Below are 72,089 nucleotides of genomic sequence, written 5' to 3' on the forward strand. Positions count from 1 at the left end.
TGCAGAAAAAGCGTTTGACTGGGTGGTATGGGAGTAACTCATGGCTACACTATCTCACTTAGGAATTGGTCCAACCCTCCTTTCTCACATATCCACCTTATATAATTCCCCTACGGCCCAAATACGCATAAATGATACATTGAGCAACCCCTTTACTCTATTTAATGGCACACGCCAAGGCTGCCCGTTATCACCTATCTTATCCGCATTATCTCTAGAACCCTTCCTCTCATTGGTTAGACATAATCCCAACATCCACGGAATCACTTTAGGTGCTACTGAATACAAGTATGCTGCCTATACAGATGATATTTTGTTTTATGTACAATAACCCCTGATCTCTTTCCCTAATCTCATGCTAGCATTTTCCAAATTCAGCGCCATCTCCAATTTTAAAATTAATATGACCAAATCGGAAATCCTAAACATCTCAGTACCCGGAAAGATTGTATCTCAACTTAAAAGCTCTTTCCCATTTAGCTGGCAAAAAAGTAAAATGAAGTATTTAGGCATTTACCTCACCTCTAACCCAACGTCTCTATTCCGCACAAACTTCTTACCCCTGCTTAACACAATCAAATCGGACTTACAAAAATGGTCTCAAATAGCTCACTCATGGTTGGGGCGGATAAGTGTAGTACCCAGGCTGCTGTGATACCTTATGGTATTCCCGCAGGTTTCTTCACTCTGATTAGCTCAATGATAAACAAATATGTATGCAACAGAAAGCATCCTAGATTAGCCAGAGCTCTCCTTGTCAGACCTAAAAGCCAAGGTAAAAGCCAAGGTGGCCTGGCCCTACCTAATATTAAGCAATATTTCACTGCTATAGTAATGAACAGAATCTCTGAATGGAAGTATCATAAAGATTCCAAACTATGGGTTAACCTCGAGATCTCACTTAGCGAAACTGACCTTTTCACTCAAATATGGATTCCTAAAAAGTACAGAACACTGTCTGCTACTACTTCACCACTTACACACTCGACCCTCATGGTATGGGATTCATTGTGTAAGACTCACAAATGGCAATACAACTCCCCCCTCATGCCACTGACTGGTCACGACTACTCTCCACCTGGTAACATGAACCCCAAAACTCATTTATGGAACCTGGGCCCTACGCCCCTTCTTCACCAGGTCACAACTCATTCGGGCATGTCTACATTGCTACCCAGCTCATTGATTACCCCTCTGGACCACTGGAAGTATCATCAATTGACTGCCTTTGTTCACTCCCTCCCAAAACCTCTCCAGACCACCTCAGATCTAACCCCCATGAAATCTGCCTTCTTTCAGAGCCAACCAGTTGATAAACCCATTTCCTATTTCTATCAAACCTTACAATCCATGACCACAGCTGGAAACCCTACTTTCCTGGCCAACTGGGAAAAAAATCTCCACAAAGATATATCGGAGGCTCAAAAATCCACTATCCTGATAATTGCTCACACTTCCTCCACAGCCTCCAAAATGGCGGAAGTATATTCTAAACTGCTCACAAGATGGCACTACACAACGGTGGTGCTACACAAGACATTTTCAGAAGTGTCATCCCTGTGTTGGCAGGGATGTGGTGAACAAGCCACACACGCCTACATTTGGTGGTATTGCCCACTCATCCGCCAATACTGGCTGACCATCTTACACTGGGTGAAGGTGATCCAAGGCTCCGAAATCCCTAATGATCCATGGATTATATTACTCCATTGTACGGGCTCATCAGCAGGAGCATATAAAAAATCAATAACACCACATTTGCTTAATGCAGCAAAAACCCCTATCCCACGTTACTGGAAGCAAACAACCATACCCTCATTACGCCAATGACTGGTGAAAGTGGACAACACATACTACATGGAAGATCTTACCCCTCAGGAATAAGTCGGATCTGGTAAAGAAGATATAGTCCTGCTGGTTCGCCTTTAAATATACAACTGCTTATACAGAAATTATGTCACAAACTAAGTGAAGTATGCATGTTTATGCTGACCTTGATGCTATGAGATTGGACCGAGGCAGACCCCCCCCATGTTTACCCTCACCTTTCTCCCGTTTCCTCTCTTTATCTCTCTACCTTCACCCCCCCCCACTATCACTATTTACGGTGAATTACACAAATGATAAACATCCCTGCGAGGGCCCTCGTATGGGAATCTTTGGTTGTTCAAACACAACGATGACAAACTGCTTAAATGTTTCGAAACGTATGACATAGTATTTAGCATGTCTATTAGATGTTTTCAAACCACTTGTGTGTGATTGTGTGTACACAATTCCGATGCACAAAAGTCCATGCATGCTCAGATTCAAGCAGAAGAGCCGCACTGGCTATTGAACTTCATTTTTCTTGGCTCGTTGTACGTGTTGTACGTCACTGCATTCTTGACATTTGGAATTTCCGACAACATTTGTGTGACCGTGTGTATCCAAGACAAGTTTGAGCCAACATGCATCAGAAAAAAATCCACGGATTTGTCGTTGGAATGTCCGTCTAGTGGACATATTGGAAATAACATATTGGAATACAGGAATGGCGTGATCATTCTGTGATGTCAGACACCGCTGCGGTCCATGATTGCTTCAGACCTCTCCTCTGCATTACCATCTGAGCCGCAGAGTGTACAGAGCCGGCAAACGGCTTTATATGGGTTCCTCAATGACACAGCCTGTTGAACCTGCGAGCAAGGAGAAGCACCGCTGCAGGATTTTCCTCATGCTGACCATTTTTGACCTCAAAGTAGACATGTGCAAAGTAGACATGTGCATTCGTTTTCGTCCGAATGCATTTTCATCCGAATTTCGGGTATTTTCGCTATCGTTTTAGCAAACGATAACGAATGTACAGGATCCAAAAACCGAAGGATCCAACATAAACAAATGCTTTATTTTTGTTTTCGTTGCAACAGTTCGCTATAGATAGGAGATTTGACATGACGTTGACAATAGCAATCTGTGTCCATCGAACCTTTGGTCGAATGTGCCTAACTTTAGCTCTATTAGTTCAAGATTATTCTACATGGAGAGAAAAGATTTGACATTATAGAGACAATAGCAAAAAGGTCGAATGTGCCTAACCTAACTCTATTAGTCCAAGATTATTCAACATAGAGCGAAAAGATTTGACATGAAGATTCGACGAAGCAGTCGCCTAGAACGGACATTTATGGTTGAATGCTCTACCCATAGGCTATAGAAGAATTCTAATGTTAGTTGACTAGTAATAATAATTAATAAATATAATTATTACTAGTGTCATAAATAGTGGAACATTCAACCGAAAATGTACGATTGCGGCATTGTACAGTTTAGCTGCTCCGTCGAATCTTCTTACAATATTCGACAGACACCATAAACATTCACTGACAGATTCAACCTTAATTATTTCAGATTTTCGGACAAATGCATTTTTTAACTAAACAAAATAAATAAAAACGAATTTCAGGAGTAACTAAATAAATGTATTTTTCGAACGAAAACGAAATTCTGAAACAAAATATTTCAGTGCATGTGAGTGTTTTTATTTATTGTACCATAAAGTTTCTACAGTTCAGACTACAGTACACACGGTCTGACATTCCGACCACAAAATCCGTCAGATTTTTTCCGACGGATTTTGTCCGAAACTGGTGTTGCATACTCATGGTCGAACAAAGTTGTCGGAAAATCAGATTGTTCGTAACGTGATGACGTTTATGCGTTATGACGGAACTACGTTGAGGCTAGTAGCCAATAGCTTTGGTCTCGTAATTTGATCTGAGCATGCGTGGCACTTTGTCCGATCGGAATTCTCTATAAACGATCGGACAAAGTCCGATCGAATCATGTTGTCGGAAAATTTTATATCCAGGTCTTTGTTGGTCGGACATTCCAAAGGAAAAAGTCAGATGGAGCCCACACACAGTCGGATTATCTGACAACACGGTCCAATAAGACATTTTCCATCGGAATGTCCGAACGTGTGTATGGGGGCTTAGAAGGCGCCTCTTTCTTTACCCTTTTTGTACATGTTTGGGAGCGTGCTTCTGCTATCCTAAAGAGGCCTGCCCTGAGTTATGGACTGTTTTTACTTCACCCCCGGATATCACCTTCCATCTTGCATGGTTTGTGCTCTCCCATGATCCACATCCATTGCAATAATACAGACTCAGGTTCTCTGGCATAATTTAAACTACAGTTTGTGCCAGAACCACCCCCATTTCCACTAGATCATCACTATATGACCATAGCGTGGGTATATTACCGTAATATTAATCAAATCTGATACTTTCTAATCAGATGTCTTAAATGTGTGTGTCCCCAATAACCACAATCCCCAACTGTCACAACTTGAATGGCACATACTATATTCTAGAAAATCATTGACTCACAATTTTCCTCAGGCCACCTAATTTCGAGCAAAATATCAGTTGCCTAAATGGTGTTATATAGAGTATAAGTGTGCATATTTACATTCAAATGTCTTTTTACTGATACCTACACAAATTACTAAAATGTATGCTAGTTGTTGACAGCACGTTTCTCTAGAAAGCAGCTTGGGTAAATCAGTGTTACCCTGGGGCATGCAAGGACAGCATGACTAACTTGATGACTAATGTTAGGTGAAGAGGCCCAGGATAATGTATAGACAGTATATGCAGATTCCAGTATACGCCAGGCAGCCAGAGACATATATTTAAGGGGCCAAACATCCAGTAAAATGATGAATCACATTTGTGAGTAAATTCTCTGCAGCCATAAAAGTAACCTAATTCACCCCAGTATGTGTAACCTATAACCTCATCTAAGGGATGATTGGAAAGGCTTGGTAAACATTGCTTGGAAAACACGTGTGATGCTACAAGTATATTGCTACCAGATGCATTCCTATCCCGTCATTCTGCATGATGGATATAAATATTGTCAAGCTAACACTTTGGCTCAGAATTTATGGAGTGTTGATAGAAATGCAGTTACGGAGTCACAATATTTTGGTTATATATGCTCTTTACTAGCTGTAGAAGTTACACATGCAAAAAGCAGACCATGTTGAATTGTGGAGGGTCGGTCACAAACAAGCCAAGAATGCCTAATGATGCCTTGCATGAATCAAACATACTATGTAAGCACCTTAAAGGGAATGTCAAACTTGAGCTAAAATGACATATCCAACCAGCTTGTCGTGTTGATGAAGGTCCCTCCTCAAAGTCACAGCTGGATCAAAACCAATCAAGGTCCTAGGCCAGTAATAGCTTTGGGACATCTCCAGCCACCTACCATATCCATGTCCTGTTCATATATTCCAAAAACATAAGAAGATTTAATTCCGATATATGTACCCTCCCTTATACCTTAATCACTTAGCGACCAGCCAGCGTCATTATACGGTAGCAGGTCAGCTTCTTCCCATGAACCGCCATAGCTCTACAACGGCTCATTTAAGAGCCATAGCAGGCATCAACTGCTCGGCGGAGGACCCGATGCACATGGCTTGGCGGCCGCGAAGTCCACCACCTTTGCACGCACATGAACTTTCTACGGACACAAGTCCGTAGGGTTCAGTATTGAGTCGGCCCACCCTTTGCAGCTATAACAGCTTCAACTCACCTGACCTCAACCCGATAGGAAACCTTTGGGATGATTTAGAGCGGAGACTGTGAGCCGGGCCTTCTCGTCCCAACATCAGTGCCTGACCTCACTAATGCGCTTCTGGAAGAATATTCAAATCCCACAGACACACTCCTAAACCTTGTTTAGAGTTGAAGCTGTTATAGCTGCAAAGGGTGGGCACACTCAATATTGAACCCTATGGACTAAGACTGGGATTCCAATAAAATTCATGTGCGGGTAAAGGCAGACGTTCCAATACTTTTGACAATATAGTGGATATGTTAACCCTAAGCTTGTAAAACAGCACATTCAGCTTAGAAAAGAAATGAAAGGAAAAACATGTGTGTATACTTTTTTTTCTCCTTTTTTAGAAGTGATCACATAACCTCTGTTCTCAGCTGCATAGGGAACCCAGGGAGCTGGAGGAGGGAAAACAGCAGTACACTGATCTTCCCAGGGAATAGTTGTACATAGTTGTACAGATGTGTGTGTGTGGGGGGAGAGGGTGGGGGTTGGAACGTATCAGCACAAGTCAGATCATTGGAGGAGAGCAGGCTGAGTTCCCAGCACAGCCAGAAAACTGACCATTCTATGCTCTCATTTCTAGTGTGGTCAGTTATTAATAGGAAAGCATAGGGACTGGCAGGGACACCAGGGATTTCACACAAAGGAAGCAATACAAAGAGAACAGCAGGCACATATCAAGAATATGAATTGTTGGGTTAACATATTCTTTAACCCCTTTACGCTGCAGTAACAGTGGTGTGTAGTGGCAAAAAACCTGGGCTTTAACACCCACACATCACACATATGTGTCGCTGGGTGCGCAATGTTTATGTGCTGTAGGTGTGCAATTTGTGTTTTTTTGTGCATTCTATGAAAGCGCGCAAAAATGCTTGCTTTTCTGTGCATTCATGGAGCGTGCAGATGTGATTGGAGCCTAATATATTGTTAACTCTTCTGCCTTCTCTATTCTCCCTTATACCCTAATATATTAGAAGCTCTTCCACCTTCAGTATTTCCCACTTATATCCTAATCAGGGATGAGCCGAACACCCTCCTGTTGGTTGACCCTGACCCCCTCTGAGGCCACGGGGAAGCCATGGGGAAGACCCCATGGCATCAGACGGGAGCGGGGTCACCCGGTTACTTCATTAGGTGGCTCCGCCCTCGGTTATATAAGAGCTGTCACAGCAAAGACGCATCAGCCGGCAGGAGCCTCCTATGGAGGCGGGTTGGTTGCAGCTTTTTTTTTCTTTCTTTTTTGGTCGGTTGGGCAGCATAAACTTACACCGTGGGACATTTTTATTTTTTCATTTTTTAATAAAGGACTCGTCCCAAGCTGTCTCTTGTCTTTTTTACCATTTTGACACTATTTTTGTATAATGGTAGGGGTTAATTTGTACCCCGTTACCAATTCACACAGAAGGGGAGGCCAGGATCTGGGGTCCCTTTGTTAAAGGGAGCTTTCAGATTCCGATAAACCCCTCATCCGCAGACCCCACAACCACCGTGGGTTGTGGGAATGAGGCCCTTGTCCCCATCAACATGGGGACAAAGTGCTTTGGGTGGCTACCCCAAAGCACCCTCCCCATGTTGAGGGCATATGGCCTGGTACGGTTCAGGAGGGGGGCGCTCTCTCACACACCTCTCTTTTCCTGTGGCCTGCCAGGTTGCATGCTCGGATAAGGGTCTGGTATGAATTTTGGGGGGACCTCTACGCAAATTTTTTAAAAATGTTTGGCGTAAGGTTCCCCTTAAAATCCATACCAGACCTGAAGGGTCTGGTATGGATTTTGGGGGGGGGCTACGCCAATTTTATTTTTTAAATTTGGCGCAGGGTTCCCCTTAATTTCCATATCAGACCCGAAGTGCCTGGTATGGATTTCAGGGGACCCCCACACAATTTTTTTAAAAAATGTTGATTCGGGGTTCCCCTTAATATTCATACCAGACCCAAAGGGCCTGGTAATGGATGGGAAGGGGGGGGATCTCATACTCTTTTTTTTTAAATTATCTGTATCTATATTGCCCGAAAGACCCGAAAATTCATTACAGCCACGATCAGTTTTAAATTACAATTTTTCCTTTAGAAAGGTCATTTTGCTATGGTACTATGCTAAACACGGGAAAAATATTTCATTTTTATTGTTTCACTTTAAGCATTAAAAAATCCCTGCTCTCTTTCACTTCCTTTAAGGAGGCAACTCATGCTACATTAACGTTTTTTTTTTCTTTTTCTCCCTATTACATTTTTTTGCAAGTGTGGACCAGGGCCGTCTTTACCGCAGGGCAAATGGGGCAGCTGCCCAGGACCCTGTCACTGTTTTGGGGCCCAAAGCATAGCTGTCCCTTTAGCCCGTGCACTTCCCGCAAATCGCATGATCGGCGCTTAAAATTTACCACACACACACAGTGACAGTCTATCACAAGCAGCCACTGAGCCGCAGTATCAGCACACACAGTGCAGCAATGTCAGTGCTGCATATTTTCAATCACGGAGCGGCATGGGGTGGGTGGGGCCTTGAGTTCCACTGATGCTCTGGCCCTGCTCCTTGCTATGTGTGCACAGTCACTGCCTGTACAAGTGTACAACGTGATCGGAGGAGCGGAGGCCTCGGTAGGAGGAGTTGGACCATGGAATGGAGTGCTGTCAGAGTGCTGGTCTGCTGGATCATGGTCAACTAATGCCGCGTACACACGAGCGGATTGTATGGCGTACTTAGTTCGTCATACAATCCGACGGACAGTCCGTCGTACTTTCCACTGAACGGACTTGACCACACACGGATGCACAAACAGTCCATCGAAAGCTTGCGCGATGACGTGTACAGCACGTACGACGGGACTAGAAATAGGAAGTCCAAGACACAGCAAAGCACCCTTCCGCCGTGTAAATCCTTTCTGGGCATGCGCCATTCTTAGTCCGTCGAACTAGCATACTGATGAGCGGATTGTCCGCTGAAACCAAAGTACGACGGACAGAATTTCGAAAAAACCGAAATTCTTAGTACTCCGGACTGCACGCTGAAAAAGTCAGCTGAAGCCCACACACGAGGGGATTGTCCGCTGAAATGTGTTTCGACAGACTAAGTAACTTTTTTCTGCAGGAAACGCAGGCATGGCAGCCCATTCTCATGAATGGGTTGCTGTGTCTGCGCGAATGTGGGCTGCCAAAACACATATCTGTGAACCAGCCAGGCACAAAATAAGCCCATCAACATAGGGAATGCATCCATAAAGGGCGCACGGGCACGGCTCCCTTTCTCCTGCCACCTGTCTATCACCATAGATATATTCATGTATTGCATGAATCTATCTATGGTCACCGCTGCCACCCCCTATTCAGGTGTCCAGCTCCTTTTTGAGTGACAAGAGCCTGAATTATAGCGCCAGGTTTTTTTTTAGCACCTGATTAGAGCCATGGGCTCTAATAAGCATCAAAAAAGGTGAACAGCGAGCGCCATGCTGGGCACCTGCAGTTCACTCAGCTGTGTGTTAGGAAAGCAAATTAATATTTGCTTTCCTAACACTGAACCGCCTCTCCACCAATCAGGTGCTTGGGTCTGTTACCTGTCACCTGATTGGCTGAAATGACAGGCACTGTGATTGGATGCCTATCAGGGAAGAGAGCACAGGAGAAGACATCAAGGAGCGTGGAGGACACCGCCGCCGTGACTCTCTGCCCCACCCAGACACGGTAAGTGCAAGGCGGGCGGGGGATGTACAGTAGTTGCGTTTGATGGCACAGTGGCTGCGTTTGGCACAGTGGTGGCAATTTATGGGTACAGTGGCTGCGTTTGATGTACAGTTGGCTGGTATGTACTGTTACAGATATAGCTAAGGACTTGTTTGTGGACTAGTTCTTTATGTTTACAATAGACTATTAAAGTTGTTATTAGATGATTCTATATGTGTGCCGTTTTTTGAGATGTTGGGGTGAAGAGCAAAATTTCATGGGGGGGGGGGGGGGCAAAAAAAATGTTTGCCCAGGGTCCAAACCATATTAAAGATGGCCCTGGTGGGGACTATTAAAGCTCATTGGTTCTAGAGCCACGGTTCACTAGGCCTACTTGGTAAGACAATCCACTTAGTATTGAGCCTGCTGGCCTGTTCTGAGGGTCACATGCTGCTAAGGCAGCACATGTTACCTTAACCAAGTCGTTTCCTTCTTATTAACGTTTTGGAATTAAATGTACTTTTGCATCACTCACTGAGTGACACCTGGTGACGGGTCACGGCATCTCTCCTATCATTGCTATGCCATGCTACAATTATATCTGTTAAGGACTTTTACCCTGTTTTTTTTTTCCCGGTGCTGTTCCCCCGTCGGAACCACTTGCGCCCTCATTAACTGCCCTCAGCATCCTGCTCCTAATATGCAGGATCTGCTTGTTGCTCCCCTAGTATGCTACTGTACCCTATTGTTATGCTGTTATTTAATTACATTGTTTGCAGTTATAAGAGTTGTATTACCTCATTTTGTTCTTCTCCACACTATCCTCTCACTTCCTCTCTGGTAGTCGCAGTTCTTCGTTCAGGATCTAACATCACCACCATCGCACCAAACTCAACTCACCTACGCCCCCCCCCCCCAAACATCCTTTCCTTGAATGTTCAACGCTTTAACACCCCACACAAGTGTACCAAGGCCCCAAAGTTCTTTTGCCCACATTATTTGTTTACAAGAGACACATTTCATAGAGAAACACGCCCCCAAATACCTCAGTGCCTTCTACCCACAGTTCTATACAGCCTCAGCCACAACCAAACAACGCGGGATACTTATCGACTTCCATCTCTCTATGCCTTTCACCCTTGCTTCACAAATCGAAGACCCAGAGGGCTGCTACTTACCAATCATGGGCCATACATCAGATACTGCGATCACAATTGTATCCTATTACGCCCCAAATAAGCACCCAACCGCATTTCTCTCACATCTGTTTCAGGTAGTAGACTCACATAAATTTGAAACAATTGTTCTATGTGGAGACTCTAATCAGGTGATTTTCCCTTTCTGCGATAAGTCCCCTCCAGCCTCTTCAGCCCAGCCAGACTAACATTCCAACAGCTTCTCACCAGGTACAAATTAGTGGATACCTGGCATGAAGCTAACCCAAGTAGCAAACGATTTACACATTACTCAGATCCCCACAAATCGTTTTCCCACATTGATCACATTTTTTTTACACCAGCTATGGTCCCTGAAATACTGTCCTCGGTGATCAGCCCCTATACGTGGACTGACCACTCCGCAGTATGTACCACTGTCGCCTCCCAGTTACTTAGGAAGCATGATATATCTTGGAGCCTCAATGACTCCACCCTCACACATCCCTCACACCGATTGGCAGTAGAAGAGACTCTTAAAGAATACCTTTCCCACAATGCTACTAATGACATCTCAGCACTGACTTTATGGGAAGCCCACAAGCCCGTGATCCAGGACAAACTGATTCCCCAGGCTGCATCCATCAAGCGGGGGCGGAAAGACTTCTTTTTAAAGCTGAAGGAAAACTGTAAGCCCTTGTACACACGGTCGGAGATTCCGACAACCAAATCCGTCGGATAAATTCCGACGGATTTAGTCCGGAAGAGGTCCGGAAGCGATGTTGCATACACACGATCGGACTAAGTTGTCGGAAGTTTCGGTTGCCAAGAACGCGGTGACATAAGCCACGTATGACGGGACTAGAAAAAGGAAGTTCAGCACCACGTCCGGCACCCTTTGGGCTCCTTCTGCTGATCTCGTGTTTATCGCATGTTAGTAGAAGTTTGGTGAGAGACGATTCGCGCTTTTCAGATTTGTGCTTCAGTTCAGTACTGCTCTTCAGTTTCTGCTTGTCTTTGCGTATCTGATTATCAGTGCGTGTAGTCAGTAAGCATTTGTTTCTCATTGTGGACTATATCTTGGTATAGTACGCTTTGATTTGCATTGCTTATTGTCTGTTTGCTTCTGCTTTTCAGGTCGTTCTTTCAGGCATTGCTGTTTATCGGTGCTTTCTGTTGTCCGTTCTGACCAGCCGACCTTTTTCAACCATGTTTCGTGTATGTACTCGTCGTAAAGTTTGTGCTGTGCAGGGGCTTGGTGTTGGGCTTTTAGCTTTCACACAAGCCTGGTCCATGAACAGGGCGAGGAGGCGTTTGTGGACCAAGAATTGGTTGCGCCAGCGTGACCAGTTCTCGCACATGCCTTTGCTCAGTGAGATCCGGGAGAATAATCCTGATGATTTCAGGAATTATCTCCGGGTGACGGACCCCGTTTTTCACCATCTGCTGGCTTTGCTGTCCCCTTATATCACCAGGCAGGATACCTGCATGTGGCAAGCCATCACTCTGGAGCAGAGACTCATCGCCACGTTGCGCTACTTGGCGACAGGGAGAAGCCTTCAGGACCTAAAGTTCTCCACAGGCATCTCCCCCCAGGCTCTGGGGATCATTATTCCAGAGACCTGTTCTGCCATCATTCAGGTCCTGCAGAAGAACTATATGAAGGTAAGTTTTATCGTTTAACATCACATTCTATGTATTTAATGATTGCTAATGTCTTGCATTTCTTTCCTCATTCCCTAATTACCATGATTGCAATATGCTCTAATTTATATGCTGTGCCCCTTTGTCCTCATGCATATTTGCCTCACTAACTTCCCCACCATGCTCTTCTTGGCCCATAAAACTATAGTCTAGTCACTTAGCAATGTCTTGTGTCAGCTCCATAGTATTGCTTTCCCCTAAACACCCCCTAAAATGTCTACAAATGTTATGTGTGTGCTTCAGTTCATGCAGAGTGACATTTTTTTATTTTTTTGGTTGGGCCAAACTCCTTAGGAACCCCCCTCCCCCCAACTGCTAGGTCAGCTGATAGCAATCCTCTATCTGCTGACTTTACCAAACCCAAAACACATTCTACCTACCTTTTTTCTGGTCACATTTATGGACAAATCCACCAAAGCATATAGTGCAAGGGCCTGCCTCAATACTTTCAAATGCTATATTTTTTATTTTTTTACCCTATTATTATCTTGATAGCTAATAGCAGAATGTGCTTCCATTTTATTTTATTTTTGGTATTATGACACTTCTTACCTGTCCGGTGGGCTGCCAATAGTGTAAGTAAGGAGGGGCTTCCCAAAGTATCACACATTATTTAGGCATTCAGCTCTCAATCAAGTGGAGAGGGTTACCTGTCCAAAACATCCCCCCCCCCCCCTCATTTTTTGCAAGGGCCCATCAGATGGGGGGGATGGGGGGTGATGACTCTGATAAGGGGACCTTATACTTTAGGCTTTAAATACTCATTTCCCAAAATGTTATACTGATCTTGGCCAAAAATGTTGGTGTTTAATCTGCTTGCAATGTTGATTTGCAAAATGACAAATTTTTTGTCTTGTTTCACTCCACAGTTTCCTTCAACGCCACAGGAATGGCAGACTGTGGCCTCCCACTTTGCCAGTCGTTGGGACTTTCCCAATTGTGGAGGTGCAATTGATGGGAAACACGTCCGCATCGTCCCACCCCCCAACTCGGGGTCGTACTATTATAATTACAAGGGGTTTATTAGTATTGTCATGTTGGCGGTGGTGTCAGCGACCTATGACTTCCTGTATGTGGACATGGGGCAAAATGGCCGGATGTCGGATGGTGGAGTGTTCTCACGGACGGAATTCTACTGGTGTCTCCAGAGTGGCAGTCTGGGCTTGCCACCCCCAGAGGAGAATCAGGAAGGACTCCTGTTCGTCTTCGTCGCGGATATGTGGGTTTTCCCTGGCAAACCACCTGATGCGGCCTTTCCCGATGAGGACCTTCACCCCGGACCAGAGGATGTTTAATTGCCAGAGCCAGAAGAGTTGTGGAGAACACTTTTGGAATACTGGCCAGCCGGTTCCACCTTTTTTTTAAAGCCTATCCACATGGCTGAATATAAACTCAATCACATAGTGCTTGTCTGCTGTGTTCTGCACAATTTCTTGAAAAGACATTCAGCAAACTATGTGGTCTCAGTTGGCCCAGATGCAGACTTGCCTGAAAATGATAACCTCACAGCCCTTGAAGCTGCTCGTCCTGGCTTGTCCCCCCAAAGCGCCCGCGAGGTCCGAACCCAATACAAGGAGTACTTTGTGGGTAGGGGGGCCATTGATATGCCAGACAATGTCTGAGAGGCATTTTTGTAATAAATTTTTCTTTGAAACTACAATAGTCTTTGTTTTCATTTACTGCTTGGCTTGGTTTTAGGTGTCTCCTAGGTAAATGTTTGATTTATGTTGTTATGCCTTTTTCTACAACAGTGCAAACCCAAGTTCTGAGCGAGATGAGGGGACAGTCTCTTCTTCAGATAATCTTATTAAGTTGTGGGTCTGCCACACACACACCTTGTTTTTGTTAACTAATGTATGTAGTGCATTACTGACAAAAATCTTGCTCATTTTCCGCACCATGGCAGAAATATGTGGGGTCAGGAAAATGGCATGATTGTGAAAATTTACACATCACTGTGGGTGTTATTTACTAAAGGCACATCCACTATGCACTACAAGTGCACTGAAAAAGTACACCTGAAACTACACTTGGAGTGCAAAGTGGAGTTGCCTTTAGTAAATAACACCCATTGTCACCGAAAACAACAATTTTACTCCAAATACTGCTTTTCCACATTGAAAAAGGAAGCCACACATTTTTGATAATTTAACTTTTTAATCAAAGCACATTCTCATGTGCGTTTAGAAAAGAGTTTTACAACAAACCAACATATTGGGTGTATCAAAAACATTATTTAAGGTAATTTTTTTGTAACTTGGCGTTTTTGTGTAAACAGGCATGTATCAAAGCGAAACATACAGAACACAGGAATTTACAAAGTTTAACTTTGAAAAGTGAAGACAATATCAGACATGAGTATGTACAAACTGGGCTGATATTGCCTTCATCACATGGGGTGTCACCCCTGGAAAAGCCAAATTTGGAAGATGCACACAGTGTGTCAACATGTGCTATCTCCCATCATGGGGGATCAATGTACATGTTTTGGGGCTGCAACCCCTTCATCTCAGCCACTTTCCACAAAACACGTACATTGATCCCCCATGATGGGAGATCGGGCATGTTGACACGCTGTGTGCATCTTCCAAATTTGGCTTTTTGTAAAATACAAAATTTGTTGTTTCAAAACACAAAAATAAAACCCTAGCTAGTTTGGGGTGTTTCAGACTCTCCCCAAAACATCAATGATGTTCTTCATTTTATTTTGAAAATCATTGAAGTTTTTATGTATATTTTCTAAATCCCGATTGTACCCCATTATCTCCCCAATTAGGATCTGGGCATTTCACTGGTAAAATGTGATTCTTCTTCCACATCACCTACAAAAAAAAGGAAAAAAACACACCATGTATTATAAATATGACGACATACATTGATTAGCTTACCAGAAGCTGTGGTCTCCGACACTCACCTGTTGTGGTGACAATTTGTACAGCTTCAACGATCTCTCCTTCCTCCTCCTCCTGCTCCTCTGCTTCTGGTGTTGGAATTTTGCCTTCTTTGGGAGCTGTGGGGTCCCTGGTGTCCTCAGACTTCCAGAGTCTTCTCTCCCCTATGTGAATGTAAAAAAGGAATACTTAGCACACAGAGGGCAAAAATAGGAATATGAAACATTGTGTTTTTTGGCCGAGTTTAAAGGTGAGAACATTATTGTGGACACTTTGTTAAGCTGGAATACTTACCTGCAGTGTGAAGAAATGTAGTGAAGTGTAATTTGTGAAAAAATCGTTTTGAGAGTGGGCTAACGAACAATGTTTCTAACGAACGATTGAACCCATGAACATGAACGTGGTAATTTTAAACTGTACAACATGAAATCAAAGCACATGGAGCAGTATGCAAGCAAGAATAATCATATGAATACACGACAACTACTTACTTTTTTCAAGAACACGCTTGATCCTTCTGTACTGATCGTGCTCCCTCAGTTTCAGGTCTGACAAGCGCTTTCTCAGTTGATCCTTGGATCGTCGTACCCCAAAATTCTTCTGAAGACTCTTCACAACTTTAGTCATGATCTTGGCCTTTCTGATATTTGGGTTTGGGTAAGGTCCATACTTCCCATCATAGTCGGTCCTCTTCAATATGTCCACCATCTCCAACATCTCTACAAAAGACATATTTGAGGCCTTAAATCTCCTCTTGCAGGATCGAGACGTTTCAGGCTCCAGGCTTTCCTCACCCTCCTCCTCGTTAGTGGAACTCTTATTGCGCACATGCGTTCTCTCCGCCATGTGCTCTCCCCACTGCGCCGAAAGAGAAGGGGCGGGGAATAGTCTAGAAAGAACGTCAGGGGCAGGCGGAGTTTCACGCATGCGCACTGTATATAAAACACAACACGCGTGTGTCGTACGTACGATCTGTGAACAGAGGGAGAAGCTGACGCGACGATCGTGCAAACGAAGGTAAAATTTTTAACTTGGTACATCACTAGCCTATACTGCTTCTAGATTGAGGCCTAAATTAGTGGAGTTTAGCCTGACATTAGGGTTTGTCTTGTGTTGTGTCTTGCAGAGATTATGGATGGTTTCAATGACCACAGTTTCCTCCCTCTGTTCATCGATAAATACAGGGAGCTGCCCTGCCTGTGGCAATCGACACACCCTCATTACAGTACCAAACTAAAGAGGCAGGCAGCGCTGGAGAAACTGGTTGAGTTTGTGAAGCCGGTGGTCCCCAGGGCAGACGTCAACTATTTAAAAGTGAAAATTGGTGGCCTCAGGAGTACATGTCTGAAGGAGAGGAAGAAGGTGCTGAAGTCCATGCAATCTGGAGCTGCAGCAGATGAAGTTTATGTCCCCAGGCTGTGGTATTATGAGAGGATGCATTTTCTGTCAGACCAGAGCCACAGCCTGGAAGGAAGCGTGTAAGGAAGACCAGAGATTGATGGCCTGGGTTCAGTCTGGTCTGACAAAAGTTGAAGGCTGTTGTATGACCACAGTCTGGGGACAGATATGTAATTTGCTGCTGTTCCTGATCTCTTGTAGTCCTGGACCGGATTGTGCTCACTATTATATGGACTCCTCAGGCCACCAATTTTGACTGTAAAATAATAGCTGTGTGCCCTAGGATACAAAGGCTTCACAAATTTCACCAGTTTCTTCAGCGTTGCCTTCCTCTTTATTTTGTTATGACCCAGAATAAATGGCTATTTATTTCTCACAAATACTTACCTATGTGTTTTACTTCAAAAAGAACAGTTTGTTTGTGAGTAGGCAGGTACATTTCTAAAATACAATGTCAAATTAACAAGGGACACCAACCAACTTCCTTGAGGTAAAAAAATACAAGATAATAATGGTGTTGTGGTAACTTCACACACAAAACAAGAAATTATATTATGGAAAGCACTAGAAAAAAAAACTGATCTTGATTAAAAAAAAACAGTAAAAGTATTATGGAGATCTGACGAAATATTATTCATGAGCTCATGAGAAATTATAAAGAAAGAAGTTTGTGAGAACTCTGTGTGAATATGAACAGCAAAACTATGTCATTCTTCTAGCATTCTAAAGAAGAAGAGAATGCGCTGCATTAAAAGATTTAAAAATTTGCAGCGTGACGAATGTGCTATGTCCATTGTGAACGCTAGTTTTACCAGACCGAACGCTTCCGTCTCGTAATTTATTCTGAGCATGTGTGGCACTTTGTGCCTCGGAATTGTGTACACGTGATCGGAATTTACGCAAACGGATTTTGTTGTCGGAAAATGTGAGAACCAGATCTCAAATTTTGTGCGATGGAAATTCCGATGGAAACTGTCCGATGGAGCCTACACACGGTCGGAATTTCTGACAACAACCTTTGATCGCACATTTTACATCGGAAAGTCCGACCGTGTGTACGGAGCATAACTTTTTGCTATAATAAATATCCCCAAAAATATATAAAAAACTTTGTTTTTCCTCAGTTTAGGCCGATATGTATTCTTCTATATATTTTTGGTAATAAAAATCGCAATGAGCATATATTGATTGGTTTGCGCAAAAGTTATAGCGTCTACAAAATAGGGGATAGATTTATGGTATTTTTATTATTATTATTTTTTTTTTTTTACTAGTAATGGCGGCAATCTGCGATTTTTATCAGGACTGCGACATTATGGCTGACACATTGGGCACTTTTGACACATTTTTTGAACCATTGGCACTTATACAGCGATCAGTGATATAAAAATGCACTGATTACTGTAAAAATGGCACTGGCAGGGAAGGGGTTTACACTAGGGGGCGATCAAGGGGTTAATTGTGTTCCCTGTGTGTGTTTATAACTGTGGGGGGAAGGGACTGACCTAGAGGAAATTACAGATTGTGATTCCTAGCTATTAGGAACTCACAATCTGTCTCTCCTCAGAACAGAAAAGGGATTTGTGTGTTTACACAGACACATCCCTGTTCTGCCTCTCGTGCCCACAATTGCTCGTGGCCGGTGGTCATCGCGACCATCGGCCATGAGCATCGGCACCCCAGTGCAGTGCAGCGGGAGTAGGAGCTGCTGGTTAGCATGGGCCCTCTCAGTCTCTGCCTGAAATCCTCCAGTGATCAGTAGTGGGAAGCAGAGGATGCACAATCTGCCATGTAGGTGGTGCTGCTCTGCTCTTAGATGTCGTTAATCCCAGTTTCAGATTCACATCCCTGCTGGTAGGTGAATATTCCAACAGAGGTGTTCTCTCTCTCCTCTGCGCCAAGAGGAAGAATCTTCCCAGGCAGTTAATCAAAAATCCTTTCTCTGCTCTACCTACTGCACAGTGTCTATAGGATTTGTTGTCCAAAGCATCTATGGCTCCCATTATATGTCTGCTGTCTCAGACCACAACTCCCAGGATTCTCAGCATTGAAGTCTATGGTCTTGTTTGGCTTTAGCTCTCCCCCTGCTGGCCAAAAGAGAATGGTGCAGCATAACATCAGTATCTCAGTAGTAAGTGAAAGTAAACTGATTGTAAACAGGGAAATGTCTCCTTCTCTGTGCTTCTGTAGTCCAGCACCTGGCTACACTGGAATTTTTCTTTAACCACTTCAGACCCGGAAGGATTTGTCCCCTAAGGGCCAGGCCATTCTTTGCAATATGGCACTGCATTATTTTAACTGACAATTGTGAGGTCATGCGACATTGTAAACAAAATGTATGTCCTTTTGCGATTTTTCTTTTGTGTGCTATAAACAAAAAAAAGCGTCAATTTTGAAAAAAACGTAATCTTTTTTACTTTTTGCTATAATAAATATCAAAAAAATATATAAAAATAAACGTATTTATTGTTTGGTTTGTGAAAAACGTATAGCGTCTACAAAATAGGGGATATATTTATGGCATTTTTATTATTATTTTTTTTTTTTACTAGTAATGATGGTGATCAGCGATTTTTAGTGGGAGTACGACATTACGGTGGACAGATTGGACAATTTTTGGGACCATTGACATTTATACAGTGATCCGAGCTAAAAATAGCCACTGATTACTGTGTAAATGTCACTGGCAGGGAAGGGGTTAAAACCAGGGGGCCATCAATGGGTTCCCTAGGGAGGTGTTTCTAACTTTGGGGGAGTGGACTGGCAGGGAGTAGATAGAGATTGCTGTTCCTGATTACTAGGAACAGCAGACAGAACGGGCATCTGTCGGTTTACATTGACAGATCGCCATGTTGGCTCACTGAGGAGCTTTTGCGGGTCGCCGGCGGACATCGCGGCCCACTGGCCACGTGCATCAGCTCCAGTGTTGCGCCACGCATGCCCTCTGGAGCTCTTAAATGTACACCTACAGCGATTCGCGTAGCTGTGCCAATCTGCCGCAGTATAATGAGGGCGGCTTGTCAGCAAGCAGTTAAGCTTATTCCTGACTACATCACCCACTCAAGTGTTGGCTGCATATTATTACCCTGGCAGTTATTTGATACATAGGAAAAACAAAATGTCATCCAGTTAGGAAATAGAGCCACTTTAAAATACCGTATTTATCGGCATATAATACTTGAAATTTAAATAAAGAACTTTGAAGCAAAATCAATGCAGCCTTACCATTGCCCATCTGCAGCCTCACCATTGCCCATTAATGCAGCTTGATCAGTGCCCATCTGCAGCCTCAACTCAGATTACTGCTGCCACAGAGGGGACAGGGAGTGGGGTGGGACGAGTGCCATCAGATTACATACAGCGAGAATCTCCTGTTTAATCAGTGGTCTCTTTAATACAAAGTCCTGCCTCCTGAACCGGATTCTATGAAAGACAAAACACTGGTCCAATGTCCCCCAAGGAGATGGGACTTCCTATTACAGAGGCCGCTGAGTAAACAGGAGATTTTTGCTTTATGTAATCTGACGGCGCTCGTCCCGCCCCCTCCCGCATCCCTCCTAGGCAACCCAAATTGCAGTATTGGCGTATAACACGCACACACTATTTGCACCCGATTTTCAGGGTGAAAAGGTGAGTGTTATACACCAATAAATACAGTTGGGGTCTCTGTCTATATATTTAAACAGCTGAGAATAAAGGGTTCCAGGTGAAACTTTGCTGATGACAACAGGAGTTTGTAGAGTAGAGGCTTGATGCACCACATCAAGGAATCTATTTATAAAGATGTTGCAAGAAAAATCAGATCTGCAACTAATTTCTTGCACAGTTTTTTGACAGAATTTTCTGACATTTGTTCCTCACAATTTTATAAAGCTGCAATCTACAGACCAGAGTACTAAAAATAAGTGAAGCAGTGGCTGTTTATAAAAGTTAAAATTACCTCACAATTCCAAAAGAGAAGGTTATGAAGTTGCCATGAAAACAGTCCAACAATGCGATATATACTGGTGACAGACAGTGTGACACAGGGACAGGAAATAACAATCCATGCCATCGTTTCCCGATTCTTTCTGACATAGTGCAACTGCTGAGGCTTCTGTTCATGCATTAGTAATAGACAATGATATGGTAGTGGTGCAGACATCTTGTCAGTATTTTACTTTGAAGTCTAAACTAAACCTGCCACAAACCTGGGCAATCCAAACCGAGCATATGATGAAAAAATGCATCAGCATAGGTTATGTTCAGTGAAAACTGAGACTCAAAACAATCAGTATATGCAGAGACATTGGCAGCTAAATGTTTATATCCAAATGTTGACTTTTTCTGGAAATGTCAAGCTTTGTCACTCCTACAAAATCCAATGCCTCCTTTACTGGTCAGCAAGATGTTTATTTATTACATTCACATCAGTTCATGCCCTCAAGGAGCTTACAATCTATGGTCTCTAATTCGCATTCATGAACAAGGACCAATTTAGACAAGAGCTAGTTAATCTGCCAGCATGTTTTTGGAGTGTGGGAGGAAACCCTCACAAGAACAGGGAGAACATGTAAACTCCAGACAGTCCATGTCATGGCTGGGATTTGAACTGATGAACCCATGGCTGCTGGGCAAAAGTGCTAACCAATTCGCCACTGTGCCATCCTCATGTTTAGAGAAAAAAATCAAGATTTTCCTATAATTATAGCTCCCAGGGAACACATACCATATGAAAAAAAAATCATAAATGTTTACTTCTGACATTTATAAGTGGGCCATGAAGAAGCAGTGTACACTAAAAATATTGCTAAACAACAACAAACTTGATCCTACATGTACGTTTTTTATAATTAAGCCCGCTGATCCTGTGCAACAGTCATCCCCCTCTGCAAACCCCATACTGCCCTGGAACTCTATGCTCCCAAGCCTATAAATATATAACACTGTACCGTTGGTAAAAAATATATATGTAAAACTATACTTATGAATCCGCCCTCTATATTTTCTACCTCCACTGCGCCAAGCGAAAATAAGTGATATAAGTGAAGCTGCTACTTAAATATGAAAATGTGTAAACTGTAATTAAACCTATAGATGAAATATCAATAAGTAAAACTAGTAGCGCTAATGTAATGAATCACAAAAATAAATATGATAAAAAAGCAAAAGCACCCAGTGATAAGTGACAAAATGCAAAAGATAAATCAAAACAGTCCTAAATTAGTAGTATGATCCAGACGCTCTTCTCAAATTCTTGAATCTTCCACCACACTGCATGCTTGTGACACCTCTCCCTCTGAAAAGCACACTCACCGACTTGCAATGCCTCCCACTCTCGTGTTTGGCTTCTACACTATTACACCCACACCTGGGGTAAAAGACAAACATCCACTTGATCCACGTGTTAACTCAACAAAGTGACTCCATATGTAAAGAAAAAAAAAGTGCTCCACATAGCGTGTTAAAACCAGTTTATTAAATCACACCAACACTCCAATGATTGCACTCACATTTCACATAGTAGAAAAAAGCCTTAAGTGTAACACACAGCAAACAACAGCCAATGGTTCAGTTGTGTACTGTGGCCTCGGCGGACCAGAAGTGTGGGCTTAAGCGTAATCTCTCACCCACTCCTCCTCCTGCTTTGGGCGGCAGTGTAGCTTCTCAGTAGAGCGGAGTCTCACGTCAGTGCAATCGATTGTCCTGTAGCTACGCCCTGAGGAAGTCATTATGACGAAACGTGTCAGGGAGTCTTGTTTGCCCATACAGAAGGTGTCCCCATCAGAGCCCCCTCTTACATAAGGTGCCCCCTTAAATCAGGCATCCCAATCAGAGTGCCCCCTTACATCAGGTGCCCGCATACACCAGGTGTCCCCATCAGAATGCCCCTTACGTCAAGGGTCCCCATCAGAGTATCCCATTTCAAAAGCCGTACCCATCAGAGTGTCTCCTTACACTAGGTGTCCCCATCAGAGTGTCTGCTTATTTCAGATGTCTCCAACAGGGTATCCCCTTACATCAGGTGTCCTCATCAGAATGTCCACTTACATCAGGTGTTCCCATCAGAGTGCCCCGCCTGCAGAGAAGTGCGGGGGGGGGCTGTGCTGGGGAACTGGGGAATGGCTGGCTGGTGGTCCTGACAGAACTGTCATTTGTTTTGAGTCTGGTCCACAGTCAACCATTTAGTGATGTGTGATAAAGGCCAATGCTCCAAAGTTCACAATTAAAACATCCTGTATACTGAAAATGGAACCTTGCATTTCAGAAATCTCCTTCTAAAAATGCTGGTTATCTGGCTCTCATACTGATACTTTGGTTTCCATACTTTTTGAGGGACTGCCCGTAACAAGTATGTAGCCCAGGATTTCTGACTTTAAGCTGAACTTCGAAACTGCATGTTGGTTTCACCTTAGTAAGACAGTAAATACTGAAGTCAGAGATATCTGGGTAGTCATTGCTGTAGTGTGCCAATCCATTCCACTTTCCTTTTGTCCGGCTGTGATTGGTGATATGGGAAGCAGAAAAAAAGAAGATTAGGAGAGTCAGGCTTCAAAAATTACACTCACTTGAGGTCTGGTTTCAGTAGATCTCATATTAGAATAAATTGAAAATTTTAGCACAGCAACTTCAGTGTTTACTAGATACTATTGGTTGCTTACTGATTGGTATTATTTGCTGTTTGAAATTGCTCTTTGACCCCTTCTTGCATAACCCTGGTGTCTCTTGGTGGGTCTTTGTTGGTCTAAGTGAGTCTGTATGTGGGCAGGATGGACTACTGTGATTGGATGTCACAGTGATAACATGATTGGGAGCTCATCCTCCTGGCTCTGGATCATGAGCAGAGACAGAGAGCTGTCTATGACAGCTCAGTGACAGCCACTGTGACAGGAGAAGACACTGTACATACTCCAAGCACAGAAATGTTGGCTGTCTATAGATGCATATGTGCAGTGTGTGGGCGTTAAAGCCCACCCTCTTTCTAGGTGGTTAAACTAGAACAGGTAAAAACACAATTAATTCATAAAGTAAAGTGACAACATATTCAACAATCTCTGCGGAATATTCCACATGGAAGAAGAACTGATCTATTAAAGCGGTTCTTCACCCTAAAGGGGAACTTCCGCTAATCTGATCCCTCCCCCCCTCCGGTGCCACAATCAGCACCTTTCAGGGGGGAGGGGGGTGCAGTTACCTGGATAATCCAGGTATCTGCACCCACTTCCGGGCAGACCGCCGCAGACCCCCGCAGATGCTCCCCCCCGTTGTGTTCTGGGAAACACACAGTTCCCAGGACACAGCGGGGGACCAGAAGAGACGCGCATCGCGACTCGCGCATGCGCAGTAGGGAACTGGGCAGTGAAGCCACGATGCTTCACCTCCTGATTCCCTGACAGAGGATGGCGGCGGGGGCAGCAGCGAGACGAGCGATCGCTCGTCATCTGCCGCCGACATCGCTGGACCCTGGGACAGGTAAGTGTGATTTTATTAAAAGTCAGCAGCTGCAATATTAGTAGCTGCTGGCTTTTAATATTTTTTTTTTAGGTGCAGAACCACTTTAAGTTTTATTCCCATGGCTAGAAAAGAAGCCTTGCTATCAGGAACATGATTTTTTTTAGGGTGTGCCCCCCAAATATCTTGTTTGTCTATTGTATGGATTCTGACCAAATCCTGTTGGGTGGAGCACCCCACTCCCTCAGTAAGCACCTCTCATTAGTGACCACCTGTGTCATGGTGGAGACCTCATGTTCTCCCATATAGAGGAGTATAGCTCCCATGGTTCAGAGAAGTAGGATCTCCCAATCTATTGATAGTGTAGGACCCACTAATAATGGGGTACTTTGTCGCAGTAAGTGGGCTTAAGCACCATATAGCAATATGGTGTGACCAAATCCCCATATTTTTTGATAATGTTTTTTGAAAATGTCTAGGTGTTTTTAAAAAGCCTTGCTGGAGGTAAATGTTAGTTTTGCATGTGTGCGCTGTAATATTTTTGTTCTGTTGTATGGTCTTATGGCAGCACCATCTTTATGCATTTTTTTAGGGTGTGCCCCCCAAATATCTTGTTTGTCTATGGTATGGATTCTGACCGAATCCTTTTGGGTGGAACACCCCACTCCCTCAGTAAGCACCTCTCATTAGTGACCACCTGTGTCATGGTGGAGACCTCATGCTCTCCCATATAGAGGAGTATAGCTCCCATGGTTCAGAGAAGCAGGATCTCCCAATCTATAGATAGTGTAGGACCCACTAATCATGGGGTACTTTGTCGCAGTAAGTGGGCTTAAGCACCATATAGCAATATGGTGTGAGCAAATCCCCATATTTTTTGATAATGTTTTTTGAAAATGTCTAGGCATTTTTAAAAAGCCTTGTTGGAGGTAGATGTTAGTTTTGCATGTGTGCACTGTAATATTTTTGTTCTGTTGCATGGTCTTTTGGCAGCACCATCTTTATGCATTTTTTTTAGGATGTGCCCCCCAAATATCTTATTTGAAAGTGATTTGTAACCCGCTAAGTGCCGGGATGGCGGAAGCTCGCAATACAAGAAAGAAACCCCAAATTCACCAGATCTGACACTATGTAAGCTTCCTGGTGTCTGTTATCCTCACTGGTTTTCTCCTTTAAGATTTAACAGCAGTCCTTTGATAAGAGGCTGCTGGCCCATTAAAAAGACATGGGGGAATTGCTCTCTGGCAGGAAGGTAGAACGCTCCTAATTCATCAGTCCACACATTCTGTGAACAAGAGAAATGTAAATGGAGGTTCATTTGCAGTTGTGCATGTTCAGATTGTTCCAGCAGTCACAGGATGACAGCAGCCTTCAGGGATTAGATCTGAACAGCTTTTACTAGTCATTTTCCAATGTGACCTGAACCTAGACTGACCGCACTGCCTACTGGGAAAATCATTCTATGGCCTAATCATCAAGCTTAGACAGGTATTGTTCTGGACGTCACTGTGAATACGTCAGATCTATGCCTCTGGTCTCTAGGCAGATAACATGTAAAATATTGCAATCATCATTTTTATTATTACTTTATTTATCAGAATGTCCACAAATTAAAGATACTATGAGTAAAAGCAGATATTAAAAATCATTACAAAAAGTGATGTAGTTAAGCTAATGGTCGATTTTTAAGGAGGATCATATGTACAGGAAAGATCTGACTACCTTTGCCAGCTGCTGCATAAACTTAAACACTCAACTCAGTTTTCAAACTTGTCTGATCAATAGTACCACCAGAGAGTGTCATGCAGAATGTGTCTCTAGGCTTGAGATCATCACCCAAACCAGCATGTCACGCTTACCCCTAATGCGGGTGGTGAGGCACTATAGTTACTGTGTTCTTCACCTATAGCAGCCCCTTTCCCGTAAAACAAGCAAGCCTACTAGTAGTTGGTTGCCCCCAGGACTTATACACAATGCTATAGTGCCTAGCCAACAGGCCGGGGCAGGTTCCAACTGAAAATAGCAGGCAGGCAGGTTCGACAAAAAAAGGTGTTAGTAATTTAGTAGGTCAAGGTAGGGCCTGAGCTGTGTGACATTCTGGAGAGTAGAGATATGGGTTAGGGCTTTAAACTTTTATTCAGTAGTGTGTAACCCATGTCGGTCCACAGTGTGGGCACAAAATTCCAGTCGAGACTTGAGAAATTCACATTTTGAATGATTGATGCGTAAACCATACCTTTGGAATCTCTCTAGCACAGCTTCAACTTTCTTTCTGTGTTCTTCATCAGTGGGACTGGTGATGAGCATATCAGCTAGTAAACATTGGGTGAAATGTATGCCTGCCAGAACCTCATCCATGATCTGCTGCCAGATGGTTGGAGCTGGGGCTATGCCAAACACCATTTGGTTATATTGGAATAATCCTTTATGGGTGTTAATGTTCAACAAATGCCGTGAATCTGGGTGTACTTGCAGTTGCAGGTAAGCTTGCTTTAAGTCTATTTTATAATAAAGTATTGATCCACAAGAAGTTGGTTGTTCAGGGCAACCCTGAAATCCCCACAAATTCGAATGTCTCCATTCTTACTCTTGACAGGCACAATTGGTGACACCCATTCACTTCTATCAACTTTAGTTATGATCTTTTCAGCCAATAGGTGGCCCAGCTCTGCTTCCACTTTCTTCCGCAAGGCAAAGGGTACTGATCTTGCCTTACAAAAAGGAGGTGTAGCACCAGGATTCAAGAGAAGGTGGGTAATTGTTCCTTTTACTGTGCCCAAAGTGTCCTCAAAAACCTCCTTAAAGCATGACTTCAGGGATTCCACCCAATGGTCTACCTCAGAAAGCAATGTACATTGGGCAATGGCAAGGGGGGGCATGCCCAGGGCTTTGATCCAGTCCCTATCATACAGCAGAGGACCTTCTTTACTTACAACATAAATGCGTAGAGTTTGACTGTGGTTGCCTAATGTCACAATGGGTTTCACATAACCCAAAGGATGTAGTAGTTTCTTGCTGTAGGTTTGTAGGGTGAGATTTGTAGGTTGAAGCGGTAGGGACAGACCCGATGCCTTTAAATCAGTCCATGAAATGACAGACACAGCCGCCCCTGTATCCATGGAGACAGAACAGCCATTGAGTGTGATATCCACTTTTATCGCAGGAGTACTCCCAGCTACCCAAAACAGTCCAAAATGCTGAACACAGGTCTCCTCCTCAGAGCTGGAGCCGTTATTGTCAGTATCGTCATGAAATGTCTATTTATGTCTACCTTTTTTGTAGTGTTCGGGGAGTGTGAGCTTCGGGAAACACTCCCAATATGACCAGTCTTTCCACAAAGAAAACAAACAACATCCTTGGACTTGCAAGCAGGTGCACTGTGAGAAGTTACCACATTGGTAGCAAGTCAGTATCCTAGAGACAGAAATATTAGGGTGACGAGGTTTAGGCTGATTTGGGGACGGCCGTCTTGGGTGTTGAGTGATAGCAGTGTGGAATATTTATTTTCCCTAGCTTGCAGGAGTTTCCGGTGGTCCCTACAGTAGGGTGGTGTCCTATGTAGCCAACTCCATGACCGTAGCAAGGTGCGTAGCTTTCGTCAGAGTCAAGTCAGGTTTTGTGAGTAAACATTTTCTGTATGGCTGGGTCTCATGACAAACGTGTTGCGGAGAGCCGTCTGCAGGTAGTCTCCAAACTGACAAGTGGCAGCTAGTTTACGTAAAGCAATGATATAAGTCTTTAGCCCCGTACACACGAGCGGACTTTTCAACATCCAAAGTCCGACGGACTGAGTCCGTCAGACTATTCGATCGTGTGTGGGCTGCAACGGACTTTTGACTCGCCAAAGTCCAAAGGACTTTAGAATATGGAACATGCTTCAAATTTTTCCGAAGGAACTCCGCCGGACCCGGTCCCTTCGAAAAATGTGCTCGTGTGTATGCTATTCTGACGGACTAAAACCGACGCTAGGGCAGCTATTGGCTACTGGCTATGAACTTCCTTATTCGAATCCAGTCGTACGTCATCACGTTCGAATCCGTCTGAGTTTAGTGTGATTGTGTGTGGCCAAGTCCGCTCAGCCAAAAAGTCCGTCAGAACTCCGTCGGAATTCCAGCAGAACTCCGACGGAACTCCTTCGGAAGTCTGTCAGACATAAGTCCTCTCGTGTGTACGGGGCTTTTATGTCCTCCCCGGCATGCTGCCTCCTATTGTAGAATTTAAACCACTCTGCAATTTCCAACGGCTTTGGGTTGTAGTGCTCATGTCGTTTCTGAATTAACTCAGGCAGGGGCTTAGAGGCCAGCTTGTCTGGAGAAATGATGTCTCTGAGAGTGCCATATGCAGCTTGACCCAATGCTGTGAGGAAAACAGCAACTTTCTTTTCTATAGCCACACTATTTTCTTCCATATACTGTCCCAGCCTCTCCACACAGGAGCTCAATGATTCAGCAGCAGGGTCAAATGGTTGAATAAACCCTGTGAAGGCCATGTGTGCTAAAATCCACAATTTGTTGTGTCCCTTCGACGGGGTCTCTCAGGGTGTTTCTAACACTGCTGCCAATATTCGCTCAGCAAGTTATACACAGACCGGATGCACTTCTCAACCAGGGAAGGGTTTATTACTCACTCACACTCACTTACTCATTACTTACTCACTCAGAAACATGATGACATTCTTGCATGGAAGAGTCGTAATAAAACAGGCCTCTGTCCTTACTGGATGTAATCTTCCCCTAAACTTCCAGTCCCACACACACACACTTGTGATTGACTTCCTGGTACAGCCCCTACTCCAGAATGCATCAGGAGAAAGGTGTCAAGGGTCACAGTGATTCCGCACATCACAGGAATCGATGGTGCATGATTATTAATTCATATACATAGAGTAGAATGTATGTAGTGGAATTCGTTTGGTGTTTACCCTTTTTAAAGCCAAAATTGCTCTTGTTTTCAATACTACATGTTTTCATCTTTAAGGAAAATACCATATACTTTAATGCTGAAGTTTAGTATATTTTTGAGGGGATGCAGCACCAGACACATTAGTTATGTGTTCACACAGGCATGCAGCACAGTCCATCTGTTTGAGGGCCATGTTTAGCAAATCATTTAAACAATTAATTCTGTTCAGTCTTCTCAGACATAAATTGTACTAGCAATAATAGGTTGGGGGTTCATATTGGTTCAAGTACTAATGGTTAATTTTTAGGATTTCTGAAGACAAAAGTAGCAAAGGAACTGGCTCAGTTAAAGTGGTTGTAAAGGCTCAAGGTTTTTTACCTTCATGCATTTTGTGCATGAAGGTACAAAACCTTCTTTGTGCAGCAACCCCCTCAGCCCACCTAATACTTGCCTGAGCTTTATCTTCCTCCAGTGCTGTGCATGGGAGCCTTGGCTCTCCTGATTCTCTCTCTCCCCCTTCATTGGCTGAGACAGCAGTGGCCCCGGCTACTATCAACCACAGCCAGTGAGCCAATGAGGAAAGAGCCATGCTTTGTGTGTGAATGGACACACAGAGCAGAAGATCAGGAGCTAGCCTGCTTGGCTGCCTCCATAGCAAGCTGTTTGCTATAGGGGCACTCAACAGGAGGTTAGAGCCAAACCTGACAGTGGTTATAACTTCATTCTATCTAGAACAAAATTAAAAAGGTTTTAGGTATAGAAACATTTTAACACTTAAGCATATATTAAACCTTTCACATCTCTCTATATATCCACCACTGAAAATGTTCAACAGCGTCATGAAAAAGTGTCTTTTAAGCCCCATACAAACTATCAGGTTGTCTGCTGATTTTTTCCTTTAGGTTTACCAAAACCATGTAGTACAAGGGCCAGCCTGATTGCATACACATTGAAACCCCTAAGGTTTGACCTCATATTATATGGTTTTGGTAAATCTGATGGAAAAAATCAGCAGACAATCTGATAGTGTGTATGGGGCTTTAGTGCTACCTGACTGTATCAAGCTAGTGCTTAATAGATTGATGGTTCTATTTCCTTTGGTTTCCCTAATTCCAGCCTGATTTTGTATTCCTGCTATCAAGGAGTGTCTGTGGTAATAAAGAGGGGAGAGGCAATAGGGGTGAAGAATAAATATTTGCATCCTGCTCTGGCCAGCTACTAGGAATTTTGTTACCAGTGGTACATGCTGGGGTAAGGATATACATATTTGGGTTAACCTTGAGAAGAGGTCCATTCCTCCTAGGATAAGGCATGGAATGAAGTGCTGTCAGTGCTGCTGTCCTTCTATGCCTGCTTTCCAGGGAGGACTTCACGTGTTTCGATGGTCAGACACATGCTTTAAAGATCTGGATCTGTCCTGCCTGGAGTGGAGAAAGCTAAACTCATACTGAAGTACTGGGAAAGTGACCTCTGTTGAATGAGGTGTCCTGGGTAGCAGTGAACAGCTGTAGAAACTGAGAGGACTGGTAACTCGCTTGGAGAATAGATATAGCCCTCTGCTCACTAATCATGGCACTGCTAAATTATAGAGAGGCCAGTCTCAGCTTAAAACTCGAATTCTGTAAAGCTGGGAGTAGAGTCTGGAGTCTGTGTGCAGAACTGTATTCTGGGTATTATACTCTATATCTTCTCTCTTATTGAACAATTGCTACCAAATAAATACAATTTAATTGTCAAGAAGACTGGATTTGCAAATTGCAAACTTTTGGTCAAATGTTCACAGATTTTCCATCAAAAATAAAAAACAATCTGTAATGATTTTTAAAGGCTTTGTCCTGGTCAACAGGGTCATAAGAACCAAAAGTATGTGGGAATGGATAACCCAGTCCCCTTGCTATAAAACGGTGGATACGCAGCAGCCCTATTGTTTGTATGTTGGAACTCTTAAGAAGAGCTAACAAATAACAAGTACTGTTTTTTACTGTTTTATTTTTTTTATTTTGAGATTCCTATATGTCCTCCATGACAGTGCCAAGCTTCCCCTTTTGTTTGACAGTAGCTTTCTTATTAGCCCTATGTAGCGCTACCTCTGCAGGAGGCGCTTAATAATTTGGGTTCTCTGCTCTGCACCTCGACTCCAAAAAAAAAACTCAGCCCCTCTGACACACCTGGTGGAATACAAATTACTGAAACACTTATAGGAACACCAGTATGGATACCTTTAACTTGGCAATTTATTAGTACCAGGAAATAGACACAAGACCGTTTAAATTAACTCACTGTATTGGTACGTGTACAGAGTACATTGTGGTTTGAGTACATTGTGGTTTGAGCATAAATGAACACAAAGAAGCTAGGTTCAGATACAGTCCACTACAAAGTATAATCACTATTCCAAGGTTACTTAGAATAGAGTTCTGTACCACTAGATAGGAATTAGCTCATGAAGTCAGCAATAAACAGTACATAAAAGCATTAACTGCAATGTGAATATCAATACTATTATAAGTCTAGAGTGCACTAAAGGAGAAAAGCTAGGATATAGGATATGGTGTACTGCACCCTGAGAGGTACCTCTTAGCATATGCAATGGGTTTAGGTCCCTGTAGCCGCTGTAAAGGGACAGTTTTTAGTTCTAGCTCTTTAGGCAGCTAGCTTCGGGGCCCAGTTGTACTCTTGGTGCATAGTCCTAGTCCAGTCTGCAGGCAGCAATAAGGCTACTAGATGGCTGTATGGTCAGTTCCTAAAGGGCTCAGTCTCTCTAGCAGCAGATAGTAAATCCCCACAGCAGCAGTTTACCAGTTCCAATGAAAATGAAGCTCACCCACAGCGATTAGTCCACTCTCTGATCTGCACCCAGGTGCCTCTGAATCCTTCCTGCTAATCAGCTCCCCCCTCTTGCTGACATGGCTATTAACTGGTTCAGCACCGCAGGGCAGCAGCTACAGAGAGCAGCTGCAGCCAGTGTTTCTCTCATTCTCCATTCTTAACCAAGCACCTTGTCTGCATCCACAACTTTCCAGAATTGAAGTACAAAATCTCTCTCTCCCTCTCCCAACAATGACCTCAGTGGTGCTTGCAGCAAAGTTTGCGAACCTCAACCAAGTTTCATTAAACTGTTTGTGAACTGAACCTAGGCAAATCTGCCTAGAATTGTAGAACTCCCATTCAATTTTAATAAAACACTAATAAAACACAGCAGTAAACCACAATATTTATTTTAAATTCATATTTTATAAGGTTAAAGCGGTCATATCAAAAAAAGATTATTGCGGTTTGGTTGTTTTGGATTACTGCAACCTTTCACGATTTGGCTTAAATAAGGACTTTTTTTTCCTATAATACTGCCTTTATTACTGTATTCTGTGTACGTTTCTCTGTTCGTAGCCTTGTCATATTTCTGTCAACTTAACACAGCCTATCAAGAAAACTATTTTCAGGGTTGAGGAGCAGATGACAGCAGCCCATTTCTCTCTCGACAACGTGTGAGCATAGGCTAATAATGCCATTGGATTTCAAAGTCATATACTCTGCCATAAACCATTCTATATTGATCACAGAAATATTTGAGAAAACAACTGTACTTGCTAGAAGTTCATTAAGGTTGTGAAAGAGCTCCAGGTTGATGCTATCACCATGGAAACACTGTGCGGGTCAGAAGGATCCAGGTGTGAGGTTCTAACAAGTAAAAATATATATCAGTGACCCGACATCAAAGGCATAAACTAGATCAGGCATCAGCAGATGGTAGGTATGCTGGAATGTCTGTTTTCTAAATTGTTGGAAGGAAAAGTTGTTCAGTTACTATTAATTATTAAAGAAGAACATTGCGATTTGCATCTGGCCCAATAATATAACAACAATGCGATGTCATGCAAACACACCTTTGGGTTCATTCTCTTGTTTTTATTGGTTTTTAATAATGGATGCAGGTAAATATTATATGACATGGCTTGTATCATGAAAGGGGGGATCAGAGAAGGGAAGAGAGAAAGAAAGGGGGGGGGGTGTAGGGGAGGAGGGTGTAACAGAGATCACTGATTATATTACGATGTTGACACCAAGTGGTAAGGTTGTTAAGATGTCAAGAGGTTTTGGAGTACTTGGAAGGAGCTGAACATGGCTCAGCCTGACCAGGTGTGGTGGAAAGGAGTCATCCTATATGAATCTCCTGCTGTTTGTATGCATCGGTTTATTCATATATGCAATATTGTGCTTAACCCGTGTTTGGCAAATCATCCAAATTAAATGAAGGTGACAAAGTAAAAAACTTGACTGCAGCACTCACTGAAATTCACACATAAATATCAAAAGATAATGTAAAAAATGTTGCGCTGTCAGGAAAACTTCTAATTCAATATATAGTGAATAACAAAAAACAAAAAAGATAATAAAGTTCTATAAAGAACATATCAAAGTCCACTAAACGTGTGAAATGTTCATGCAGCTGCTGTGCACTAACCAATGAGTGATTATATATTATATTATCACTTACCAAATCCTTAGACCCCCTTGGAAGATGTCCTGTTGGACTTAAACGTGCGTAGGTCATGGTTTAGCAGTGATGTTATCATGCCCACTTGGAGGGCGGCAGTGCTGTGCGATATGCTTGTCATACTATCTGTTTTGTGAGTACCCATGTGGCTTGTTAATAAATGTTATTTTTTTTAAACAGTAGTTCACTATGCGATTTCCTTTCTCTTTCCTTGGTATATGTTTTTGCTGCTGAGACAAGTATATGAAGTGATCCAGTGACCACTTTTGAGGCATGCCATTCATGAGAGAGTGGTTGCTGAGGTAAGAGAGGAAGAGAACTGAAGCCAACCAGCCATCGTCCATCCTTGTGGGATCTGTCATCTTTTAAATGCTGATTTAGACCTCTTGAATTGTGGGGTCTACGGATTTGGTAAGCGGAATTATAATCACTTGGTGATTGGTTCACAGCAGTTGCATGAAGATTTTGCACACTTTTGATGGACTTTGATATTTCATTTATAGGATTTTATTATTTTTGTATTTTGTTTGTTATACACTATATATTGAAAGAGAAGTTTTCCTTACAGAGCAACATATTATTTTTGAGTATTCCTAGGTAGCACCCTCCTAGGTAGGTGCTAGAGTAATTAGAATAGTTTTTGTCTTCTCTGCTTAACAGTGGAGTAGCTAGGTAAATGTATTTGGACTGTTTTCTTAACAGAAGCCATGATCATTTAGTTCTGCCTACTCAGAATGCTCTGATGCTGCTCATGCTGTCTGGAGCTATCCTGTATCCAAGCAAATTAGGAAAATTCTGGATTGTAGGTGGAAACCATTCAGATGGGCAGCAGGAATATAGATGCTGCCCCAGTCAAGTGGAAGGGGGTGTGCCTGTGTGATTATATCTGAGCTTTTGGTCTTTTCCTGCAGAGGAGAGGTCCAGTTGGGGAGGGGACCTGTTGCCTCTCCTCAGCACAAGCTGCCACGTGGCCTCAGGTGTGTGACCTGAGGGTCTGAACAGTGCTTACCGGAAACCCAGGGTTCTCCTGAGGGGGGGTGCCCATGGATCCTGTCTGGTATCATAGGGCGAAGGTGGCATGCAACCAGGACCAAGTGAGTACAGACCCCTAAAGGGATCCTAGGGACTTGCGCTGCTGAATCCCCCTCTGGGTCAGGTGCTGGGTATAAGCTTAAGGGGACACTGGCTGGTGTCTTGAAGAGCAGGGTCCACTCAATTCCTTCTCTTTGCAAGGGACTTTGCTTAATTCTGTACAGTCTGCTACATAATTCAACTGAGAAAACTGTCCCCAAATTTTAATAGTTCAATTTGGGGTATCCTACTATATCTCTTCCCCTATCCAAGTTCTTAAATTAAAATAAAACACTATAACCCCTAAACTGGTCATTAGAGTAACGAGCGGAAGTTGTGTGCACTTGACTACAGAAAATACCGTGTGCCTGGGTGCAGGGCTGAAACTTGGGAAGATCTGGGAAAACACCAACAGCTCCTACAGGGGCAGAGCTACATATATGCAGCCAAGGCAGACGATGGTGGTATGTTGGTGTCCAGTGTCTATATATTGTAGTATGTGCTGCTTGTCTCAAAATATGTTTTCTTATGGATTGCAGAGAGCCTGTGTGCAGGAAAAGTAAATATACTTCTGGTGTGTCCTTTAAATGTGTTGGTTGCAATTCATTAACTACCTGGAAAATTGTATGCCAAAATTGTTGAATTTGTTTGCAGTTCTACCAGATATGGAGATAGATTTCACGGTCCTGGTAGTATCTGAAGCAGGAGATCAGAAGATTGAAACTTCTGCTACAAAGTGGTTGTGCATCTGTACCACCTAGATATGACGTTATAGTTTTTCTTTTGATAAATGTTTAACAGGGATAGAGCGTACTCTAGAATATACAGTATATCTTAGACCATTCGTATCATGGTTGCCTTCCCAGAGCTTGTTCCCAAACCTGTTCATAGGATGGTCTTTCTTTGTAAGCCATCTTTCATTTATTTTCTATATTGCTCTTTAGGTTGCTGCTAAAGAGGTGCATAAATGTTCTGTAAACTTCATAAAAGGGCAATACCCAGCGAAGTTCCCAGCTTTGAAGGATATAGGGCAACAGATGCCACAATTTGTTAATTTGTTCCGGGGATTCCAGCATCCTGTCTTAAAAGGTTTTGAGGATAATGGTAGTCCAGTGGGTGAATATGTGTAATTTATCATATTGTCTCTTTTGAAAGGAAACTTGGCTGTGAATAAAATGTAGGGAGCACGTCTCCCAAATGCATAACTGAAATGATAGCATTTATCAACATGACTCAAGGGCAAGGCTCAGCTTTTTAAATGTGAACAAGCATTCCAGCAGTGTGAAAAGGAAACAAAGTATAAAGTTAGTGGAAACCAATGCAGGTAGCACAGGCTGTGGTAACTTAGGTGGTTCAAGTAGTAGCAGTAGTGCTTGCGATTGAGTGGGCCCCTTTCCCTAGCAGAGGTTACTGTTGTCCACCTGGCTGCGCTTTCAAATATACTCTTCACATTATATACAGTGGTGTGAAAAAGTGTTTGCCCCCTTCCTCATTTCCTGTTCCTTTGCATGTTTGTCACACTTAAGTGCTTCGGAACATCAAACCAATTTAAACAATAGTCAAGGACAACACAAGTAAACACAAAATGCAATTTGTAAATGAAGGTGTTTATTATTAAAGGTGAAAAAAAATCCAAACCATCATGGCCCTGTGTGAAAAAGTGATTGCCCCCTAAACCTAATAACTGGTTGGGCCACCCTTAGCAGGAACAACTGCAACCAAGCGTTTGCGATAACGTGCAATGAGGCTTTTACAGCGTCCTGGAGGAATTTTGGCCCACTCATCTTTGCAGAATTGTCCTAATTCAGTTACATTAGAGGGTTTTCGAGCATGAACGGCCTTTTTAAGGTCATACCACAACATCTCAATAGGATTCAGGTCAGGACTTTGGCTAGGCCACTCCAAAGTCTTCATTTTGTTTTTCTTCAGCCATTCGGTGGTGGACTTGCTGGTGTGTTTAGGATCATTGTCCTGCTGCAGAACCCAAGTTCGTTTCAGCTTGAGTACACGAACATATGGTCGGACATTCTCCTTCAGGATCTCTTGGTAGACAGCAGAATTCATAGTTCCTTTTATCACGGCAAGTCTTCCAGGTCCTGAAGCAGCGAAACAGCCCCAGACCATCACACTACCACCACCATATTTTACTGTTGGTATAATGTTCTTTTTATGAAATGCAGTGTTCCTTCTACGCCAGATATACTTGGACACACACCTTCCAAAGAGTTCCACTTTTGTCTCATCGGTCCACAGAATGTTGTCCCAAAAGTCTTGGGGATCATCAAGATGTGTTGTGGAGAAATTGAGACGAGCTTTGATGTTCTTTTTGCTCAGCAGTGGTTTTCTCCTTGGAACTCTGCCATGCAGGCCATTTTTGCCCAGTCTTTTCCTGATGGTGGAGGCATGATCGCTGACCTTAACTGAGGCAAGTGAGGCCTGCAGTTCCTTGGACGTTGTTGTGGGGTCTTTTGTGACCTCTTGGATGAGTCGTCGCTGCGCTCTTGGGGTAATTTTGGGCGGCCGGCCACTCCTGGGAAGGTTCACCACTGTTCCATGTCTTCGCCATTTGTGGATAATGGCTCTCACTGTGGTTCGCTGGATTACCAAAGCTTTGGAAATGGCTTTATAACCCTTTCCAGACTGATAGATCTCAATTACTTTCTTTCTCAATTGTTCCTGAATTTCTTTGGGTCTCGGCATGATGTGTAGCTTTTAAGGATCTTCTGGTGGACCTTACTGTGTCAAGCAGCTCCTATTTAAGTGATGCCTTGATTGTGAACAGGTGTGGCAATAATCAGGCCTGGGTGTGGCTAGAGAAATTGAATTTAGGTGTGGACAACCACAGTTATAGTATGTTTTAACAAGGGGGGCAATCACTTTTTCACACAGGGCCATGATGGTTTGGATTTTTTTTCACCTTTAATAATAAACACCTTCATTTACAAATTGCATTTTGTGTTTACTTGTGTTGTCCTTGACTATTGTTTAAATTGGTTTGATGTTCCGAAACACTTAAGTGTGACAAACATGCAAAGGAACAGGAAATGAGGAAGGGGGCAAACACTTTTTCACACCACTGTATATATGTGATAACCAAAGTGCAAATATGAGTGTGAATCACACACAGTGATACATCCAGTAACCAGTGACTGTAAAAAGTGACATTAGTGCAACAAATAGTTATGAATACTTAAAAGTGAACATAAAAATTAAAATAAATAATCATACTGGTACAAAGTGCTATAACGTGCATCCATATGGTGATTGGTTGTATCAAAATTACTGTTCATAAAATCATATAGTGTTAATAAAATCATGTAGTGGACTCAATCCACTAAAACATATAGATGAATAAAAAGTGCTTCTATGTGCATATGTGTCATCCAATTATTTCAATTAAAAAGTGCTTCTAAAGTCCATGCGATTTGGAAACTGCTGTGTAGATAATCCAAAGCAAGCCGCAGTGATCCATGTGATTTGGAAACTGCTGTGTAGATAATGCAAAGCAAGCCACAGTGATCACACCCAGCTGCTCCACCCTAGGTATTAAACGCTCACCTCTGAGCGTGTGACTTTGCACTTAAGCTTAGTCAATACATGCCTGTGAACCACCTCTGGGGCTCTGCAGTTTTAACCAAACTCCTGAACCCATTAGCACTATACCTCGGTTAAGTAAAAAAGGACTGGATGGTGTCATAATGTTTTAACAGTTTATTAATCACATAAAACTCCCCTATGGGGTACTCACATAGTATAGGTGCGTCAGTGCGCCACTCTACATCAGGCAAACAGCAACAGCACTCAGGTGGTGGATTTGTGGCAGGAGGAGGAGGAGGCTAGGCTTGTTCATATATGTGGCTGTTCTCAGTCAGCTGGCCTCTCAACCCCTTCTGAAGGGCATCATAAAAATTTCCCTCACAGCAGAGGCGTTGGCATTTCTCCAATTCCAGCAACCTGGTGGCTAGATAGCAGCCATAGGCCTCTTAAGCGTTGGGGGGCTCCTGAGGAAATCACTGGCTTCCCTAATGAGGCCCAGTGCTGCCTCCTCCGTCATTGTCCCCTTTCTGGGCCTTTTGGTGGTAAGAAAATAGAAGAGAAAGAGGGCGCACTGACCTAGTGCATTACCACTTAAAAGTTTTATTAAAAATATATAAAAGCAATGGTACTACTCACAAAATGAGCATAAAGACAAGCTTATCTTATCAGTCAAACTGCATCTCTTGGCAACTGCAGACAGGACCTGATCACAGAAAAGATCGTATGGTAGCCCAAATGACTTGAATGGTTGACGCGTTTCAGGGGCGCACCCCTTTCCTCAGAGCCTAGACGGTCAGTGGCTACTCTTTCCCGTGGGCCCCATTATATGCATCCACATGCCTATGCCCCCAAAGGCCACTCCCCAGTCAGGTCACGCCCATCTACATGGGCTGGCTCCAACCAAAGTGGCGTGACCCAATCTCAATCTCAAAAAACTACACTAAAGTACACTAATGATCACCAAAGCAAAGGGGGGGACAATACACAAACAAATTTGCCATATATAAGTTACATCCAAGCAGGTACTTTAAGAGTGTATAGTACAACCACCAGCTGCTTAGTGAACCTTACAATAACCAATAGCCATTGCCACTATACAACATAAATGATCTATGTGCAAGTTTATATATTGATATAATTATATAAAAATTGGCATATCACCAGAAGGAATAACCCTTAAATCTCTCACACTCCGCTGATCAAGCGATGGCTGCCTTTGGATCTATGCGGAGAGTGTCGCTCTCTCCCCTGCCGGGACGCACGCCAACACAGAGTCAGGAAGTGCGGGTGTCTCTCCTCCTCCTGGATCGGGACATTTCAGGCTCAGGGCTTTCCTCTTCGCTACTGGAATAATTTCCAACCAGCTGCGGTGCCTATTGCACACCGAAGAGAGAAGGGGCGAGGAATATTCATGAAAAAGAACGTCAGAGATGGGCAACACGGGCGGAGTTTCACGCATGCGCAGTTTATATAAAGCTAACACGCATGTGTCGTACGTATGATCTGTGTGTGGAGGAAGGACAAACGGAAGTGGTGAATTAGGCAATTATAGTAAAATGTACAAAAGTAAAGGATTTTTTTTTTAAATGTGATTGTATTTTCTTTTTTTACTTTCATACCTGCATACAAGTTGAACTGTGTAGTTAAAGGACTCCTAAAACCCATCAACAGGAAGGGGATGACCAACTAGTTGTTTCCCAAAGAAAATAGGTGGGACATATGTTCCCCCCTTGCTATGCCCTGGAAAAGCTGAAGAGCTTGATACCCATCAGTGTTGGGTATTAGATTACTGGGAGTGGCACAGTTTTTGGGGAACCCCTCATAAAACATTTAACCTCCCTAATGCTGCAACTGTTTCAAAATACAATTTCAGTACTATGGAGAGCTCCAAAGAGAAAACTGGCCCACCGGGTTAAAAGCTTTTTTCACAACTTATTTTAGAGTGACATTGAATGGCTGTCCACATTTACCTGGTGTACTGTGTGTGCATGAAATGCAAGCCAAATGTGGCCGATTGTCATGTAAATGTGGTCACTGACCAGGAGAGTGCTTTATAAATAGGTTACAGTGACAAATAGATTCACTTCAAGCTATGGCCATACTCAGAACTTCATTGTTCAATACAATTCCTGTTGCAGCAGTATTTTTATCCCTCTCCTTTTTGCTGCATGTTTATCTGTTTAAATGCCATAAAAATCTAGCAGGAGCAGATCTGGGAACTCACATAGAGAGATCTCAGAGGTCAGTAACAAGAATTCAGTGGTGACTGAACCTTTTTTTATCTACCGAAAGCTAGGATTTCAGTAGACAGACCCCTTAACTGCTTCCGGACCAGCCACCACATATATACTGCAGCAGGGTGCCCCGGCTACGCAAAATTACATACCTGTACGTAATTTTGTGCACAAGGTCTGGGGCACACGTGCGCCATTGGCAACATGCTCCCGCTGAGATTGGCCACAGAGGGAGCCACTCAGCTGGGCCAGCAGCAGCGATGTCCCCTGGGACCCGCTGATCATACACAGGAAAGGTAGAACAGCAGTCTGCCTATATAAACATGGCAGATCGCCATTCTGTGAGGGAGGAAAATGGAGATCTTGTGTTTCTTCAAGCAGAAACACAAATCTGTTTTCCTCTAGTCACAGCATTCCCCCCTCAGTTAGAAAGCACTACCTAGGAGCACACTTAAACCTTTGATCGCCCCTGATGTTAACCCCTTCCCTGCCAGTGTCATTTATACAGTGACAATGCATTTTTTTAGCACTGATCATTGTATTGGTGTCACTGGTCCTCAAAAAGTGTCACTTAGTGTCCGATGTGTCCATTGCAATGTCGCAGTCCCACTAAAAATCACTGATCACTGCCATTACTAGTAAAAACAATAATAAAAATAAAAAGTCCATAAAAATATCCCATAGTTTGTAGACGCTATAACTTTTGTGCAAACCAATCAATATACACTTATTAGGACATGTAGCAGAATACATATTGGTCTAAATTGATGAAGAAATGAAATTGTTTTTACATTTTTTGTATTGGGTATGTTTTTTAACAGAAAGTAAAACATTTTTTTTTTTTCAAAATTGAAAAAAAGGACATCAATTTTATTTGGGTACATCCGTGCAATTGTCAATTAAAGCAATGCAGTACCATATTGCAAAAAATGGCCTGGTCAGGAAGAAGGTAAAACCTTTCATGGGTTGAAGTGGTTAAAATTAAGCTTTATAGTGATTATGGCTCCTTACTTATTTTATTTGCATTAGCATTATATTTGCAATTTAATCATTGCATTTCCTCTCAGCTAAACTATATATATATATATATATATATATATATATATATATATATATATATATAAAATTAGACCAGAAAGGCATGGCACAGAGGTGAAACACGCATTTCTAAATATACATCTCCTTTAATTGGATACCCATGTTTCTGCAACTTAGATAAGTTTCTATGGGAACATAGACCCACCAGCACACTTCACAAGGGTGGTAGTGTGTTTAATTGGTAGACCATTTGCTTGCTCATGACTTGTAGGGGTAGAAGAGGAGCCTCATGGGATGTGGGTAAGAGGTGTAGTGTACGTAGAATTAGAAAGCATAATGACAGCACAATACAGAAAAGTGTATGTGTGAATAATGAATATTTGGGGATAGAGACATCATGTTTGTTTAATTGACATTTTCAAAGCCACTAAGGAATAACAATTAATGTCCCCTGGCTACAGAGAGACTGAAAATCTCAGCACCGCAAATGTTCCTGTAGCTGAAGATCCGGTAAACAAATATTAAGGTGAAATGAAGAACAGAAATAATTTTAAGAATCTGACCCAAGAGATATCCAGAGATAAGTCCAGAGTCGGACTAAGATGCAGCTAAATGAAAGAGCTTCATTATCAAGCTAGCTAGTGCAAGAGACTCACAACATGGAACAGTATAAATAAAAAAAAAATATTTCACAAACTGAAGTATAAAGCCAATTTTTGTTGATTTGTTTGGTTTGGAATAGGAAATGGCATAGAAATCCATCAGGTTGTCCCGGTGCAATTGATTTTCCTACATTTCCCACTCAGAAACACAACAGGAAATATGAAGATCTCGCCAAAGTGAGAAGAACAAAATCAACAGAACAAATAGATTCCGCTCACCTTCTGTTCTTTGATGATTTAAACATTTTGGATTTCACAAATACAGAAGTTCTAATCCTTCCCTTTTTCCAAAAAAAAAAAAAAGTTTTGGCTTTGCACACACTCAAGTTCTAGTATTGGTAATGATTAGCCTAAACCCATTGCTGACTATTCTTAAAAAAAAGAAGAATGAAGTCCTGTGTCATTAAATCCACTTCCTATGAGTACAGGGTGTTATGGAACCACCTCCTTTCCAGAGTCCATAATCACACAACCTGGGCCCACAAGATATTACTACAGAGAAACACACTCACAAATCAGAATGTGAGCATTGTTTTCTGCAACAACTTCCGGACCAACGCACGCCGATGTACATCCCTACTTTGAGGACGGATATTTTTTTTTTGGATGTTTTTTTTTTAAATTCCTAAAAATCTCCTTTAAAGACAGTTTGCTCATTTCTCCTTTTTTTGGGGTGTTTTTTGTGTGTAAACTTACCACAACATTATTGTATTTTTGATATTTTGTTTTTCTTTTTTAATCTACAGGATGTTGTTTATTGTTGGTACCCCTTGTTATTCATTTCACTTAGTTTTTTTGAAATGTACCTGCCTGCTCACAAATAAACTGTACTTTTTGAAGGAAAACACATACACAAGTATTTGATCAAACAAAAAAAAAAACCTTTATTTTGGTCGCAATAAAATAAAAAGAGGAACACAGCGCTGGAGAAACTTGTTACTTTGGTGCAGCCTTTGGCCCCCAGGGCAGACATGAACAAATTAGAATATAAAAAATTGGTGGCCTGAGGAGTACATATCTCAGGGAGAGAAGTCTGGTCCCAAAATCCTAGAGAACAGGAAATTCAGATGCCATTTATGTCCCCAGGATGTGGATCTTCAAGAGGCTGCATCTTCTGGCAGACCAGACTGAACCCAGGCCATCACTCTCTCGTCTTCATTAGGCACTTCTCTCCAGGCATCCTTCGAGGCTGTGGCTGGTCTCATGTAGTTGGGGCAGGAGGAGGAGAAGGAGGGCGTTGCTCGACCTCCTGGCTGCCATTTGCCACAGCCCCCCCCCTCCCCTACTGAGGTCTTCCTGTGTATGAAAAGGGGACATAGTTTTAGTTTTTTTCTCATCAATCACACCATTTTGTACTCCTGGCTTTTGCAAATTGAATGTTACCAAACTGAACAGACTATCATTCTGAGCCCAGCATTTTTCTTTCCCATCCCAATCATTTTTGGTCACTACTGTCTATTGAGATGTAAACCACTTTGATAAATCACAACTTACTGATCAATAAGAACATCTAGTTAACATCATTAAATGTAACACAAGAAATATGTTCAACAATGCAATACCTGTCTCACACTGGGCCCCACCACATGTTGCTGCCTGAAAGGCCCAGGTTGGACGTTGGAAGCCTCAGCTGGGGGTGAAGGATGCCTTGAAGGAAGACTGGAGAGTGGTGGCCTGAGTGGTGGCCTGGGTACCCCCTGGTCTACCAGAAAATGCAGCCTGTCAAAGTGAACCATCCTGGGGTAATAAACGGCATCTGTATCTCCTGCTCTCAAGGACTCCAGGTGCTTCTTTCTCTCCCTGAGATATGTAATCCTCATGGCCTCAATTTCCCTATTCAGATAAGCCATGTCTGCCGTGGGGACCATGATCCGCACCAAAGAAAGCGGTTTCTGCAGCGCTGCGTTCCTCTTTGTTATGTCAGCATAAAACTCGTTGTGGGACTGCCACAGGCAGGGCATCTCCTTGTAAAGTTCGAGGAATAACCCCATAAAATTTGGGTTTTTGAATGGATCCATATTGTCTGCAAGACACAACACAAGACAAACCCTCAAATACTAATAATGCCATTAAAAACCCTCCTAATCTTGTCCCAACATCGGCCTAGATAAAAGCAGTCTAGTCTAGTAAAGCACCAAGTTAAAAATGTTACCTTCGTTTGCACGTTCGTCGCGTCCGCGCCTCACTCTCTTCCCAGATCGTATGGACGATACACGCGTGTTGCGTTTTATATACAGTGTGCATGCGTGAAACTACGCCCGCCCCTGACGTTATTTCTAGACTATTCCCGCCCCTTCGCTTCCGGCGCAGTGGCGGAGAGAACGCAGGTGCGCACTAATAATAGTTCCACTAAAGAGGAGGAGGGTGAGGAAAGCCCAGAGCCTGAAACGTCCCGATCCAGGAAGAGAAGATTTAAGGCCTCAAATATGTCTTTTGGAGAGATGTTGGAGATGTTCGACATATTGAACAGGACCGACTATGATGGGAAGTATGGACCTTACCCAAACCCAAATATCAGAAAGGCCAAGATCATGTCTAAAGTTGTGAAGAGTCTTCATAAGAATTTTGGGGTATGCCGATCCAAGGATCAACTGAGAAAACGCTGGTCAGACCTGAAACTGAGGGAGCATGAGCAGTACCTAAGGATCAAGCGTGTTCTTAAAAAAAGTAAGTAGTTGTCGTGTGTTCATATCATTATTCTTGCTTGCATACTGCTCCATGTGCTTTGATTTCATGTTGTGCATTTTAAAATGGCCACTTTCAAGTTCATGGTTTCATTCGTTCGTATGAAACATCGTTCTGCAGGGAAGTATTCCAGCTTAACAAAGTGTCCCCAAAAATTTTGTCACCTTGGAACTCGGCCAAAAAACACAATTGTACAACACTTCCAAGCAATGTTTCAGATTTCTATTTATGCCATCTGTGTGCTAATTATTCTTTGTTTGGGAGAGAAGACTCGGCAAGTATGAGGACACCAGGGACCACACCCCTCCCAAAGAAGGCCAACTTCCAAAAGCAGAAACAGAGGAGCAGGAGCAGGAGGAGGAGGAGGAAGAAGAGATTGTGGAGGTTGGGCAAATTGTCACGACAACAGGTGAGTATCGGAGAGCACAGCTTCCGGTAAGCTCATCAATGTATGTCACCATATTTTTATTACATGGTGTGTTTTTTTGCTTTGTTTTGTAGGTGATGTGGAAGAAGATTCCTGTTTTACCAGTGAAAGTGCCCAGATCCTGATTGGGGAGATAATGGGGTGCAATCGGGATTTGGAAAATATACAGCAAAACATCAATGATGTTAAAAATAAAATGAAGGACGTCATTGATGTTTTGGGGAGAGTGTGAAACACAAAAAAACTAGATAGGGTTTTATTTTTGCTATTTTAAACAAAAAATTTTGTATTTATCGAAATTACAAATTTGGAAGATGCACAGAGTGTGTAAACATGCACTATCTCCCTTCATGGGGGATCAATGTACGTGTTTCGTGTAAAGTGTCTGAGATGAAGGGGTTGCAGCCCCAAAGCATGTACATTGATCCCCCATGATGGGAGATAGCACATGTTGACACACTGTGTGCATCTTCCAAATTTGGATTTTTCAGGGGTCACACCCCATGTGATGAAGGCAATATCAGCCCAGTTTGTACATACTCATGTCTGATATTGTCTTCACTTTTCAAAGTTGAACTTTGTAAGTTCCTGTGTTCTGTATTTTACGGTTTGATACATGCCTGTTTACACAAAAACAACAAGTAAACATAATTTTGATTAAACTCTGTTTTTGATACACACAATTTCTTGGTTTGTTGTAAAAACCCTTTCTAAACGCACATGCGAATGTGCTTGTATTAAAAAGTTGAATTATCAACAATGTGTGGCTTCCTTTTTCATTGCGCCAAAAATGTATTTGTAGTAAAATTTTAGTTTGTGCTGAGGAGTGTGATTTACTAAAGGCAACTCCACTTTGCACTCCAAGTGCAGTTTCATGTGTACTTTTGCAGTGCACTTGTAGTGCATAGTGGATGTGCCTTTAGTAAAAAGCACCCACAGTGAGGTGTAAATTTGGACAATCATGCCATTTTCCTGCCATGGTGCTGAAAATGAGCACGATTTTGGTCAGTAATGCACTACATACATTAGTTACAAAAACAAGGTGTGTGTGTAGCAGACCCACAACATAATAAGATTATCTGAAGAAGAGACTGTCCCCTCATCTCGCTCTGAACTTGGGTTTGCACTGTTGGTGAAAAAGGCACAACTTGAAAAAAACTGGCAAAGTGTGAGGCCACAGTCTGCCATTCCTGTGGCGTTGAAGGACACTGTGTAGTGAAACAAGAACAAAAATTTGTAATTTGACAAATCAACATTGCAAGCAGATTAGACACCCACATTTTTGGTCAAAATTAGTATAACATTTTGAGAACTGAGTATTTAAAGCCTAAAGTATAAGGTCCCCTTATGAGGGTCATCACCCCCTCCATTCCCCCCCCCCCCCATCTGATGGGCCCTTGCTAAAAAATGAGAGGGGATGTTTAGGACAGGTAACCCTCTCCACTTGATTGAGAGCTGAATGCCTAAATAATGTGTGATACTTTGGGAAGCCCCTCCTTAGGTACACTATTGGCAGCCCACCGGACAGGTAAGAAGTGTCATAATACCAAAAAGGAAATAAAATGGAAGCACATTTTGACATTCTGCTATTACCTATCAAGATAATTAATAGGTTAAAAAAAAAATAGCATTTGAAAGTATTGAGGCAGGCCCTTGCACTACATGCTTAGGTGAACTCGTCCATAAATGTGAGCATCAAAAAGGTAGGTATAGTGTGTATTGGGTTTGGTCAAGTCATCAGATAGAGGATTGCTATCAGCTGAGCTAGCAGTTGGGGGGAGGGGGGTTACTAATGAGTTTGGCACAACCCCAAAAATTAAAAAAACGTCACTCTGCATGAATTGAAGCACACACATCAAATTTTTAGACATTTTAGGGGGTGTTTAGGGAAAAGCAATACTATGGAGCTGACAAAAGACATTGGTAAGTGACTAGACTATAGTTTTATGGGCCAAGAAGAGCATGGTGGGGAAGTTAGAGAGGCAAATATGCCTGAGGATAAAGGGGCAGAGTATATGAATTAGAGCATATTGCAATGATGGTAATTAGGGAATGAGGAAAGAAATGCAAGACATTAACAATCATTAAATACATAGAATGTGATGTTAAAGGATAAAACTTACCTTCATATAGTCCTTCTGCAGGACCTGAATGATGGCAAAACAGGTCTCTGGAATAATGATCCCCAGAGCCTGGGGAGAGATGCCTGTTGAGAACTTGAGGTCCTGAAGGCTTCTCCCTGTCGCCAAGTAGCACAACGTGGCGATGAGCCTCTGCTCCGGAGTGATGGCTTGCCGCATGCAGGTATCCTGCCTGGTAATATAAGGGGTCAGCAAAGCCAGCAGATGGTGAAAAACGGGGTCCGTCATCCAGAGATAATTCCTGAAATCATCAGGATTATTCTCGCGGATCTCACGGAGCAAAGGTATGTGCGAGAACTGGTCACGCTGGCGCAACCATTTCTTGGAGGAGGTTATTTATAAAAGGGGTTCGGCGCCACTGTAAATTTGCTCAAATGGGGTGTGTACATAAAATAGAGGTACGCCTCCACCATTAGCCTATCACAGAACCACAAGAGGTTTTTTATATAGATATCAGATCCTATCCAGAGGAGTGTATATATGAATTACACAGGAGGAGAGAGGGAAGGGAAGTACATATATAACCCCCCCAAAGCTAACTACTACTAATATGCAGAATATAGAAAATAGAGACACACTGCCAACAATATTATACAACAATTCCTGAACACAGCCAATCAGGTACCCCAAAAGATGGCTATAAATTAGACCAAACTTGACTACGTAGACACAAAACTAGACAACTACGTAAGCAGCGGGAATGAGTAATATGGTAAATAACATATGCATAGCGTGCAGCAGTGATAAATACGTGGTAAATAATAAGATATTAATATGCCACTAAATTGATAAGTGTGTTGAAAAAATTAGCACAGTGAAGTTAATTGCATGAATAGAAATAAATAAAGTAAAAATACAGTGACCATACAGTGTAATATACCCTCAAATAAATATGTGATAATACCAGGAATGTAAATCCATAAATATTAAATAAATCAATGTGATAATTATTACCCAAGAAAATGCATATAAATCTCAAAGTTAGCCCCAGATAATCTATTAAGAGCTATAAATACAGTCCAAAAAGTGAAAAAAAATATATTACTAGTAAAAATTAAAAAATTAGTAAATTAATAAGTCCACAAAATCTTCACAGCAAAAAGAGTGCAGTAGGTGGAAAAGTGACTGGTGCCCAGGAACAGATTTTCAGGTGACTTTCGTGCTCACCCCCTTTAGCTCCCCACTCACCGAAACTATGAGCCCACACAGGGCAGTCAGGCCTGTAGATATCACACTGCTGAAGTAGATGCGCTGATGAGAGATTATTTGCAGAGATTGTAGTCCACTCAAGTCCTGATGAGCAGGTGAGACTGATATTGGTATTCAGAGTTTCCAACCAATTCTTGGTCCACAAACGCCTCCCTTCCCTGTTCATGGACCGGGCTTGTGTCAAAGTAAGAACCCCAACACGAAGCCCCTGCACAGCACAAACTGTACGACGAGAACATAGATGAAACATGGTTTCAAAACGGTTGGCTGGTCAGAACGGACAACAGAAAGCACCGATAAACAGCAAGGCCTGAAAGAACGACCTGAATAGCAGAAGCAAGCTGACAATAAAAAATGCCTTTCAAAGCGTACTATACCAAGATATAGTCCACAATGAGAAACAAATACTTAATGACTGAACGCACTGATTATCAGATACGCAAAGACAAGCACAAACCGAAGAGCAGTAGCGATCTGAATCACTAATCTGAAAAGTGCGAATCGTCTCTCCCCAAACTTCTACTAACACGAGATCAGCAGAAGGAGCCCAAAGGGTGCCGGACGTGTTGCTGAACTTCCCTTTTCTAGTCCCGCCGTACACGGCTTACGTCACCGCGTTCTTGGCAAATTCCGACAACTTGGTCCGACTGTGTGTATGCAACAGTTTCGGACACAATCCGTCGGACAAAATCTGTCTGACAAAATCCAACGGATTTGGTTGGCAGAATGTCCGACCGTGTTTACAAGGGCTAATAGGCGGTTTAATGTTTCTTATTAAATTATTTATTCTCCTACATTAATGTGAAAACTTATTGAGGTAATTACATCACAGCAGGAATTACAGATTATCTATAGTGACATTTTAGTTGTTAGCTAATGGTAGAAGCAATTTTATTAAGTCCATGCCAGTCCAAACTATGGTTCAGTGTTTGCCAGTCCACTTTATTAAACAAAATTAGAGTTCAGCAGAAAAACTGTTGCCCATGCAGGGAATTTTCACCATCAAAAACAGGTAAAGTGCCACTGCTCAGGCCTCAAACCTTGGCTGGGGACTGGACCCTCATACCGTCTCACATAGTACCTCTGTGTTTCTGCATCCCTCTCTCAGTTCTCCTGGTTCTCTCTGCTGTTTCACTTTCAGCACCCAACTGTACAGACCCACTCATTGGCCTCTCGATAGGGGATCACCTGATCTCAAACTCATCTAAGACTTCCAGATTCTTTTAGTCCCCTGGACTTGCTTAGTTGTCTTGGCTGTCTCAGTCTCATAGGCTTGCTTACCTGTCCCGATTCTTCCAGTCCTATAGACAAGGAATCTCTCCTCCAGCATTGAGTGCGGTGTCTTGAGTGGACCACATCTGTCTTCAAAAAGGAGCCCTAAACTATGCCCAAATCCTTCATTATAAGGGCTACATACTTGCACTGCGTTGGAGATCTCTTCCCTCCCAAAACTCTTTGAAATCTCAAAATTCTTGAACCAAATCCAGAATATAAAAAAACCCATCTTTCTATATTCAGAATCAATATTCCAAAGTCCCGCACATTTCATATGTGTGAACCCTGGGTCATATCAACTTCCCTTTTCACCGGGCCTTGCACTGTCACACTATAAAGTTTGGATCTGGCAAAAATATAGCTATTCTGCCAGACTATTTTAAAACTGGCCATTTAAGACGTGTTCTGTCATATGTGCTTCACATTGGACTCTGGTTTATCAAATGTGTCAGTTTACAATAGCGGTCTAGCTCAGACATTAAATTTTGATTTGATTCTTTTTCTTTCCAAATTCTGAATTTTGAAGAAACTTAAAGCAGTTGTATACCCTGCTTTCACATTTTTACCTAGAGGTAAGCCTATAATAAGGCTTACCTGTAGGTAAAATTAATATCTCCTAAACCTGTATGATTTAGGAGATATTCACCTTGCATGCAGCTGCTGACGTTACCAGAGCATTCGCTCTGAGGGTCCGATGGATGCTACTGGAAAATCAGAGCTCCTTGCCGGAAAGAAGACTCCCGCACACTCACAGTGCCGGAGCGAGGAACCAGGAAAAAACACAGAGGGAACGTGTCAGCTCCCTCAGGGGTGACTGGGAGGTGATGCTGTCACTTTGTTTTAAGCTAAGTACTTCATAGTAAGCTAGTATGCGGTGCATACTAGCTCATTATGCCTTTGCCTTTTTTTTTGCGAGCATACAACCACTTTAAGGTTGCACTGTGTTCAGTATGATTTGTCCATTCTATCCACACAGCTTGGACTTCACCTCACTATCGACACATGTATAATTGAATTGTCTTTTAATCTGGTGTAGGGGAAGGACTGGAGGGGGTGGGGGAATTTAACACTAAACCTTTTAACTTTTCACACCAGCATCGCTCACACATGTTAAGTGCTCTATTTACACTTAAAGCAGTACATAACGTGATATTGAAGTCTTGTTTTTTATTAAAAAAAAAAAAAAAAAACATGTTATACTTACCTCCTGTGATGAGAGTCACTTTGGGCAAGCGGCCCATGGAACCCAGAATCCCTTAGAGAGGTTGGGAACCCCTTTTACTAGCTCCCAGTGCACCTCCTATGTCTAAGTCAACCCGTCTGGGGTCTCCTCCTGTGTTAGTCTGCTGCCAAAAGGGAAGAGATGTGATGGGAGTCACTTTGGGCGGGGGGCCGTGGAACCTCCTATGTCTAAGTTACCCTGTGTCTATTAGGGGCACAGGATGACTGAGAAAATTAACAGCTATTTAACAGACACTGAGATTGTGGTTTGGATTACTTAAAATGGAACAGTAATATTTATTTATCAACAATATCCCTCGATATCCCTCAATAAATAATAATAACAATAATTCCACTGTATCAGAATGATGGAACATTGTAAGGGTTTTGTAGACTGTTGCCATGCTGTCTGCAATCCCTGATTAATCAAATAATAGCTTGGATGTGCATCCCATGGTCTACAATGTAGGAGACAGAAAAGTTGAACAGGAGGCTTGGACTTTATGGGAATGACCAAACAATTAATACAAAAATATTATTTTTATTGTAAACATAGAAAATCTATATTTTTTAAATCCACATTCATAAATCAAATATAAAATAAAGTGCAGCTACTGTACATAATCAATTAACAACTGCATGGAAACTTGGAGATGAATGAGATCATTCCATTATAGTGATGAATCCAGGAGTGAGGTTATATTACAGGGAAGCGATTAAAGAATGTTCTAAGCTCACGCTACATGTTACGCACCTTTCGCTTCTTCAGGAACATCAAAATGACTAACAAAATGTAAAAGAAGATCATAAATAAGATACAATACAATATACTATAGCATAATATAATAAGCATGGCATACTGTTTCAACTACCCCTGAAATGGTCAGTCTACAGTGTCTATAAACCGGTAGGACAAAGCAAACCAAATAGCTATGGAGACGTACATAACATGGTAATCGGCATAGTCAAAAAGTGTGCACAAAAAATGTGGACTGGATGTCCTGAAAGATCATACCTCTGAGTCACCTAGGCTGGGTAAATGACTAGTTAATTAGCTCATGTTAATTTATGTTTCTGGTTACAGTTGTATTGTTAGGATAATATGATGGGGGGGGGGGGACCTTCTTCTGAATTGTGTATACAACTGTATTCTTGTTCTAATAAACAGTTCCATGTTCAGTTTGGAACTAATCTAGTCTCGCCTGGTTCTTGTTTACAATTTATGTCTGTAGTATTTGATATCTGAGGATCCAGATTGGCGGAAGCAGTGTACTGATGAAAGCACTCAAGTGGAGTGTTGACAGGGATCTGTTATACCTCCCCTTCTGATTGGCTCACTGGCTGTGATTGATAGACTGGCTGTGATTGATAGCAGCAGGAGCCAATGGCTCCTGCTGCTGCCAAAAGCCGATCAGGAGTGCGAGTCCCCGGAGAGGAAAGGCATAAGTGACATCATCCTGCACCGGCCAATTAAGACAACTGCATCCCAGCCTCCAGAAGTAACCAGGTAGAATAAACTGGCACTGGCAAGGCACCTCGGACCATTGAAAGAGAGGTAGCACCATTGCGCACCTTAGTTCTGTTTTAGACTATATATGCATAAAGCAAGTATTGTTCACTTTCTCTGTAGTTGTCATGCAGTTTAATCTTTACAGAATATCCATTCTAGAGAAAAAGCAGCAAAAAGCTGTTTGAGGACTTTCAGGCTGCATACACATCTTTCTGTATATGCTTTCATTAATTTTTAGGTTATCAATGCGTGTTGACACGCATAACATGTGTTGACATGCATTTTTATGTGCAGCTATTGCCATTAATAGCCACTTCAAAACATGTCAGCACATTACACAGATGTGAACTTGGGCAACTTAAAACAAGGGCTAACCTGTGTGCATGCATTGATGTGTAATAAAATGCATAGGTGAACAGTGCCACATCTTATTATGCACTCACATGAATGAACTGCACAAAAAAATTCAGAGTCAACTGTTACTAAAAAGAAGCCACTGTGTTTTTATAATGTAAGTACATCCTATTGACATTGATGATTTTTGTCTGCATATTTTTTTTTTTAAATTGTAATTTTTATTGAAATTGAAAAGAGAACATTGATACATAAACAAAAGTATGCATATAAACATTTAGGTTTTGCATATAATACATAGTGTAATTGGAAAGAGAATATAAGAAAAATGAAAAATGAGTCATGCTACCAATACAGCAAAATCGTAAGGTATATATCACGAAGAAACATAGGCAAACGAAGGTGACTTCCGGGGTAAACATCCGGTGACCTATTTCCGGAAAGAGAAGGAAAAGGCTGCAGTATGTCCTTTCCGGTGGACCGGGAATGACGGCGTTCATTGTTTAGACGGCACGAGACATAAATGGAGTGGCTCTCAATGATAAAAAGGCCGTTCGGACTGGATAACTAATACATTTTACAGTGGGGAAAATATGGAGATGGAAAAAGGTGGGGATAACATAAGTAAGGGCAAAGGTGCCCTATATTAAGATGGCGGTACCCAACTTCCGGTCCGAGATATGTTGTGGTCTTAATAGGGGTAGGGAAAATACATTTAGGATAGAATTGGCCCAAAGTAATAAAAGAAAATTAAAAAGTATAAGACGAAGAGGGGTATTCTGGCAAAGGGGCAAAGGTTAAATATACACTTCCGGAATCAAGATGGCGGCGACACCACTTCCGGTGATCCCTTAACAGGTAATTGGGGGCATTATAAAATGAGTGGTTGGGAGGGGTCCCACATCTTCCTGATGACGCTGAATTGCGAAACGTGTAGAAGCTGTGGGAGACATACTGTCCTTGAAGATTAGCCAGGAACAAGTCGGTTTAGAGGAGGGAGGAGAGTACCACCTGCGGAACATCGTTGGCTTGCCCGATCCTATGCTGTTTTTTTATAGCTGGATAAACTTGGTGTTGGCTAGTAGACACACTGAAATGTGAATGCAATATGTTTTTATTGATTTCCTAATTAAAGGTGAAACAGTTTTACACTATATTGGTTATATTTAATTTTGTATGGACATACGGATATTGAGGAATTGCTAACGGGAGAAGTGCACTGAGGATTGGTTATCCGTTAAATGAACTGAAGGCTTACTGTGTGGTGACGTCTGGTGAGTGGCAATTCTACTAGGTGGTGGTGGCATGATCTTGGTTTGCTCTTTGGTGACACATGTGGATTACCCATTAGAAGATGGATGGGGATTGCGATCACACAGTTGCAGTTGTTGAAATAACCATTGCATATGAAGGACTATAATTCATTTAAAATACTAAGTTGTGCATATATTTGATATTATAAATAGTGGTTTTGCATATTTGAGGGTTGTTTTGGGGTAACTTAGTGAGTTTCGTTTTTTTGAGTTTAAACTATTTATATTGGTTGGGGGGATTAGTGAATAGGAGGCGTAATCCCCCAATATACATTGTAAAAGAAGGTGAGTGTCTAAAAAGAGGACAATGAATTAAGGCAATATAGGTAAAGGGATATCTGGCAGATAGGTAAATAGCTTCCGGTATGTGATATTTCAGTGGAAGAGATGGAACAGGTACTAGGCTTAAGGTCTGAATGATCCCATAGATCCCAGATTTTAGAAAATTGTGGGAGGGTATCATGTATTATTGCGGTGAGACGTTCCATTTGACATATTTGTTGAAGCACTTGTAGGACTTGAGAAAGAGAGGGTGGGGCAGAAGAGAGCCACCGTAAGGGAATAGCCCTTTTTGCAGCAAGTAGAATAAAAGTAGCCAGTTTTTGGGCGTGCTTGGAGAGTCCAGGGATCAGCAGGCTTAGTAGAAAATGCATAAGGTCTAATGGAAGGGAGATATTGAACAGCTCTTGTATAAAGGTCTGAATAGTCAACCAGAATGGACGTATCAAGGGGCATTCCCAAAAAATGTGAAAATGGGAGCCTATGTCTCCCTGGCATCTCCAACACATCCTAGGGGTCTTAGGATCCTATTTGTGTATAATTTCAGGGGTTTTATACCAGAAGAGTAATATCTTTATAAGCCGTCTCTTTTTGTTCTACACATTGCGATGACCTGGAAATAGCTTCCCAAATCTTCTTCCAGTGGGGTAGTGGGATGGAGTGGTTTATCACCTGGGACCATTTCCGCATATAAGAATGAGATGTGTCGGTAATAGGTGTAGTTTAGTGGAGGAATCTATAGATGTCGGTAATCAGGTGGGTCTGGTATGGTCCCTGAGCACATAAGAGTTTGAACGGGGTAAGCTTATCAAGGCTTAAAGTGGGGGATTTAGAGGCAAAATAGTGTCTAATTTGCAGATATGAATAGAATAGCTGTTTAGGGATCTGGTATTTCTTTTGCAGTTCTTCAGATGATAGAAGGTGTTCTGGTAAGGGTGTGTACAATGTTTCGAAGCTGGAATATACCTGCCTGTGTCCATGGAAGCATTCCTTCGTATATTAAACTGTCAGGAATATTGGGGTTAAACAGTACATTTAACAGCGGAGGACATGGCGAAGCAAGGGAAAACTGTTGTGAGCATTTCTTCCATATGTCAAGGGAGAATAGCATTGGGCCTAGGCATATGCTTCTGAGTTGACACATGGAAGAGCTTAAATCTGTCCAAATCATGGCACAAATGTGTACTGGTTTAGTGATACTCGTCTCAATCTCCGCCCATATAGTAGGTGCCATTCTGGATGACCAAGTGACAATTGTTTTAAGATGTGTAGCAAATTAATATTTAATAAGGTCTGGGGTCCCTAATCCACCTCACAACTTGGGGGCTAGCATTACCGAGCTCGCGATCCTATGTGTCTTGTAGTGCCAGATAAAGTTAAGAAATGTTCTTTGCATGGCCTTTATTTGTGACTTGGGAATGGGAATTGGGAGTATGTTAAACAGATAGAGGAGTCTTGGCATTACAGACATCTTTAGAACATTAATGCAACCTAGAAGAGAGATAGGGTAAGCATCCCATTGCTTCAGAAGTCTATCGATGTCCTGAAAGAGTGGGGGGTAATTAGCTTGATACAGGGTCGAATATGAGGAGGTTATGTTTACACCCAAATACTTGAGAGAGTCCATACACCAACGAAGATAATAGTTTTGTTTAAGGTTGGTGAGGTCTGAGGGCTGGATATGTAAAGGTAGGGCTTCTGTTTTACTTGTGTTGATTTTATATCCAGATATTGAGCTGAAGTCTTTCAACAAGGCTGTAAGATTAGGAAGAGAGATATGAGGCCTTGTCAGGATTAGAAGGACGTTGTCCGCAAATAGGGACAGCTTAAACTCTCTTTGGCGTAGTAGAACTCCCCCAATATCAGGGTGCATACAGATAGCTGCTGCCAGGGGTTCCAGGCAGAGAATAAAAAGGAGGGGGGATAGGGGACATCCCTGTCTGGTTCCGTTACTTAACGAGAAAGGTGATGACAGATAAGAAGCTAGCTGAACTTGGGAAGAAGGACAAGAATAAAGGGCATTTAGGGCTGTTATGAAGGGGCCCTCAAATCCATAATTGGAGAGGGTAGCAAACATATATGGCCAACTCAGCCGGTCGAAGGCCTTTTGTGCGTCGAGGATTAAGATTAGGGTGGGACGGGATGTCTTGTTTAATAGGTCTATGAGGTCTATTGTACGTCTTGTGTTGTCTCCTGCATGTCTAGCTTGTACAAAGCTGACCTGGTCTTTATGTATGAGTCTAGAGATTATGTGAGCTAGTCTGTTAGCCAGTATTTTTGTGAAAATCTTGTAGTCCGAATTTAATAATGCAATGGGTCTATAGTTGTCGGATAGGGAGGGGTCTTTGCCAGGTTTCGGTATGACCAAAATATGGGCATGGAGAAATTGTGGATGTGGTATTGTCCCTTTCAATAGTGAAGCATATAGAGAGATCATATGAGGATTTAGGATTGGGAAAAATGTCTTGTAATAAGAGTAGGGTAATCCGTCTGGGCCAGGGGCTTTCTGGTTGGGGAGCTGTGTAACCACCTCTTCCAACTCTTCAGGTGTGATGTCTGAGTTCAAGTCTATAAGGTGTTCAGGTGAAAGTTTGGGTAGCTGTAGGTGTCTAGAGAAAATATCACATTTCTTTTGTAAAGCTATAGTTTGGATCTGTCTGTAGGCAGTTATATAATTGTTGATAAAATTCTCCAAAAAGTTTGGACATAGTAAGGGGGCAAAAGGTGGGAGACCCGTCAGGGTGTCTAAGGAAATCAGGAGCAGATTGAAAGGGACGAGGTTTCAATTTGTTTACTAGCAGTTTATGGGGTTTGTTTGAATATTTGTACAATTTCTGCTTGGACCAGAGAAGGGACTTGTCTATTTTGCTCATAGTTAGAGATCTAAGTTGGTTTCATAGTGACACTACAGTCCAGAGTCCAGCCACCGTGGGGGAGGCCGACAGTAGCTTCTCTGCTGAGCGTAGTTTAGTCATGATAGATGAGTATTGAAATGTTGTGTCTTTTTTAAGACGGGAACCTATTGCTATACATTGTCCTCAGAAAACAGCTTTATTTGCCTCCCACAGAGTGGAGGACCCCGCAACTGTGCCCTTGTTAAGTTAAAAATATTCCGTCAGACCATTAGATAAGAGTACTTTAGGTTCAGGGGAGCGGAAAAATGTTTCATTTAGTCTCCAGTGGGAGAGGCAGAGGAGAGGTGAACATCAAGCTGGACGGATTGATTTCAGAAGAAACCGTTGATGTCAGGAGGGGTGTGGAGATAAAAAAATGATCTAGCCTAGAATAAAGTTTGTGGGGGTGTGAAAAGAACATATATTGTTTGTGGGTAGGGTGTTTAATCCTACAAATATCTAAAAGATTTTTGGTTCTTACTAGTCTACAAAATTACTTTGATAGGCGGTTGGCCCTGGGGGGGTGAGGCTGATGGAAATAATGTGCGTCTATGCTTATCGGTGGGCATGGTCATGTGAAAGTCTCCTCCAATCACCATAAAGGGTTGGGAGAATTTGTCTACGGTGTCAAACATAGAGGACAAGAAACTGATCTGACCTGAGTTGGGAGCATAAACATTAACAATTGTGAGGGATTGAGTGAGAAAAGAATATTCTAGAATGATAAATCTGCCCTGGGGATCTAAGTGGGAGGATTTAACTCGTAGAGGGCAAAGCCGATTAATCAAAATAGCTACGCCTGCCTTTCCCGATGGATCGAAAGCCATAAAAGATGTCGGGAAGTGCTTGCTAGCGAACTTGAGGGACCCTCCAGGATGGAAGTGGGTCTCTTGAACTAGAATATATGTCTGCTTTGGAAGCCTTAAACTCCTTCAAAGCTAGCCATCTTTTTTGAATGGAGTTTAAACCTTTAACATTATAAGTCAGGAATTTCAGTGCCATAACAACTTAATCAGAAGAGAAAGCATTACATACTTCATACGGTATACAATAGGGGAGGGATGTCTTAGCCCTTGTACACACGGTCGGAGATTCCGACAGCCAAATCCGTCTGAGTAATTCCGACGGATTAATTCCGGAAGAGGTCCGGAAATGATGTTGCATACACATGGTCGGATTAAGTTGTCAGAAAATCCGATTGTACATAACGTGATGATGTTATTTCGTTACGACGGGACTACGTTCAGGCTAGTAGCCAATAGCTTTGGTCTAGGAATTTGATCTGAGCATGCATGGCACTTTGTCCATCAGAGTAGGCTACACATTGTCGGAGTATGTCCGATAGGAGCATTTTGTCGTAAAATTTTACCGGCAAGTTGGAAAAGTTGGTCTGTCGGATATTCCAACGGAAACAGTCCGATGCAGACTACACACAGTCGGAATATCCTACAAAACGGTCCGATAGGACACATTCTGTCGGAATCTCCGACCGTGTGTACAAGGGCTTAGAGCTCTGTAAAAAAAGTAAAATATCAGAATGATACATGCAACAGTGGTAGCAAAGTGACTGAACGGTAATGAAATTAGCAGGCTCAAGTTGAAGAAAAAAAAATCTGAGGTCATACAAAAAAGAAAAAATAATGAGAAAGAAGAAAAAATAAAAACTGAATTCAAAATGAGAAGTAGAAATTTAATTTCCATCAAGTAGAAACCTGGATGGCCGGGCACCACCAGGAAGCCCAGGTCTAAGCCATGGGTCAGGAGCGGAGACATGGAGATCTCCAAACACAAGGGCCAGGAGGTCCCCCATCACTCTCCAAAGCAAAACATTGCCCGTAATTTAGAAAAAAAAAAACATAACCTGTTAACAAAAACTGATCAAACCAGGGCAGCTGTGGTATATTCGGCTGCCCCCCCCCCCCCCCGGGGCAGGGGGAGCGTGAACCCATTAGAGGGTTGTTGACCACCCAAAAAAACAGTAACTGGGGGTCAAGTAAAATAGTGTACTCAGAGCAGTCGTTAAAGAGAACATTCAGGTCGGAAATCTTGAGGCATGGCGTTTCTGGGGTGTGAAGTTCGACTTGGATGGCTTCTGTCTCGCCGGGGTCCAGATATGGCTCGGAGCCATCGGTGGTTTAGGTGTAGCTGTAAGAGGTGGAGGGTCTTCGTCAGGGAGGGGTGGAATGCACAAGTTGCATAGGAAGGTGTCACTTTCTTGCAAATCCTGTAGAGAATATTGTATGCCTTCCTTGGATGCAGAAAGACGGAAGGGGAAACCCCAGTGGTAACTTACTTTGTGGGATTGAAGATACAGAGTCAGCGGGCGAAGATTCCTCCTTCTTGTTAAAGTAATGGGTGAGAGGTCGCTGAATATTTGAATCTTGGATCCTTTGAATTCAATTCTGGATTGATTGCGAGTGGCTAGGGTTAGAGCTTCCTTACTGTCATAGTAATGAAATTGAACAATTACATCTCTTGGGTTGGCCCCTGCTGGGGGTTTTGGGGCAAGTGACCAGTGAGCTCTGTCCAGATGCCAGTCTATGTCAGGGATATTAGGGGCAACCACATTAAAAAGGCTTAAGAGATAGGTGCGGAGATCTTTATCTTCCACAGCTTCAGGAATGCCCCTGAATCTTAGGTTTTGCCTGCATTCTGTGTTTTCCAGGACTTCCTGCTGAGCCTGTAGCTGAGTGATAGTGTTTTTTATGGTGACATTGTCTTCCTCCAGTACCTGTACATACTGTACCATCTCATCAAATTTATATTCAAGGGAGTCAGTGCGTTCCCCAAGTTGGTCAATCTCCCCTCTCAATTCATTGGCTACTTTTCCTACCTCCTGTGCCATGTTATGGGTGATAGTCTGGAGTAAGGAGTGTAGTTTATATCTAGTACCTCCATTGTCAGCGGGGGGGAGGCCCCTGATGTAGGAGTGGGGGTAATGTCAAAAGGTGTACTAGTGTTCATTTTACATTGCTCCACTGTGGTCTGCGTGCCTTCGGGAGCCCCCGAGGCCATGGATGGAGGTATGCTTAAAAGCGTTCCATCAAAAGAGAGGTCTGAGGTTTAATGGTTGTGGAGTAGTTGCGTCTTTGATCCCCAATTTTGCCCAGGGGTGTGCGGCCATTATGAAAGGCTGAAGAGTTGACTCCCGTGTATGTTGAAGCTTACAAAATATTTAGCAGGGGTCTCAGAGAGATGGCGGGAGTCCGGGACCCCAGTCTCACCCATCTGTCATTTCTAGAAGCCGTGCATGTCCAGCATTGTGCACTGTGTAAGCAAGCGCACAGGAGCTGGTGGCGTTCAAATCGCAATTGTGGCTATGGGGGGAGGTGGGTTCCTGTAAATGCTTGATTCTGGTTCACCAGAGAGTGTGCTGCTAGATCAGCAAGCGTTCAGGACTTGTGCAATAGTTTTGAGAAGTGAGTATAAAAAACAGTTCATCAAATTGTAAGGTAGGCCTGTAGGAGATAGAGCAGCTGCATCCTCACTGTTGTTGGGTGTAGCAAAATGGCCGTCAGGTGTCATGAAGATGAGGCCTTGGGCATTCCAGGGGGTGTTAATAACATGAAAGTCTCTTTTAATGCAGACCTGAGTTACCCCCCTAGTGAGCTGGCTATTTTAAGTGAACAGTGATGAATTAAACTGGAGTAGGAGGGATGAGAAGGCACCTCTTAGGCCTAAGTTGTAGCAATATGGCCACCACTCACCTGAGTCCTGGAGAGACTGAGCCCAGCAGGCCTTCTCTGGCATCCGTCTGGCAGCCTGTGTCCCATACTCCCTGGCTGGGGAAGCCGCCGGAGGTGTTGTCAGGGAGGGTTGCTTCGGCAAGCGTGGTGGATAGGCCGGATAGGCTGGATAGGCCGCAAGATGGCGGCGTGTCTGCTGTTGAAGCTGGCCGCGGGCCGGGAAACTGCGCAGGTGGTCGTTCAGGGCACCCGATATCAGCTCCAATCTGTCCCAAATGTGCCCAGAATCCCAGATGGGCGTCCGGGAGGTGTTTGGTGGAGCGCCAGCCTTGGATGGTATTGGATTTAAAAGGGACTCGGCGGAGCTCAACAGCGGCGCGTCTGTCCTCCTCCGCTTCCGGGCCTTGTCTGCATATTTTAACAGGCAAATTTTAGCACTTAAACAAATGACACATAAAATTGACTTAATTTACTTTTCATGATCTAGATCAACAAAAATGCAGATTTGTCACGTGGAAAAAGTAAATGTACCCCATAGATTGACAACTACAACGTACTTCAAATCCATCAAATTAGAATTGGGTGTTCTAGATTATATGTCAATGACAAAACTTCCTTAGGTAGTATATGGGTGGAACCTCTTATATTTAAACCTCAGATACAGTATTTAGGGTTTTCTGTTCTTTTTTGCTATTGATATGTGTGGTCCCATCATGCCAAAATCACTAGTGCTTTCTAAGACCCTACAAAAGAAGGTAGTTTATGCCTATGAGCCTGGCAAGGGATTGTAAAAGATTGCCAAATGCTTTGAAATCAATCATTATAGTGTAGGGAAAATAATCTGCAAGTAGCATGGGTTTCAAATGACTGCTAACTTGTCTGGGACTGTCTGGGCTAGCAAACTCAACCCAAGAGATGGTCATTTGATGTTAAAAGACTCCTAAAATTTTATTTGAATGTTGTTCAGATAACTTTGCAACCAGTGGCGGTGCGTCCATTAAGGAGCATGGGCCGCTGTAGCCACCCCCTATTCAGGCATCTGTCCCCTTTTTGAAAGCCGGGTGCCTGGTCCAGCAGCAGGGATGTTTTGTGAAGCACCTGATTCGAGCCATAGATTCTAATAGGCTTCAAAAAAGGAGAACTGAGAGCGCAGAGGACTGTGCTCGCAGTCCACCTAGGCATGTTAGAAAAGCAAATGAATATTCTGCACCAATCAGGAGGCGTGGATCTAATACCGGTCACCTGCTCTGCTGAAGTCAGAGACGATCCCATTAGCCACCTAGCAGAACAGGAAGAAGAGATTCAGGGAGGACCCAGGAGCCATAGCCTGACCCACGCTACCCATCCCACAGCTCACTGGTGTCACCCACTGCCTGACCCACCACCACAATGAGGTAAGTTTTGGGCAGACAGTGGGCAGGCGGGTGGGTGAGGGGGCACAGTGGCTGCATATTATGGGCACAGAGGCTGCATATAATGGGCACAGTTGGCTGCATATGATGGGCAGAGTTGGCTGCATATGATGGGCAGAGTGGCCGCATATGATGAGCACAGTTGGCTACATTTGCTGGGCATAGTTGGCTGCATATAATGGGCACAGTAGCTGCATTTGATGGCACAGTGGCTGCATTTGATGGCACAATGGCTACAATTGATGTTTTTGTTTCAGTATTTTTCTGAATTTTTCAGTTCATTTGCGCCCCCCCAAAAAAATGTTGAGCACCAGCTGCCACTGTTTTGCAACGGTTGCTGTCAAAATGCATGCATCTACAATCAAAAAGAGATTGCACTAATTCAACCTGTATGAGAGATGTGTTTAGAAAAAAACCTTTACTGTCCAAAAACAACGACTGTAGTCGTGACTCCGCTCCCCTCAAAAAAGCACTCACCAGCTTCCAATGCCTTACACTCTCATGCTTGGCTTAAACGCTTTCAACCACACCTAAAGGGGTTAAGTGAACTCCAGTATCCAACCGTGAATATTTGCTTTTCTAACACTGAACCGCCTCTCCACCAATCAGGAGGCATGGATCTAATACTGGTCACCTGCTCTGCTGAAGTCAGAGGCGATCCCATTGGCCACCTAGCAGAACAGGAAGAAGAGATTCAGGGAGGACCCAGGAGCCATAGCCTGACCCACGCTACCCATCCCACAGCTCACTGGTGTCACCCACTGCCTGACCCACCACCACAATGAGGTAAGTTTCGGGCAGACAGTGGGCAGGCGGGTGGGTGAGGGGGCACAGTGGCTGCATATTATGGGCACAGAGGCTGCATATGATGGACATAGTTGGCTGCATTTGCTAGGCACAGTTGGCAGCAAACGATGGGCACAGTTGGCTGCATTTGCTGGGCACAGAGGCTGCATTAGATCGGCCCAGTTGGCTGCATATTATGGGCACAGTTTGCTGCATTTGATGGACACAGTTGGCTGCATTTTCTGGGCACAGTGGCTATACATGATGGGCACAGTATGGGTACAGTTGGCTGCATATGATGGACACAGTGGTGACATTTGATGGGCACAGTGGCTGCATATGATGGGCACAGTTGGCTGCATATGATGGGCATAGTGGCTGCATATGATGGGCACAGTTGGCTGCATATGATGGGCAGAGTGGCCGCATATGATGAGCACAGTTGGCTGCATTTGCTGGGCATAGTTGGCTGCATATAATGGGCACAGTGGCTGCATTTGATGGCACAGTGGCTGCATTTGATGGCACAATGGCTACAATTGATGTTTTTGTTTCAGTATTTTTCTGAATTTTTCAGTTCATTTGCGCCCCCCCCAAAAAAATGTTGAGCACCAGCTGCCACTGTTTTGCAACAGTTGCTGTCAAAATGCATGCATCTACAATCAAAAAGAGATTGCACTAATTCAACCTGTATGAGAGATGTGTTTAGAAAAAAACATTTACTGTCCAAAAACAACGACTGTAGTCGTGACTGCGCTCCCCTCAAAAAACGCACTCACCAGCTTCCAATGCCTTACACTCTCATGCTTGGCTTAAATGCTTTCAACCACACCTAAAGGGGTTAAGTGAACTCCAGTATCCAACCGTGAACATCATTCAGGATCTCTCCACATGTAAACAATAAAGTGCTCTAAATAGTGTGATAACGCAAAACCAGTCTAATTAAAACACTCAAGAATCTTCAAACATTGCACTCACATCAAATCGCCCCAACATGTTTCTTCATACCAACTTATTCATGGATCGGTATGACGAAACATGTTGGGGCATGGCTGTACGGTAATCACGTGTAACTTGTGACGCTGCACACTGAATTAGGAGGTTGAGATCTGTTCCGAGCCTGAGGGGCGGGTGAGAGTGTATCTTGTATCTGCATATCTCAGGTCTGCCATGACCACTTTACACTGCTGCTATGACATATTTGTTGAGCTGCTGTGATTACACTTTTGCTTATAATGAATTTATTTGATGTGAGTGCAATGTTTGAAGATTCTTTAGTGTTTTAATTAAACTGGTTTTACGTTATCACACTATTTGGAGCAGTTTATTGTTTATATGTGGAGAGATCCCGATTGATGTTGGATACTGGAGTTCCTTTAACCTCTTTATGTGTGGTTGAAAGTGTTTAAGCCAAGCACAAGAGTGTAGGGCATTGGAAGCTGGTGAGTGTGTTTTTTGAGGGCTGCGGAGTTACTTTTACATACTGGTGTGGTGGAAGAATTAAGAAGACACTATACAAGTTTTAACACTGGAAGAATTAGTTTATGGACTCTTTATTATACAAAATTTGTTGTTTATTGTCACACTTGTCACTGGGTGTTGAATATTTAATGATGCATATTTGTTAATATATATGCACGTTTCAATTATTTGATTCTAGCACCACTATTTTTTTCTAATTTTTCGCTAGAGTTTTAAATATTTTTCATATGATCACACTTTTTAAAGTGGCAGCTACATTGTATAGGTATATTTTATTTTCTATAGGTGCAGTGGTGGGACTTCAAGTGTGGGTATAGGGTACTTGTTAACCATCAGTTTCGAAGACTGTAGTTTGCCATTGAACATATAGGCAAAAAACATTCCTTCTGGAGCAATGTGCTGAAGACCAATCAATCAAAGATAGAGTTATTTGATCGCAGTAACCGTATACGTTTACCACAAACCAAAAAAAGTATTTCAGAAGAACCTTATAACAACTGTAAAGCATAGTGGTGGAAATTTTATAGTTTGGGGTAGATTTGCTGCTACAGAACCTGGGCAACTCGCAATCATCAAGTCAACTATACATTCTGCATCATTTTAAAGTGTGCTTGATGAAGATTTGAGGCCATTTGTAGATAAGTTAAAGTTGAACCTGAAATGAGTCTTTCAACATAATAATGATATGAAGCACACTAGCAAAGCCACTATGGAAAATCCCATAAAATAGATTGTTATGTATTCCCCTAGTTATTGCCCCTGGTTTGATTTCTATTGAAATTTTGTGGGGAGATTTTGAAACAGGCAGTCATTTTGATGAAACCAACATATATCATGCAATTGAAAGAATTTAGTATGGAGAAATGATCAAACATTTTGATGCCAAAGATTAGTGGGGAGTTATACAAAATGCCTACAAAATGTCATCAGCATTCATAGAGGGAAAAGAAGAGAACAAAATAATAGGTGGTAGTTCTCTTCTGTGGGATTACTGTATGAAGAATAAACCATGTGACTAAAAATATTGCTTTCTAAAGTGAATTAAATTTAACTATCTCTTGTGTTAATGATCAGGACATTAAATTCTTTTTTTTTTAATTGACAACAGTTCTAAATGTCATGTTTATTGTCCCACAATAACCCACAGCACTGTTTTGATAAAGGAAGCAACACATCTCAGTGTTTGTGGTTTTGCTGGCCATGCTTGGAAAGTCTTTAGAGCTTGGAAGTGCTGATTCCCTACTCGTTGATTCCCTCTACAAACACACTCCCTCAATGTAGCCAGCAGATCATTGTACCTTGACAGCCTACCATAAGATACATTAATAGCAGGGTAATAGCAGGGTTCAACTAATTTGGGTGAAGTCAGAGCATCCATTATAAAGCCCATGAGCGTGGGTAGTCCCAATAATTATTGTAACTCCCATGTATTTACAGCTGTGGGATTATATTGCAAACAGGATAAAGCAGAACATCATATTCCTTCACATTTCTTTGCCATGTTTCAGCTGTTTGAACATCTATAAGGTTTATTAATAGGATTAAAGAAAATGTAGATACAGTAGTACATTTTACTGAGGGCTAAATAACATTGGGTTGTGGTACACTGCTGGAGAATCAGTGGGATTGATTAACTAAAGGCAAATAGACTGTTCACTTTTCAAGAGAAGTTGCACTATGCAAGGAAAGTAACCCCACGGAGTCACACAGATCAGGCTAGAGCCATAGAGGCCTCTAGCACAGGAAAATGCTTAAGGGTCCTTTCACATGGGGCGGATCAGTGCTGATCGGCCCCGTGGATATCCGCTTGCTCAGCGGGGATCGCCGGAGCGATCTCCGCTGAGCAGGGAGATGACAGGTCCGTCTCTGCACACTGCGCAGGGACGGACCTGTCACAGCGCCGCTCTCCCCTATGGGAGATCGGGTGACGACGGACCGCAGTACTGATATATACACTAGCGGGAGAAACTCTGAGGGAATCTAGGATGGAAAATGACCTGGGGATCCTAGTAGATGATAGTCTCAGCAAGGGCATGCAATGAAAGTAAAAAAGGGGGATTAAATGTACCAGATTTTCAGAAATATTACGAGACACGTGTGGTGGAATGGGCTAAATTAAATAATGAGAAAAAGTGGGTTAATATAGAACACATAATGGCTAATACACAATTAGGAAGGATTATATGACTACCACCACATTATAGGACAGTGGAAGAAAATACACACACATTGACATGGATAATATTGAAAATTTGGGATGCACTACACAAGAAAAATAAATGGAACTATAATTCACCATTGATGGTACTAAAGGAAAATAATTTATTTGCACCGGGGAAAAGTTCGATAGGGGGGAATTGGATTAAAAAAGAAAATGCACAACTACATGATATAATACAAGGGGGGAAATTTGCTCCTTACAAGAATAAAAAATAAAAAATATGTGCTGGAGATTGATGAATGGTGGAGGAAGGAGGATAAGGGTAGATAAGGGTTTGGAAATAAAATTTGTTAATGTATATCCCTATTGAGTAGGGAAAATGTTTTTACTTCTTTGTGTATGATAAATTTTGATGAAATAAAGAATAAAAAAAAAAGAAAAACCCAAAGAAAGCTCATACATCGGGAGACCTCTTAGGAGGCAAAGCATCTTTTCCATGTTTTTATATTTTTTGGTCCGGCAGGCAGAGGTGGATTACATCGCAGGACACTATTTTTTTTCTTTTAATAAAGGATTTGTCAAAAAAAAAAAAAAACAAGACACGTGGCCACTCATTAAAATGAGAAGAAAAGAGGTTTAACATAGAGGGTTATTTACTGTAAGAGCGACAAGGCTGTGGAATTCCTTTCAACAGGTGGTGGTCTCAGCAGGGGGGAGGGGGGCATCGATAGTTTCAAGAAACGATAAGCACCTGAATGATCACAACATATAGGGATATACAAGGTAATACTGACATATAATCACACACATAGGTTGGACTTGATGGATTGTGTCTTTTTTAAACCTTACCTACTATGTAACTATGAAACTCTTGGGATCTGCAGAAATCCAACTGGGGAAGCTTGGTTGAAACAATTTTATGTTTTCTTTTTTGTTTATATTTCATGTATATACATTTTATACACTCTGTACACTTTATATAATACATATGTACATACATACAGTAATGATGCTACTCCGCCTGCCAGTCTTCATCATGTGACACAGACAACCACCCACATCTTTGACATTTGAAGTCTCATTAGTGAAAACGTTTTATGGAAGAACTATATTCAGTTGCTCTGCAGGCGCTGCCTAGTACCTGAGGACATTAACCCTGGCAGCTATATAATTTTAGAGACACTAGTGATAGCTTTGCTATTAGAGACTGACACTTGGTTTATGCTTGAATGATGCAGGCATCTCTGTGACAGTTCTTTTTCTATTTTCCAATGCAAAGATTCTACATCTTTGAGAAGACCTGCTACTAGACACGTTATATATGGGTATCAATTCCTTCCTCTGGCACCTCAGCATCTGTTATCTGGATAACTTTCTGACAAAAATAGTATTTTGTATCAGGCTACCTAGAAATACTTAATTTCTGTCTGCGGCAGTCTAGCATTATATTAAGCCCAAGAATGCAACATGGCAAAGGCAGAAAACCTAGCAATCAGGAAAAAGTGCAGATGCCAGTTGAGCATCAGAGATGTCTCAACATCAACAAACCTAATGAAACAAATAAGTCAATAATATTCTATAATATTCTTTATCATTTTCATTTCACTGCCTTGTTTTTCTATATCACAATCTTTAAAAAAATGTAGGAATAGAGGGATTTTAATTGAAAAGAGAACTGGAGTTCACCTAAAAGTAAAAAAAAAAATGTATCAAAAAAATTATACAGGGTGAATAGATTTTAAGCACAAGCTGTGTTTTGTAGTTGGATGCACCATTTAGAAAAAAAAAAATATTTAATAAAAAAAAGCTTAGGCCCATTTTAGCAAACAACACCAACATTAGAAAGGGTCTTACATCTGTGCTCTCTGAGCAACAAACCAGCCATTACATGCAGTGCATTTCCATCCAGCGGTGGACTACCTCTTTAATAATTGGAGGCTTACACTGGACTGTGACTGTGAGGAAGCGTCATTATATTTTTCCTCTGTAGGTTCTCTACTTCTAAGTGTTACTGTACTTGTAAGGGGCATATTTATAAAGCAGTAAATGTGACTTTCACAAAATGTTTACTGATGGTGAGTCAACCACTGTCACCAGGAAGTTTCACCTGCAGTGAATGTTTGGTGAATATCAGATTCATTGCTTGGTTAATATGCCATTTAAGTGTTACTGGAATTATTTTCTAAAAGCTGTTATGTCAATATAATGTGGTTTTGGGGTCAATGCAGAAAAATAGATATAGGTTACTGAACTACAGATTGGAAGCTTTTGTATTGAAAAGAAAAAATAGTGTAGCGCTGGTATTTTTGCCTTCTAATGCTATATAATGCTAAACAATGGACAATGCTATAAATTGGTATTTGGCTCCCTCTAGTGGTATAAACATAAAATTGACTTTGTTTATTTCTCATTTCAAGAGCATAGGGAACGCCTAACAGGAAGTGACTTAATCATTTTCTTGCAAAGGGACTCACCTACCCAGAATGCCCACTCATCTTACCCATGAACACTGAGTGGCTGAACTGCATGCTGGGTAGGTAATAAAAGGCCCAGTGCGGCTATTTTCTTTCTCTTCTGGATGCGTGGCCTGCCTACAAGTATCTGTGAGGAGGTGTTCCAGAGAGCTGCGGTCTGCTTAGTGCGGAGCAACATTTAAGACCACCGGAGACAGTCTACACTTCAGCCTGCTGGAGCAATGGCATAGTAGGATCGGGGAGGATCCAGAGACATCTCACGGAGTCAGACGGAGGTCCCAATCGTTGTGCAGAGTGGTGCAGCATGACGGAACTGACTGTGGCAGGACTGGGAACCCAAGGAGCAGAGGCATCCACCTGTCCGGACCTGGTGTGGTGAGAGGGCTGTTGCCCAGAAGTCTAATACTGCACCTCACATAATTAGACTAACTTTATAGTGTTTCTGGTACCGGTAGTCCCACGGAACAGTTCAGTTCAATAGAGTTGCACGTACATAGGCCTCGAGCCTGATTTCATTACCAAGTAACTGCCACTGGAAGTACATTCCCAGGGAAGGAATTCACAAATACTTTGCACAATTGAAGTTACTGCTTTCTATTATCCTACACTGCTTTACTGGTCGGAACTCCTGCGGATTATAAGGACTGCAGTATAAATGGCTAGCTGAAGAAAAGAAGACAAGAGACTATATTCCTTACTGTAAGGCCTTACAGTGTTGCTATTACCTACTAGAGACTGTAGGGGGAATATTGAGTAGTTATACTGTCTTATCATTCTGTTCAAATATTGTGTAGCACATTACAGATCTTATAGTGTCTGTGCTCAGTGTACTGGAAGTGGGAAGGTGCCCAGTGCTGAGGTTATTGCCTGAGCATTAGTCCCACTTGGAGACATGCCTGCAGGAGCATTACAGAAAGCTCTCATGTGATAGCCATTCACAACTATTGCTTCAGTATTGTATACCAATCACAGTTCTTGTGTTTGATGTTTGAACCTGTTCTAGTAAAATTATCTTTTGGTTTAATACAATCTGTTGTGAGGCTTATTCATTTTCCAAACAGGCGTGGCAGTGTATGCCCAGGTGACAACACAGATAAAGTGCATATAATCTGTGACTATACAATTGTCTTTTATTATTGGGTTTCACACCAACACTGTTACACAGCTGTGTCAAGCGGGTTGAGCCAAACCATGGGGGGGGGGGGGGGGTGGAAATAGCAGAGTACAGGCCCAATCAAATATCAGCAGCTCCTTCGGGGGTAAGTGCTACATAAGCAAAGCTAGTTATTCCAGCACTGAAAACTTGGTGCTGCATGCTTTGGAGCGTATGCTGTTGGCACAGAGGCTTCAATCACGGGACAAGGTCAATATGCATTAGAATAAAGGGTAATCATGGGTAGAGATTCGTTTAGGAGTTGCAGTAGGCTGAGGGGGAGCATTGTACTGTATAACGAGTTAACTTTAGCCCGTACACACTATCAGATTGTCTGCTGAGTTTTTCCTTCAGATTTACCAAAACCATGTAGTAGAAGGGCCTGCCTGATTGCATACACATTGAAACTCCTAAGGTTTGACCTCATATTATATGGTTTTGGTAAATCTGAAGGAAAAACTCAGCAGACAATCTGATAGTGTGTACGGGGCTTTAGAGATCCAACACAGGTCCTCTTTCTGGTTGAATGATGACCAGCTTTGTGAACACTTCCTGTGATCCAAAGTTGCCATGGACACACCCCCGGGAGCACATTGCCACATCAGGCTGGGCTCACAGTTCAATACTGCAGAGAAGCGATAAGATTAACATCATACCATCAGCACTGCTCTGCGCAATAATGAAGACAGCCCACCACTGTTGCAGAGAGAAGAGGAAGTGAAACCTAGAGCATCATGTGACCATCCAAAAGACTGCTTGATTTATGATATATATAAGGGGAATTTTTTTTTAAAGTGCAGGTGAGGTGGTGCTGAGGGAGGGCTTTTTTGTTTTCACTGGAATTTTTTATTAGTATTTTACAAAATGTTTACAAAAAGAATCAAATACAGTAAAACCTTGGATTACGAGTAACTTGGTCTGCGAGTGTTTTACAAGACGAGTAATTTTTTTTATAAATCTTAACTTGATAAAAGAGTGAGGTCTTGCAATATGAGTACATGCCATTTATACATTGATCAGTGCATTTTTATAGCAGTGATCAATGTAATAATGTCACTGGTCCCCAAAAAGTGAAGTGATTTAGGTCAGATTTTTTCTTTCGCAATGTTGCAGTCCTAAAAATCGCAGATCATTGCAATTACAAGTACAAACAATAAAAGAATGGCTCCATGATTAAGTCAATTTTATGACGAAACATGTCGGATTTTGGCTACTAGGCGAATGAGAGAGGTACATATAGGATGCTGAACCTCTTACATTGATCCTGGCAAAGCGGCGGTACAGTTAAGGAGCAGTGGGAGACTATCCATCATTCCCGCATATCCTGGGTCCGCCGTGACCACCTATGCTTCAGTATGAGTTATTCAAGAGTGCTGTGACTTTTTATATTTGGCGTGTTTACTCATCCTTTGATGTGAGTGCAATGTGAGAGGTTTTTTATGTGTGATTAAAAAGTTTTATACTGTATCACGCTATGGAAGCAAATCTTTTCTTTGTTGCATGAGAGTATCTATGGGAACAGCCGTGGCATCTATGGGAACAGCCGTGGCGTCTATGAGAACAGCCATGGCACCAACCCTGTATTCCGAATTGGAAATTTGGATATCCCATTTAAACCTTGTAAAGGGGAAAAGCACATCCAGCCAAACACGAAAGTGTGAGGCATATACAGCGGGTGAGTGTAACCACATAAGGGGAAAGGAGTCACATCTAGAGCGGGGTGGTGGAGGAGTGTAGATGTAATCTGCTGTTTGTTCAAGAGACACTGGTTAAACGTTTTTTTCACTGTTTCTTCACTATTTCATTATTTGGATTATGATCTGAAGATTCAACGTATGGACT

The sequence above is a fragment of the Lithobates pipiens genome, unplaced genomic scaffold (genome assembly GCF_037356315.1).
Source record: "Lithobates pipiens isolate NorthernLeopardFrog02 unplaced genomic scaffold, aLitPip1_a1.2 Scaffold_3, whole genome shotgun sequence".
NCBI lineage: Eukaryota > Metazoa > Chordata > Amphibia > Anura > Ranidae > Lithobates > Lithobates pipiens.